This window comes from Cyprinus carpio, chromosome B5 (assembly GCF_018340385.1).
Source record: "Cyprinus carpio isolate SPL01 chromosome B5, ASM1834038v1, whole genome shotgun sequence".
Lineage (NCBI taxonomy): Eukaryota > Metazoa > Chordata > Actinopteri > Cypriniformes > Cyprinidae > Cyprinus > Cyprinus carpio.
Window position 1 is genome coordinate 26,294,067 of NC_056601.1, and position 64,161 is coordinate 26,358,227.

Genomic DNA, 64,161 nt, shown 5'->3' on the forward strand with positions numbered 1-64,161 from the left:
TAGAAGTAAAGTAGTAGTCAATAAAAGTCATTACTGCTGTGATGTTGAGAAATGTCAACACTTGTTGATGCTTTATTTTTCGTTAATTTAGGCCACTGTATTGAATAAATACCTGGGGTTATGTTTGTTTTTTCTAAAAGAGACGAAAAGTAATCAGATTTAGCAGTTTTTAATGCTTTTCTGTAAGATAGATTACTTTCCCTCCAAGCAATACGAAATACCTCTAGTTTTGTTTTCCTCCAGCTGCGCTCCATTTTCCAGAGCTCTCTTTAGGGTGCGAGTGTGCTCATTATACCACGGTGTTTTCCTTAACCTTCCTTAAGCGTAAAGGAGCAACTGTATTTAAAATGCTAGAAAAGAGAGAGTCCATAGTTTCTGTTACATCATCAAGTTGTTCTGAGGTTTGGATATGCTAAGGAATTGGGATACATCAGGAAGATTACTTACAAAGCAGTCTTTTGTGGTAGAAGTGATGGTTCTACCATACTTGTAACAAGAAGTAGAATTTACAGTTTTAGCTATATGAACCGTTTTGCACAAATCTAAATAATGGTCTGAGATATCATCGCTTGGCTGCATAATTTCAACACCATCAACATCAATTCCATGTGACAGTATTAAATCTAGAGTATGATTTTTGACAATGAGTAGGTCCTGAGACGTGTGTCTAACCCCAATAGAGTTCAGAATGTCTATAAATTCTGATCCCAATGCATCTTTTTCATTATCAACATGGATATTAAAATCACCAACAATTAAAACTTTATCTGCAGCCAGCACTAACTCGGATGTAAAATCAGCAAACTCTTTAATAAAGTCTGTATGGTGCCCTGGTGGCCTGTATACAGTAGCCAGTACAAACATCACAAGGGACCAATACTTCAAACGAGTTATACTTGAAGCCTGTCCTCTGAGAAATCCTGAAAACATTGTTATAAATTGAAGCAACACCTCCCCCTTTACCTTTTGGTCGTGGCTCATGTTTATAACAGTAATCTTGAAGACTCATTTAAAATAATGTAATCATCAGGTTTTAGCCAGGTTTCTGTCAAACAGAGCGCATCTAGATTATGATCAGTGATTCATGTATTCTGACAAAATACTTGTTTTGTTTGTTTTGTCTTGTTTTTAACAGTTCAACCATAGGAGAAATCGTAATTAATTTTGAATAATTATGCTGATAAATAAGGAGACATTGGTCCATTATTCATCTGTAGTCAAAAGTTTAATCAAAAGTACAACCTGTGTTCAGCTCAGTTTCAGCTTAGAATTTTGAATTAGCAGAATTCTACCTTGTGGGAATTTTTTTTTTTTTTTTTTTTTTTTTTGGTTAAACAGGTTAAATTAATGATGTTGATATGTCTTAAAATGCCTTATTTGAAAAGTTATATTTATCTTCTGTTGCATATATGCTATTACAAATTATTCTAATGATAAAACAACTCTTTTCAGGAATTATGCTTGTTAATTTCTACATTTTGTACAGAGAAAAAATAAATTCTTTGTAATAATTAATTAACAGTAAGGCTACTGAGTTTTGAAAAGAAAAGAAAAGAAAAGAAAAGAAAAGAAAAGAAAAGAAAAGAAAAGAAAAGAAAAGAAAAGAAAAGAAAAGAAATGAAAAGAAAAGAAAACCACATTTCTTGTTGTTTTCCAACAGGTACTGTGTTAAAATGGTAACTGGTAGATGACTGTTTCGTAATTGACTGTTCCCTAATTGTTAGTTATAGCGCCTGGTTAAATATGCCTTTTATCATGCCTGACATCACAATAACCTCCATTTGGGTCAGTGTGCCGGCTTACTGTGCTCTTTTACCACATCTCTGTCCATCCTTTGGTGAGTAAACAAGGAAAGATATGAAATTTAAACATGAGGCTGTTCACATTGTCATTTTTAGGGAATTATAACTGTATTTTTCAACAGGAGTGGACCAAGTGTACTATATTGATATGTATTGATATATAGGGTACAACAGGGCTAAAGGCACACCTTAAGAAAATAAAATCGATATTCACTGCGCCTAGAATGTATAAGTGCAGAAATATATATACGTTTGTATTGAACATTAACGGAGCAACAGATTTTGTGTGAAAATAAATCATTCAAGTTGTTTATTTTGTTTAAAAATCTTATAAATGTATGAGGTGGCAAGGGGGGGAGGGCCTCTTAACCCACACATGGGGTAAAAGACACATGGTATTGATGTTTAATGTTTTTTTTTTTTTTTTTTTTTTTTATAATGTCTAAGATAATACTTGTTCAAAACAATCACTTTTGCTAAGTTTGTACTATTTTCTGCTTATTTTGAAAAATAAAAGAATTTTTGTTCAATAAATAAATATACTGTCATTAAAATGTTATATATATATATATATATATGATATGATTAATATCATGTTTTTGAATATTTTGTTTTCATTGTAAACATGGTGATTATCTCTCTGTCTCTTATGGACACCCAACATAATATATGATATTTACCATCTGAATCTAACCATGTTATGTCAACAAATGGAAAAGTCAGCCATCTATTAATTATCATGTTAATTACTGTGCCTTTTAGTCCCAACAGCAGGGAGCTTTGACCCCAAATACCATTCTTTTGCATATTCTTTCGTTATTTAAAAACTGTTGCTTTAATTATCTAAAACAAAACAAAAATTGTTAAGACCTTTATCTCAAAATATATGCATTCATTTTAGGGATTCTAATTTGCTACTTAAATCTACAGCATTTAAATAAAATACAAATAAAATGTAGACGAAGTAATCACAGAATCAACTTTGCACTGCTGCACGTGATCGCATCAAGGATCAGACAAATATACACATGCATCTTGAAAAGTGGATGTTTTGGAAAGTGCCATCTAGTGGTTTAGATGAAAAAAATATCAAAGGCACCTTTAGCCCTATTGCTGTTGCCTGCAACCACATTGACACAAAATGATGGCAAATACCAAAACTTTGGGTCACACTTTTGTTTAGGGACCAATTCTCACTAAAAACTAACAATTAAAGACAAAATTTGCCTCAAACTCCTAATTTGCTGCTTATTTATAGTTAGGAGGGTGGTTGTTAAGTTTAGCTATTGCGTAGGATTAAGGGACTTAAAATATGGTCATGTAGAGTAAGACATTAATGTGTGCTTTATAAGTACTAATAAACAGCCAACATGCTAGTAACAGGCATGCTAATAAACAACTAGTGAGATTTGGTCCTTAAAGTAAAATGTTACCAAACTTTGTATTGTGTTTTTATAGTTTTAGGGATTTTATTTGTTTTCACTGTTTTAAGCCACTCCTGCTGCTCAGATGAGATATACAGTCAAAACCTCTCCGGTTTAGATTATTTCATGTTAATGAAAAAAAAAAAAAAAAAACTGACTTTCTATTTGCAGTGTACTTCCTTAGAGTGAAAATTCAAAGTACATTTTATGTCATTGTGTTAATCTATGTGTAAATCGTGTGTAAATCTTAATACACCTCTTTTCCAAAAAAAAAAAAAAAAAAAAAGAAGAAGCATAAAAATAGCCCATAAGACTTGTACACTTATAAAATGTTTTTTTTTTTATGTTTTTTTTTTTTTTTTTTTTTTTTTTATGTTTTACAGAATAAATAGCAGCATATGGGCTTGGGACAACATGGGGCTTACTTAGATGAAAATTAATATCAGGTTCTGTAAATAATGACAAAATTGTTAATTTTTAATTAACTATCCCTTTAAACAATATTAGAGTTTGCATTTGGAACAGAATTTGAATGGCTAATCATGCAGCAAAAGAGTGAGAAAATAGTGGGGATGAGAGAATTGAAAACAACGGGAGAAACGGATAAAGAATGGAAGGAGTGATAATTAGAATGTGGGATAGTAGAGATGGGCAGAGAACGAAAGAGCTTGACAGGGTCAGATCTCTGAAATGAACCAGAAATGAAGGGATGAGTGGGATAGGGGGCCGGGGCGAGCGACAGAGATGTGAGATGAGAGGAGAGGAATGAGGGATCGAGCCAGTGAGGAGAGAGGTTAATGGAATTGAAGAATAGTGCGGGGGGTGGGGGTTTAAAATGGCTCACTAACTGAAAATGGCTTTTTTTTTCAGCCATCAGCTGAATCAATGCAGTACCTAAACTGAAAGCCCATCACAGCAGTGTTTGAATGTGTGCAGGTCTTGAGAAGTTGAGAGGCTCGGGATATCAATAAAAGTAGGCTAAGTTCCCCAGTTTTCCTTCTCTCTCTCTCTCTCTCTATCTCTCTCTCTCTCTCTCTCTCTCTCTCTCTCTCTCTCTCTCTATCTCTCTCTCTCTCTCTCTCTCTCTCTCTCTTAGGACATATGATATCTGAAACATTGCCATATGTTCTCCCAGCAGGCCAGCATCCTGCACATCTGATCATTCACTCACCTTCACCTTACCTCAACATGAGATCAAAATGGACTCTTTCAGTATTTACTTTCTTTTCTGCAAAATATCTTTTGTTGTGTGTTCCGCAGAACATACAGGTTTGAAATGACACAAGGGTAAATAAATAATGACACAGTTTTTATTTTTTCATAAACTATAACTTTACTACATGCTCCTGGTCTCATTATGCATGATTCATCAGTGCACATTAAAAAGAAGTAATAACACTTTTCAATAAGGGTAACACTTTAGTTCCAATAGGGTCCAATTCTCACTATTAACTTGCTTATTAGCATGCCTATTGTTAACATATGGTCTGTTTATTAGTACTTATAAAGTACATAATCTGCATGACCATATTCTACAACCCTAATCCTACTCAATACCTAAATTTAACAACTACTTACTAATTATTAATAGGCAGGAAATTCAGAGTTTATTGAGGCAAAAGTCATAGTTACTGGTTTGTTAATAGAGAGAATTGGACCTTAAAATAAAGTGTAACCATCTTTTCAAAGGTTAGTCGATAAAAATAATTGTTTATTATTAGTTCAAGCTTGTGTCATTAAACTTTCAATTCATATGATCATGCACTTATTGAAAATCTACAATGATTTTAAAAGATATTATACAATGATTAAAAGCTTTTGATACAGTGTGTTCAAGTTCAGTGACATGTTTAGTGGTATGGGTAGGTTTGAGGGTTGGTTAAGAGGTCAACAGTGTACAGGGGACACTTGAAGCAACTAAAAAGGAACATGGTTCATTCAGTTTATATTTACATACATTGTTTTGACAAATGAAAATGATTTTCTTGAAAATAGGTTTGTTTTCTCCTGTTGATTCAAGGAATATCCTGTTTAATGATATACAGTTGTATACTAACATAAGTGTTGAGGCAATAAAAACATATTTTGCACTCATGTGTTATAAAGCATTTAGCTAAGCTAAACTAACCACCCTTTACACAAACAGCGTTGCAGCAACTAAAAGTCTAATGCCCATAAAGGTCTTAAATGATTAGTAAACATTTACAAATGATGAATAGTTTCAACTAGATTGGGAACTGCAAAAACATGAATAAATGATTAATAAATTACTGGTAAATATGTGTAAATAGGGTGAATTTAGATCATTCAGGACACGTTTTTGCCATTGAGATGAATGCTCAGAGGTACTAATGAGTAGTAAACATTTATAATTTATAAAAACATTTATAAACAAAATGTACCTCAATGATATTTACTTTATAACACAGACTACTTACATAAAATGCATACAAATTGTGAATTATTTCCAAATAATATGTCTTCAATAGATGATAGACTGTGTACAACAGCTTTTTCAGCAGAATTTGTGCACCAAATATGATACAGTTGGCTTTATAGGGTTAATCTACTAAATATTTGCAGTTAATGTTAATGAGGAATCTATCCCTAAGCAGTGGGAATTCATTAGGCAAACATTGATTATCTTACAGATACTTTCCTATTACTTATAATGCTGCTTGTGAGGGCTGGTGTTGTAAATTGGGGCTCTAAATGTGTTGTTGCTATGGATGTGGGCTGAGTGGACAGAGTTAAAGATTGCCTGTTGGTTTGGCATTCATTGATCTTTTGTTGCTGATTGGGTTGACGCTTGTGTAATTTGGTTCACTAATCACTAATGTTTTCCAAGCACAAGGCTGTATTCATTTTCATTTAATTAGTTTTAATGACACCAGAATAAACATATATATATATTTGGCTGTGGATGAATTCTGAGTCACAAGTCAACCTAAAAAATCTAAAGGGAAAAAGAAACCAATGTTTACACATTTCTGTTTTATTAGTGGTGCTTCTCTAGTGGACAGGGTATCCATCCAATGTGTTTCACAAAGATGCTGGGATAGGCATCCCTACAAACCTTCATAGGACAAATGGTTTGGATGAATGGATAGTGGTGCTTGATACAATCAATTATATTGATTTGAACACAGGCTTGGGCCTAAATATTAAACTTTGGCCCCTGTCTCATCACATATCATTACTCATCATTATTGGACATGAACGATACCTCAAATCATGCTGTTACAATGAACACAATTGTAACACAAACCATGTTACAATGCTTAATCAAAATAGCTAGTGAACTAAAAAGAAATGAAAATTATTACTTATTAAATTGAAAATTAGACTTAAATAACTGAAGGCAGTCCCAGAAGATAAAAAGTTAAATTTGGGCAGGAAATCTCTCACACATAAAGACAAAAAACTGAATCTGAAAGGTCAGAAAATTGCAGCTAAAGATGCAGCATTTATTCAGCAGACGCTAAATGTTTCACAATCCTCAACTGGTGAATAAATAAATGAAGGGTTCTTTTGTTCAAACTTAAATGATTTTATGACCATATGACTGTCAGATGAGTGGTACAGTAAAGCATTGTAGTGACAGCAGAGCATTGGGTGTGTGTGTGTGTGTGTGTGTGTGTGTGTGTGTGTGTGTGTGTGTGTGTGTGTGTGTGTGTACATTGTAGCAGTTTGATGTCTCAGACCTACTCCCAGATGTTGACTGTTGCAATATTAAAGTATCTTGTGTAAATGTCACTGAGTGCAGTAAGTGAGCATGAGAAGCAAGTGGGAGTGCAAGAGCGAGAGGAAGATGGAGGCAGGTGAGACAGATTGACTATGTTTGGAATAGAATACTAATGTACTGTTTACTGCATACTGTGCAGTATGCTGTATACTGCCTGTTTGGTAGAAATACTACAGTATGTGAAAACAGTTTGAAGTTGTAACTAGACTTACATTTCTTAATGCAGTTGATTGGGTTTTGCTAGCGTCTTCGGTTTGGTTGCTTACTGTCCCAAAACGGCCTTTCAGTGCAGTACAGTCTTTAAGGTTCATCCTTCACTCATTAAAGTAAAGGTTCCAAAAGAAGGGTTTTGCAGGCATGCCATGCAGTTTGGATTCCGCAATGAACCTTTTGTGGATTAAAAAACTTCCATGGATGTTAAAAAATGGATATCATGCCATTTTTCCAAACTTGTATGCAGTTCTTTCTTTTGTGGAGCACAAAGGAAGATATTTTGAAGGACGTTAAGGGCCAAACAACATGGACAGTCTGAGAAAGTTTTTCAAAATATCTTCATAGATATTTTAATAGGAACATGAATAGTTACCTATTCCATTCATTTTACTATCATAAACAAAGGTAGTATCTATTATTACTCCCTGTTCTATATTTCTATAGTAATCTAACCTAGTGCTGCATATACTGTTGGGTGTTGTATGATAAACTGCTTGATAAAATGTTCATAATTTGTCATCTGCTTTGGATAAAAGCATCTGCTAAATGATTAAATACACTTATAAATGTATACTGCACATTTTGGCAAATAAGAGCTATAGGTCATCCAGGTATCCTTGGCATTACAAAATGTGCCCTTTAAATAATATCTTGTTCAAATTATGGTTTTAAACATTCACTGTAAAGAATACAGAGACAATATTTCTGTGATGGCATATTGTTGCCTGTATATTTTACTTATATAATCTATAACTACATATTTCATTAAGTGATATAATGTTAATTTACCAAATGACTTCAGCTAAATGTTTAAAATGTTATAGTATAGATACACACAAAGACAAAACTCCATCAGGGTAACACTAAAATAATACAATAAATTTTACCTTAATAAGAGAAAGTGTAAATTAGGGTGATTTGTGTTACTTTACCTATAACTAAAAATAGGAAGAAACAAAACTATTTATAATACAGTATGCGTGCTGTCGCAAAGGAATTTCTAGAAATGTCCTTTTTATTTTAAGTAATTCTTACTTAAAAGAAAAAAATTCGTTAATTTTTTTTTTTTTTTTACATAAAAAAGAGAAACAGACCCCTTTTTGACAGTATCTCACAGTAAAATTAAGTATGGTGATGTTTAACCATTTACATTTTTTCTTTCTTCAAGAAGGTAGTTAACCAATTAACAGGTTTGTATTGTAACATTTTTACACCAGTTTTCAGTTAAATTTTAACTTCAGCAGATCAGCACAGTGCTCACAAACACTAAACTAAAAACTCTTCGGGACTGGAATAATACTACGAAAAAGAAGACTCTTTGCCTTCCACTGCCAGCAGCTTACATTCTGAAGACAGAAAAACACAGCTACCTACATTCAAACAAATGAGAAAGAAAATGCCTCTTCTGGAATCTACTTGCTGCATGAACTGCCACAGATTTCTACAAAGGATTGCAGTTCTTGAAACAAAGTTATTTGCTGGACTTCCAAAACAGGCTGAACACACAGCAGACAATCATCATGGACCCTCTCAGCATACAGCCAGGGAGTCCTGAATCTAGTGAATCTCAACAGTTAAGAATCTCAACAGTTAAGAATCTCAACGTCAGAATGCTGTTCATAGACTTCAGTTCAGCATTCAACACAATCATCCCTCAACAGCTCATTCACAAACTGGTCGAGCTGGGGCTCAACACTTCGCTGTGCAACTGGCTGTTGGACTTTCTGACTGGAAGACCTCAGGCAGTACGTGTCGGCAGCAACACATCCAGCACCATCACACTGAACACTGGGGCCCCCCAAGGATGTGTGCTGAGCCCCCTCCTCTTCACTCTGCTGACACACGACTGCACACCGTCACACAACTCCAACCTCTTCATTAAGTTTGCGGATGACACGACTGTGGTGGGTCTCATTAGCAACAGAGATGAGACAAACTACAGGAGCGAGGTGAGCCGCCTGGCCGGGTGGTGCAGTGACAACAATCTCTCTCTGAATGTGGAGAAGACGAAGGAGATTGTTGTTGACTTCAGGAGAGCGCACACTCAGCATGTTCCTCTGACCATCAACGGTGCGACTGTGGAGAGAGTGAGCAGCACCAATTTCCTGGGTGTGCACATCACAGAGGACCTCTCCTGGACCGACAACACCGCAGCACTGGCCAAGAAATCACATCAGCGTCTCTACTTCCTCCGCAAACTGAGGAGAGCCAGAGCCCCACCCCCCATCATGTACACCTTCTACAGAGGCACCATCGAGAGCATTCTGACTAGCTGCATCACTGTGTGGTATGGCGCCTGCAACGCGTCCTGCCGAAAGACTCTGCAACGCATAGTGAGAGCAGCTGAGAAGATCATTGGTGTCTCTCTCCCCTCCCTCCAGGACATTTATGGAACCCGTCTCACTCGCAAAGCCTTCTGCATTGCAGGTGATCCCACTCACCCGTCACACAGCTTCTTCAGTCTGCTGCCATCAGGGAGGAGACTGCAGAGTCTCCAGGCCAGGACCAGCAGACTGAAGGACAGCTTCATCCATCAGGCTGTCAGGAAGCTGAACTCGCTTTGTAAAAAAACCCACATTCCACCCTCTCCCACATACACCACTGAACTATGAACAACCCCCCCTCCCCCCAGGTCCCACATCCCCAGGTCCTTCCACTAACATACGATGTCATGCACCAGTCACTTTGTGCAGCATTGGTCTGCTCACTACCTCATTCACCATGGAACTGACGTCATTCTACCTCCCTCATCAGTCAGTTTAAATAAAATAACTACTCTTGAGCCCTTTGTCACTTTAATCAGACTGAATAAGCAATTTTTTATGCACTAAAAAATCTTTTTATCTGCACTGTTTGTTCACTGGTTTGCACTCTATCTGCCATGTGCCTTGCGCTGCTTTTATTTAAACATATTTTTATTTTATTTTTTTTCTATTATGTCTTTTTTTTTACATTCCCTTATTGTATAGTTTTATCTTATATTTTATATTTGATCTAGATTTTAGGCTCTACTGTTAGTGTTATCTGTATGCACCGGGGTCTGAGAGTAACGCAATTTCGATTCTCTGTATGTATGTACTCCACAAGTAAAACAAATTAAAAAAAATAAAACTATACTTTAATTAACATTACTGAACACTGTAAACACTGGTATTCTACCACCAACCCATACAGCTTGAGAACAGATTTGAAGCATTAATGAATGTGGGTGAGGAAACCCCAAATGTGATTAAACATTGATCGTATCAGCCAGCAGCTAACATTGCTACTAACAGGCACTCAAGGTCGAGCAGACAGCCGAGCCCAGGACTCTGATAGTGGGTTACTCTATTATCAGAAACATCAGGAGCAGGACTGCAGCTACATGCTGCTTTCCTCAAGCAACTGTCTCTGATGTGAACAAGGAACTTTGGAACATTCTTATGAAGCACAAGACTGAAAATCGTATCATCATCCATGTGGGGGAGAATGATATTTGAAAAGAGAAGTCAGAACTCCTCAAAGGGGTCATTGGATGCAAAATTCTCTTTTGTTGTTGTTTGAACATAAATGTGTGTTGGAAGTGTGTGTACACATCCACCCTATAATGACCACCCAGTTATTTGTTTTTTTTAATCCCTATTTTAAAATCCCCTTTCTCAAATCAGGCTGTTCTGAGAATCCTGTCAGAATGATGTAGATGGTTGATTGACAAGGCTGTCTTATCTTAGACCCGCCCTGAGTGAGCTGTGAGCTGTGCGCCATTGTGTCAACTCCGGTGCTGGGAAAGAAAAGAATGTCTCCTAAGCGTTTGAGATGTTTTGTTGTTGGATATAATAATGAACATAGCAGTCGTCATTTGCTTCCGACATCTGAGCTGCTGAAGATGCAGTAGATTAACGTTACTTTCGTTTTGAAGGGAATGCGCCGATCCCCGATCTGGCTAAAGGCGTTTAAGTTTGTGCGAATCATTTGTGATCCAGCTTCATCTACAGAAGAAGTGAGTATAAGGGTTTTTTATGAATCTTTGCAAATATTTCCTAATAATGTGCTAGTTAGCCAGTTTCGCGGCTGAAGTTTACTTTCTGCTCTTCACCCCAAGGAAGAGAGGGGTGGGTCAGCAGAGTTCTTTAGCATTTAAAGCAACATGGAGTAGAACAGCATGCTGAAAACAGAGCTGATTTTGACAGGGTGAAAAGGGGTGATTTTTTTATAACCAATGTTATAGACTTTTCATTAAGACCCTAAAGAATCTTGCACAATCAACTTGTGGAAAATGGGCATCCAATGACCGCTTTAAGAAGGATTTCAGTGAACTCTTTGAAACACTTCAAAGTTCAGTCATTCATCAGTGAAGCACTCCCAGCAAGGGGAACTAACAAGTTTTCATGGTTGCTTGGGCTAAATACATGGCTACAAGGAACCTGCAGTATAAAAGGAGTCAACTTCATCGACGACTTCAATCTTTTCTGGGGCCATAGACAATTGTTTAAACTGGATGGCGGCCTCCCCAACAAACTTGGTGCAAGAGTGCTAAAGGACAATATCTATTTCTCCCTCCATCAATCCACTCAACCTGAATGGCACACACACACCTGGACAAAGTATGAGTGACCACAGGACTTCATATCAGCTTCCGAGTCATCGTGTGGTTGACACATCCCACAAGGACACTAATAATGCCACGCAGCCACAACAAGCACTGCTTATGGAAACTCTCCCGGCTGAGCCCTGCCCACAGAGCTCATCACAGACAGACTGTGACGTATTAAAACAGCTCCAAGACTCTCTGGAAAACAGCCAGGGAAGCCAGGACAACATTTCACAGCCACCAGAAACACCAGAGCCAGAGCCCCACTCACCAGACACACTCCCACTCCTTCGCTGCAAGCCCCCATAAATCAACTAAAAAACGGTGGGCCCCACAACCACTAAAGCCTATGGGCCCAGTCTGCCCTCCTCCTCCAGGGAGATCTCTCCGGCAACTGCCACAACGCCAGGGCCCACACCCTCTATCTGCTGTAGGTGAACCAAAAACAACTGATAACTGCTCTCAGCGATATGTGTCGGGTCCGCGCTATGATAGCAGCAACATTCACAAATGTTTACAGAACAAATGGGAACCCAGTGTGCCTGTTGCTTTCTCTATTTCTGTTTTATCACGTGATAGAAAGTCTAAGGCTTTCTCAAGCCATTCGGCTGACCCATCTAATCCGGGGCCTATTAAGCTTCAAACTAAGATTGCTGTAGAGACACAAAGTAGTGCCATCAAGTTAGCATTTTTAAACATTTGCTCACTAAAAAATAAATAATTTCTGATCAATGACTTAATAATAAACAACCTGGATTTTATGTTTCTAAATGAAACATGGCTAGAAGACAGCTGCAGTGCAACAATCCTCAATGAAACAGCTCCTCCTAACTTTACTTTTATAAGTGTCTGCAAAGCTGTTAGGAGAAGTGGATGTGTAGCTGCTCTATTTAAAGATAGTAATGTAATTTGGTCAGTACTTGTTTTTTGAATATCTACGGTATTGTGCTGTAAGGTGCTCCACGCATTCTGTTTATCATTATTTACAGGCCTCCAAAATACTCTCCAGCCTTTGCTGAAGAGTTCACTCAACTGTTATCAATGATTTCCTCAGAGTTCGACTATTTTGATATTGCAGGGGATTTTAATATTCACATAGATAATGCAGAAATCAAAACTACAAAAGAAATTACAACAATTACAAACAATTATAACCCTAAACATCACATCAATTGACACAAACAAAATCGCAAAAACACACCACATTTACTCATCAGTAGAGGTCTAAACATTTCTTCAATTGTTATTAAAGAATGTAGCACTATCTGATCACTTCTGTATTTTCTTTGATATATTGATCTCTGCTACCACTGAATCTAGATCTGTCTCTGTCAGAAAGAGATGTATTAACAAGAACACTAGTGTGCTGTTTATGAAGGCTATATATTTAACACCAATTATTTCTGCAGACATTGTTGATCTTCTCATTGATTCCTTTAACTCAAAAGTTAAGAATGTTATTGATGGCATTGCTCCTGTGAAAGTCAGCAGGAAGACTGGCAGACAAAAAGCACCCTGGAGAAAATCAACAGCAGTACAGAGTATGAAAAGACAATTCTGAAAAGCTGAGAGGACGTGGCGGAAGACGAAACTTGAAATTCACTATAGCATCTAAAAATTCGGCCTTCGTGCTTTCAGTGTGGAACTAGCCACAGCTAGACAGACCTTCTTCTCAGACCTTATAAACAGTAACTTAAACAACAATCGCATTCTTTTTGCTACTGTTGACAGACTGACAAAACCTCCAAGTCAGATTCCCAGTGAAATGCTCTCCAACAGCAAATGCAATGAGTTTGCTTCCTTCTTTTCTGAGAACATCAATAATATCAGAAAGGCGATTAGCACATCCTCAAGTTATGCAGAGGTCAGATTCGACCGCAATTTCAAAAAGAAGTTACTATGTCTGTTTTTGAAGCAATTGATAGCAAAATTTTGGAAGCAGTAGGGCAGCACCTTAAATCGTCAACCTGCTCTCTTGACACACTTCCCACATCTTTTTTTCAAATGTGTGCTTAACTGTTTAGAAGCAGATCTCTTAGAAGTAATGAATGCGTCACTTCTTTCTGGGACTTTACAGCACGTGAATACATCAGTTTCTCCTGAAATACAAGTAATAAGTGGCTGGTGAACTGGGAGAAGAATAGTGTGAACTTTACTTACACTATGTGTATCTGATATGAATAAAACACAATGGCAAATTAAATTTGAATAGATTGTTATTGTTGTCTGAAACCTAAAATAAACATTATGTGGTTAAAAACACTGCATAGTTGTGATAATATGACAAGCGCAGTGCACTTCTCTCTCTGGCTCAGCACCAGCTAAAGCACGAAACCACAGTTATGTGATGTCACCAAACGTTCTAAATCGAAGCGGCAACCTCCCACTCTCTCTCTTGTGAAGCCAACAAGTAACTTAAACTGTAATTCGTCAAATGGCCACTAGAGGGTGGCTGAAAAAGGTAGTCAATCCCATAGAATCCCTATGTTAAAATGCCCAACTTTACAGCAGAAAAAAACATGCTTAGAACCTGGTTGAAAAAAATATTTTGGTCTATATAGCTAATTTTACCTTTCATGACAACTGGGTGAATTTTTTTTATAAGTCATCCATTTAAATTATATTTAGCCTTAAAGTTCTGCATGATTAAGGGCGTGGCCACTTGAGTGACAGGTGGATTGCCGCTGCTGACACTGCCGTCGAGCTAGGTTTGCGTGGCTTCAGCAACCAGCTTTCACCTTTATGCCCATTTTTGATTATCCAGGAGTGACGCATGGTGATGTGCTGCCAAGTTGGCGACGGCCGGCTCCGCCTACTTTAGGCTTCAAAAACGCACTTCAGAAATGGGCGACATCACGGACACTACGTCCCTATTTTTATACAATTTATGTCTAAATCCCATATGTGGGACCGTACTCCCAGGGGCACAGAAATAAAAGTCCCATATTTATAAACAAACCAATGGCCTAGGACAAAGTACTTTTACTCATTTATAAATCACTCAATGGCCTAGGACCTAAATACATTGCAGATATGCTCACTGAATATAAACCTAACAGATCATTAGGATCGAGCCAGTTAGACATACCAAGGGTTCACACAAAACAAAAGGAATCCGCTTTTAGCTATTTTGCCGCCCACAATTGGAATCAGCTTCCAGAAGAGATCAGATGTGCTAAAATATTAGCCACATTTAAATCTAATCTCAAAACTCATCTGTTTAGCTGTGCATTTATTGAATGAACACTGCGCTATGTCCGAACTGATTGCACTGTATTTTATGTTTATGTTGTGTGTATGTTTTAAATTCATTTTAAATCAATTTTTAAATAATTGTAAAAGTTTTTAAATTCCTTGTTTTACTGTTGTGATTATTTTTTATGATTATTTCACTTCCTTTTATGTAAAGAACTACCATGAATTACAATTTTGTATGATATGTGCTACGTATATAAATAAACTTGCCTTGCCTTGCCTTAAGATTTTATAATCTAATTTGACTATCCTGTCACGAGAGAGCCTAAGCATGGTAGATGGTTACTGTAAAAATGTCTGTTACCTATGCAGAGATGTTTTTGTATTGGACACCAATTTGATGAATACGAAACCTAATTTTTATCTCATTATGCTGGTCTTCAGTTGGTATTCATCTACAGTACACTGTAATGAGGGAAAAAATATAGTAGCAAGATTTGAAGATTTACAGATTTTACAGAACTTAAATTTAAAGTACAAAACTCTATATTTTATATTAATAGTATATTTTATTAATAGTAACTATTTTAGCAATAGTCTTTAAAGAATTGTTTACCCCAAAATAAAATATTTTCTGAAAATTTACTCAAGAAGTAGATTAGTTTGTTTGTTCATCAGAACAGATTTTGAGAAATGTTGCATTATATCACTTGCTCAATAGTAGATCCTTTGCAGTGAATGGGTGCTGTCAGAATGAGAGTTCAATCTGATAAAAACATCACAATAATCCACAAGTAATCCACATGACTCCAGTCCATCAATTAAAAAACTGCATGTTTTTAATAAACCAACTAGCTTTATGGAATTTTAACTCTTCTTGGCAGAAAACTGGTCCATAATCGATATTAAAGCTGCGGTCGGTAACTTTTGGGGTTCGCGTCTGGCGGAACATTGTAGCCGGAGCTACTTCTCTCCAATATAAACAAAATCCACCGCTCCCGGCTCTTCTGGTCCAATCAGCACAGAGCTGTGCCACAGTGTTGTTTTGTGTTGAAAATGTAAAAAATATATATAATGAGCGAGTACATCATGAATCCATTTTCCAAACCGTGTTTTTGTCTTATCCTGAATCACTAAGGTATTTGAAGTTAAAAACTTCTTGATGGATTCGGTTATTACAAATATGCAGCTTTTCACTTCCCAAGTATAAATTAATAAACGAGTTCTGTTGATTGCTTGTGGATTGTTTTTGTGATGTTTTATTCAGTTGTTTGCACTCTCATTGTGATGGCACCCATTCACTGCAGAATTTTTCCAAATCTATTCCCATGAAAAACAAACTGTTCTTGGGTGACCTGAAGGTGAGTCAATTTTCAGAAAATGTTCATTTATAAGTGAACTATTCCTTAATGCACCACATTACAAAAATCATCAGGTGTAGCGCTAGTTCTGGCAGGTCACATTAGTCAAGCTTACATCAGCTGATCCACATCTACTTATAGGGATGCAACACCTCTCACAGCACTCATATATAAGATCCTTCAGTATTATCACCAGCTTTCACGTTGCTCAATAGCACGTTACTCTCCTCCATCCCCAACTCCTCCTCTCGTCAGTCAGTTTGGCCTTCTGATTCTCCTCTGAATGAGACTAATTTCTAAAATGTTACATTGAATTATTGAACTTTTATGATGGTTATGTTTATGTTGGTTCTGTTCTGTTTGCCCTGGGGGGTTATTGCTGCTCTCCCCACTCTCATCCATGCTAGGCTGCATGGATTCACAGGGAGTTCTTGCCCAGAACAGATCCATACCGCCAATCCAAACAGTATGCTAATTTTCATCTTTGATGGTAGTGGTCGTGACAGATATTTTTTTTTTATGCCACATGATAAATCAAAGCAGCTTACTGTCAAATTCATCTCTAGCAGCTTTTCAGCAAGCTGTGGTACTATATAGACGTTTCTTTGTGTCAAACACAAATACAAAACACTATCATGGTACATGACACTAAAATAATGCAACAAACATTAATTTAACAAAATAAAACAAAAATTTAATGTACATAAGAAAAAAAAAACATCAAATTTGAGTCATCACATATAGGATTCAAAGAATGTTGATTTATGTTTTTTCCACTATAAATTAAGACAACTTATTTTTCACTTCCAAAACTGTGCAATTACATGCAATGTTCCATTCGATCTATGATCTATTATAGTTTTTCACCATACTAAGGGAAAGTACCATTTGCAATTTAGGTTTTTACTGTAGCATTTTTACAGTGAAACTGCTTCAACTGTTAATACCTAGAAACATCAGTCTTATAACTCCTCCAGGGCTTTGGTTTGAGAAGGAGATGTTGTTAAAGTAGTGAGGTGTCATAGTAAGCAACAATCATGCACTTTCACTCTGCGTGCCGGGTGGGCCATAGTGCTGTACTCATATTTGGCTTTTTAATAATGAAAAGCTTTTTTGGAAAGTCGAGATGAAAAATCAATAAATAAATCTCAGTGCTCTTACTGACAAACAGATGAAAAATTCATGCAGAAATCTGAAGATATGCCATGAAATCAAGCTCAGTGCTCTTACTGACACCGGTGGGGTCACACTCACTCTCTGTGAGCTCAATAATTCAGCAGCGAGAGCCAGTGAGAGAAGACACTATAGGAAACCTACAAGTGTGAGACACTTTAACTTACTATGGGTCAGGCTGAAGTGTAGCAGCTGGCATTTTATTCATTTTTGCCATCGATGTGATGTATGTGCTCATATGTGCTTGTATGTCTGCCTCATTGTAAGGAGCTTCTGAAATAATAAGCGCTGCTGCGTGTTAGCAGACACCAGTAGACCTTGGGTCACAGCCAGAAGGGGCCAATTATAATTGATGGAATCTCTTTGATTTACTGTTCCATTCATATCCATTTGTGTCATGCTCCATATATCACAATTTCCTATGCAAATGATCCGCTTACACATCACTTTGATTAATGACGCGTTGACAGTCGCATTAGGGCCATTTTGAAGCGATGTTTTCAACATACGAGCCCCTGGTTAGAGGCTGTAAAAGTCACACTGACATCTGGTGTGTTTTACTGGGTACTGCAGGAGTGAAATAAGGTGTTGCCTCTGGAGCATTATTTCATGGCACATTTGAAAGAGTGAGAATTAATTCAAGATTTTAAGATGCTTTGAAAGTTCAAACCGGAGAGCCGCGTTATTGTTCATGTTCAGCAGCCTCAGATCACAGCAGAGAAGTTTCTAGCCTATCAGAACCGGGGCACAGACCCCAGTTATCAAAAAGGGTCCCTCATATCCTATACTCTTTTTAATATACATAGCTGTTTTGATTGCAGTGTGAGAAACCGCTGCAAACGTTTCGTAAGTGAACTGTCCCAATGAATCAAAGTGAATTGTGAACTCAGAAAACAAACGGCAAACCCGTTTGACTGATTAGGTCAGGGGTGTCAAACTCAGTTCCTGGAGGGCCACAGCCCTGCAGAGTTTAGCTTCAATCCTATTTAAATGCACCTGATCCAGGTAATCCAGTCATTCAGGCTTATTTGAAAACTACAGTGGGCCCTGTTTGAAATTGTTTAATTTGTTTGTTTGTTCTATTTATTTATGCTATTTACACAATGTTTACGTTTTTTTCAAGTTTGTAGGTGTCCAGGTACAGTAACCGAATAATTAAATGTAAAATAGCACTCCATAGTCTTCAATCTAAAATAAAATATACAGTCAAACCAAAATTTATTCAGACCCCTTCAACATTTCTCACATTATCACAGTTTATTTGCTATAGTTTAGAAAATGTTAATAAAATATGACAAGAACTCAGAGTTAAACTGTGTCAGAACAAATTAATCTTGATAATGTCATAACTTTGATAGAAAGGTATGCAATGGATTACAATCAACCAAAAATTCAGACAGCTGTTAGTATGACAATTCAATACTGTCTATAGTTGACCAATTACCAAGCAATGCTTAATTTTGTTCAGTCTGTGGTGTGAAAAGGTTGCATTAGCAATTCAGGAAAAAGCACGTAAGCAAAACATGGTGAGGTCAAAGTGTCTGAATAATTTTTAGTCCCTTTTTTTTTATCAATTTCATTAGTAGTCCACAGTATGAAGATTTTTTGGGTATATGTCACAGTTCGCTTTATTTTGCTATACTCACTTACATAAATAAATTAAAGTGTCCTGCACATACTAGTAAAAAAAAATATATATATAAATATCAAAAATTATATCTGGTGTCTTAATAATTGCTGGTTTGACTGTGCATTAATTCTTGTTATAACTACAAAGTAATTCAGTCAAGAGCAGTGAGGGATTTTCTTTCTTTCATTTTCTTGGGTTAACGTTACAGCAGCTAGTAAATTAGGCGCAGTCACTTTAAGAGACAACGAATGCATCCAACATAATACACATCCGATTTTTTTTTTAAATTGGCAAGTGGCAAAGCTTAAAAACAGGTGAATATGTTAAGCTTTCGTGACGATGCGTGGCGGTGGCCTGTCAGCTGTCCCGATCGTCTTTTTAGGCTGGCCTCAGCCAGACGTTTGAGATCGCCGCCCCCCCCCCCCAAGGCTGTGGAGGTGCCGTGGACAAATAATATTTCTCATTTCCTCATTTATTTCAGATTGTGCCAACAGTCAGTGGCATACTTAGAAGAGCTGTCCATCTAGGTGAGTAACTGATGACAGAATTTTCATTTCTGTGTGAACTATCCCTTTAAGACAACACTCAAAGATAATGCAATGAATCTGAACTACTAAAGAAACACAAAAGACATAATATCAAAAAAAAAAAAATAATAATAATAAATGTAAAAACATTACTGGCTTAAGAAGGGGAAAGAAAGTTAGAGTGTGGTATATTATATATTTTATGCTTTGGATTCAGCAATGTTCTTAATGCACAACCATGCATCTCATTTATTCTTATAACAGTGTATTTCATTTCTGTTCCATAATTCTCTTTTTTATTACAAAACATTTTTTGGCAGAGATGGAACATTTAGGTTACCAGGAAAGTTACCAGGAAAACAAAACATGCAAATCAGAACCCTAACATAACATAATATACTCAGACCACACTCAAGCCATAAAGAGACACGGCAAGTTCACCCTTAAACTGTAGATGTCAAATCATGTCTAGTAAAACTTTTGCAATCAAAAATGTACATTTGTAGAACTTTCAGAAAAAAGGCAGTGCATGATTTAATAAGAGCAGACGGTTTGTTCTTACTGACAAATTAAAAAAATAAAAATAAACTAAACTACATTAAGCAAAAAGCCATAACACTGTGAATAAAGACATAAAGAGCAAGTTAAAAGAAATAAATAAAAAAATTACTGTTTTTAAAGCCCAAATGTATTGACATGACAAACTTGTGCAACAAAAGAAATCAAAATGATTCAGATTTACTTAAAACAATAGTGTAAAATCACTGTGTTCATTGATATATCATCCCTTGAAGGAATAGTTCACCTAAAAAAAAATCCTGTAAATTTTCTTACTCTCAGGCCATACATGTAGATGAGTTTATTTCTCCATCTGAACAGATCTGGAGAAATGTAGCATCACATCACTTGCTCACCAATGGATCAGTGAATGGGTGAACATCACAACATCACAATAATCCACACAACTCCAGTCCATCAATTTCCCCAAATCTGTTCCGATGAAGAAACAAACTCATCTACATCTTAGATGACCTGAAGGTGAGTCGATTTTAGGCAATTTTCATTTTTTGGGTGAACTATTCTTTTAAAAGGCCTAAAGTCAAACCTATTTTCATCACACGGCATGATATAACTGTGCTGATTGCGTCTGAAAGATACTTTGATTGCAGATGCTGAGCAAAATTCTGCATTTGAACCCCTTGATGATAAGCATCAGAATGTGCTGAATTTGTTCCAGTCTTTTCACAAACAGTTTCACTGTTTCCACCAATTAAAAGCTGACAAATGCATCACTTGTGAACAATAAAGGCATAAAAAATCCAGACTAGTGCATCTTGTGTGCAAAACTATATTACAGAACAGTATCACTCTCCATTAACTGATTATTTTGGCACAAACAAATGATGAATGTGTTATTTCAATAAAAACAGTGCCAAACAATCCGTCTGACACTTAAATTGTTCATACCTGCCAGCTTCACACCTCTTTAAAGGAAACCAGAGTTTATATAACATTGCTGGAGGTGTTTTACTGGGCCTTGACACCTGTTTGCATCTTAATAAAACTGTCTGCTCAACACGCAGTCTGAATCCTAAGTGTCATTCGGTAGATTTACACAGCACATACAGCAGAAAGACTCCACACTAAAATGTCTGAATGTTTGTACATCAAGTCAAAATATTGCAAGACTAATGGCCGTGAAGATGGTTAATAAAAAAGGGAAATAGGGAGGGATGCCAGTGCCATCTCTCACACTCATCACAGTGCAAGAGGGTCACTCGATTATAGCGTGGATGTGCGATTGTGAAAGCCCTTAAGAACGTGAGGGATTGATTGCTGTCTTGTGAACCTCAGCCCTTACAGTCGACGGATAGCAGAATTGAATAGGCAGTGGATGTCGGGATCCCTCAGCTCAGTAGAAGAGACAAGACTGTGCACACTATTAATGAAGCACAACATTTCAAGTACACTGATAAAAGCAAACGCCACATCTGGTTTTTAAAGCCAGAGATTCATATATCCAAACCTTTTTAAATCGATCAAGTAAGTTAGTAATGGTATATAAAGTGATCTCTACACACTTCACGTGATAACTAGCAATAAGACACAAGGTAAAAAGATCGAGACACAAAAGGTAAATCTCACAGAAACAGTCAAGAAATTTCTGGCTATAGTTTTTTTTTATTTCATACTACCATGAAAAAATATTTTTTTCCCCCACATTATTAAAGTACAATTGTAAGTATATATTGCTGCATTTGTGCTGATTTGTGGAACTTGTGGTTTAATAATTTTTTAATATTGAAATTTTTCTTTTGATTTTGAGGAGAAATACAACTGACATGTCTTTGTGAGATTCACCCAGAAGTGTGGATAGGATTTATTTCTAACTGGTGATTCAGTGACTTTGTGTGGTCTGACTTCATAGGTCAACTGTTAAAAAATGTAAAACATTCAAAATACTATAGCCATGCAAACATCGAGAAAACTTCTGAAAGTAGTGATATGTAAATAGCCTGTACATGATTCACATAAAGCTTTGCTCAGTGGATCATTAAAATACATTAAAATAGAAGTCCACTCTAATTCTCAACGTATGGCTTTGCTCTCTTGTGGCTTTCTTGTCCACTATTCCCTAATATTTCAGCTTTCCCTGATCTCAGTTTCACGTATTTCAATCATCTCTAGCAGTTAAAAGATCTCTCTAAAGGTGGGTAGATACCCACCACATGATATAACATTTTTACATTCATTAAAATGTCTACAGTCTCAAACAATGAAAAGATATATATAATGTAGATCATTTCCTTGGCATTGTGTTTACAGAGAGCCACCTTGATAAAATAAAAATAAAAATCCCTTTCCTCCAAATGACTTGAAAATCCAAGTTGATCTGTTGATCTTGTCAGCACAAGGCTTTACTCCTGCAGATACTTCAATTAATGTTGAATGTGTTGCCATATCAGGGTTATTTTATTTTGCGTAGTCTTTTTTAATAGGTCTTTTTTGCCCTGTAATGCTTTTGCAATACATTCTCTCACCACATCAAAGCAGCTTTTCAGTCAAACGGGAGCTGTCACAGTTTGGGGTCCTCGTGGGGTTTCAAAGATTGGCAATTCTGCGTCTTGGAATGGGAAGCGGATGAGGAAGAGGAGGAAGAGGAGGAGGAGGATGAGCTGCGTCTTGTCTCCACACCAGTACTGGTCATTTTCATCTTCCGACGTTTTGCTAGTGGCGCATTGTCAACGCTTTTAAGGAAAAAGCCCTCACGTTTTCCCCGGTTAAATGCCTGTGGGAATAAAGAGATATCATGATGCAAAGCATTAATATGAGTTTTTGAACATTAAACATTAACACGATATTTGCATTCATTTTCAAAACACAAATGAAAATATTTTTAATGAAACCTGAGAGATTTCCGTCCCTCCATTAAAAGTCTATTCCCCTAAAACTTTGACGTTTCAGAAAGTTCATTAAAAGATCATAAAAGAAATCAATGATTAACAAATTTACTTTAAGCTTTTATTCACATCTCAAGAAAGCACATATGAGCTTCCATTTAAAATATTTGATGTGCTCCAAATAAAAAATATTATGGGTTTGGAATGACATTATGGCGAGTAAATGACAATTAGAATTTTTTTGTGAACTATCCAATTATGTATACGGTCTTGTTTATTTTAATTTATTTTATATTCATATATGTTTTGCTTTGAATTAAATGTTTTAATATTGTGACAGAATTGATTGATCTTTTAATGTGAATATCTGAGCGTGAAGCTTTTGTCACCAATGTATTTTGTATTTTATTCCAGATAAGATTATCTAATATGTTGGAGAATGAAAGGATTTACCAACATCAGCAATCATAAAAAACAATCATTATTTTTTGTAATTCCATCTGGTACTACTAGCATGTAATAAATAATTTATGTACTTTCATTCCATATGCCCTTGCAAGGATTTTACTTGGATGCATCACTACTGAATATAGGTATAAAATGCAGATACTTGACCTTGTAGGTGGCATTGACATAGGTACGGACAGTCGGGCCGGTGGACTCCAGAACATCAGGGGTGCAGAGAGGGGTGGAGGACATGACGCCACCTCCCTGAAGCCAGGCATTCTCTTTCAGAGCCGAGAGCTTCAGCCGTCGCTCAGGATCTACGGTTAATAAACCTGTGAAGATGAAGAGGGAGATAAAACTTAGGATGGAAGTTAATTTGGGGGCTGCCAATATAAGCATCCTTCAGCTACTAAAGCAGCATCCTCAGGGACCATCACACTCTTTCCTTCTACCAGGGCACTGAACCTCATCCATCTCAATCTAGATGATCAGATGACAGCTATAATAACAAGCAATTGTGCTGAAATTGGACTGAAATGTGTTTGAGTGCCTGTGGGTCCCTGACGGCTGGGTCAGGAATCACTCATCAAAAGCTTTGGAGTGGTATAAAACTATTACAACGTATTTCACTGCTATTTCAGGTGGTATTCAATAGAGACTCCAAGTATTAGGTGAACACAAATAAATTTCACAGGTCTCCGAGCTCTAAACCTATAAAGATTCAATTCAGTTACTATGGGCGATCAACAACTACTGCACAGAAGATTTCATAAACTAGAAGATCCTGTAACAAGGGCTTTTCTGATTGAATCCTCAATTTGGACTGTAAACTTAAATCTGATTTAAATGACACACATTTAGGTTACCCAAATTGATCCAGTCATAGGAGAACTGCCAAATGATTTTGGAGTACTGGGACAAAACAGGCTAAAGAACTGAGGGGGAAAAAAAATCAAGGAATGTATCAAAGAATTTTATATTTTCTGGTTTTGCTATGTACTCTATGTATTTCAAAGTGAAATTAACATAAAACACATACAACCCCAAATGCAGAGAAGTTGGGACGTTTTGTAAAACTGCAATAAAATCAAGAATCTGTAATTTGTTCATTCTCTTTAACTTTTATTTAAAGAGCAGGTCATATGGTATTTTGAAGTATTCTAATATTGTGTTGGAGTGCCCTACAACAGGTTTAATTGCATCTAAGGTCAGAAAACATTGTAATTTTCTCAAAATATACATTTAACATTAGAGTCATTTGCCAATGATTAGGAAATGATTCGTTCCCAGCAAGTTCGGAGCAAACCCCTCCCTTACTCAAGCCTATTCTGCTCTGATTGGTCAGCTGGACAAGCCTGTTGTGACTGGCACAGAGAGGAGTCATTGCGCCGGTTAGCCAGCACAACCATTGACAAAGCACCTTTACACAAAACAATATAGTGCTCCAATCCGTTCTTATAATAATGACATAAAATACAAAAACACTTATGCAAGCGAATCTTGCCCACAGCTAAAGTTTAACTGCTAAACTGTGAACACTTGGTGGATACATTAGCCGAGTGCTGACGTGACTAACTGATGAAACAATACAGTTTGTAAACCAAAATATGTCTACTGTAATGTTTGAAGAATGACAGACAAAAGACTTAACTTTTAATCAGAATGCAGAACAGCTGTATCACAGGCACAGCAGCCTAACACTTGCTCATCTCTCCCGCATTCAGCCTATAACTGCCGGTGCAGCACAATAAACAGCAATTTCACAATGATCATAAAGTCTGTGTGCTACACTACATTGTTTATTATTAAACAAAGTCATCAGAAAAACATCAGTCTACAATAATCGACACATTCTTAGGAAAGAGCAGGTTCACACCGAATTATCAGAATTACTTCAGTAAGACAATAATATTGTGCTTCACCTGGAAACCTAAAGCTGCACTAGGTATACATAACATATTAGCACAAAAACTTTTTTTGAGCACTCAATTGAAAATGTACTCAACGTATCAATCGTACTACTTACAGGTTGTGGTTCAGAGAGTTTTTTAGTCCAAATTAAGAAGATTAGAAGCCAACGAAGATAAAAGCCAAGATTAGAGAAGCAATCCATGGTAAAATGACATGCACACAACAAAAGGTTCAAATTGCATTTCTGTGGTATCCTTGAACACAGCGTCTTCTTTAACATGATGTAAATACTAACTAGCAGAAGTGTTTGTGGGCAGGTCAGACTTTCGCAGGCGGGGATTATGCAAATGTGTTACCCAGTGACGTATACCTGTAACAGGCAAAAGATTTGTAAATAAAACGACTCGTTAAGGCGATTCAGAACCGACTCTCTCTTTTGAGAGACAATATTTTTATCATGCATTTTTGGGGGTTCAAAAACCCATATGACCTGCTCTTTAATTGACAAAAGTACAAAGAAAACATTTTCAAAGTTTTCACTGACCAACGTAAATGTATTTTGATGGCTGCAACACATTCCAAAAAAGTTAGGACAGAGGCAAAATAAAAGTGAAAAGGTTATAGAATATACGGTTTTAACTGTTTTGTAACAGTTCACAGTAAGCAGGTGAATTGGTAATGGGTCAAGGTATCATGTTTGGGTATAAAAGGAGCATCTTTGTCTTTGTAAGCAAAGCTGGATCATGGCTCATCACTTTGTGCCAAATTTCATGAGAGAAGTGTCAAACAAATCAAGAATCACATTTCGCAATGGAAAATCACAAAGAATTTTGGTCTTTCACCAACTACCACACATAATATTTTGAAAAGATTCAGGGAATCCAGAGAAATCACAGTACATGTAGGGCAAGGTAGGAAACCTCAGTTGAATGTGCATGGCTTTTGAGCCCACAGATCGCACTGCATAAGAAACCATCATGCTGCTATGTTAAATATAGCCACATGGGCTCAGGAGTACTTCTGAAAACTGCGGTCACTAAACACAGTCTGCTGTTGGTTGATAAGGAGAATCCTGACAACGACGATCACAGACTGCTGAGCATCTGAAGCCAAGAGAGACTGGACAAAAATTTTGCTTGCAAAACTTTAACAATTAGTATCCTTAATTCCCAAACAATGAAACGTAATTAAAGGGAAAGTTGATGTGACAGTGTTAAAAACACCCCTCTCCCAAAACTTTTTTAGACTGTATCCAACAAAACAAAACAACAATTTGTTCATATTTACACAATACATTTATGCTGATCAGTGAAAACTTTGGAAATGTTTTATTTGTACTTTGTCAATTAAATAAAAGTTAAAGAGAATGAACAAATCACAGATTATTCATTTTATTGCATTTTTACAAAATGCCCAGAAATATGCACAAAAACAAACAACATATCAGTCCTAGCATTGCTAACTTCACATTGCAGCCTATTTATCATTAAAGTAAAATGCAGTTAACCAAATTAAGCTGCGTACGTTGTTAGTGCGTACGAAGGCTGCTGTTGTACTAGGATACTGGAATGTGTGAAGAACAAATCTATGTTCAAAAAGAAATAATATTTTAACAACCATATGTTACAATATGAATATGGACATTTGAATTTGTGCTGCATGAGAGGTATGTGAGCACATTCATTTAGATTATGCCATATGTCTGTTTTGTATTCTGTTCTGTAATCATCTCACCTGATTTTCCAGGATTTTATAGTTTCTCAAGTGCTCACTCACTCAACCCACCACAAACATTCTAATATTGTATATAATTTTGTGTATTGTATAGAAAATTACATATTTTGAGTTTTGATATTTGGAATATGGTCGTTGCTCTACTTTGGGCTATTTTTGACTGGCCATTGGGCAGGTTTTGTCACACAGACCTGGAAGCCATGGCTTGTATGGAGCAGATCAGACGTTTCCAGTTTAAAACTGTAGCTTACTTTTTCAAAATGAGTGCCATGGTGGGCAAGTAATATAATCATGTACAACCAAACACCATGTAACTCAGACTACCACAGCAAGCCTAGTATTTATGTAACTCCATTATTCTTGTTATGTTCCAAATTTGCGCTATTTTTTTGACCACCCACTCCTGCCTGCAGTGAAGGTAAAACCCCCTGCTCCCACAGGATCCCAATCACAGTGCAGGCCCTCTACTTCAAAGGCACGGCATATTACAAATATTGTTGGCTCTTTGAAGAATTGCTTTTGTACCACTTTTAAGTCGCTTTGCATAAAAGCGTCTGGTAAATACACAAATGTAAATGTAAAACTGTGTGTGTGCGCTGCTAGATTAAAAGCATCTTGTTTATGGATGCTCGCATGCATGCTAAATACAGCTGAAAGTGATGTTGTAATTATAAAATAAATGAAAAAAAAAAAAAAAAAAAACTTATGTGACTAGTTTTTATAAAGTTACTACTGAATTTCAAATTCGGGAGAAGTCACATAACACATAATCATGAAAATTCTTTGCTTATGTTATTGTTCATTGGTGTCACCTCAGAATACATCACTAGTAGTAGCAATAATATGTATTATGTGTAACTAGTGTTACGTTGTTGTGCTTAAAGGGGTCCTATTATGTGTTTCCAAATGGCTCAGCTGGACTTACAGTGTGTTTCTTCCAGATACTGTGACTTCAAAAAGTCACTTGCTTAAATAATTTCCAACCACAGAAAAAAAAAAAAAAAAAAAAAAAAAACATGAAACAAAACATACTCTAAGCAGTTGGCCAATCACAACTAGCAAATCAGAGCACACAACAGGAACTAAACAGTGCATTCACTCTGGGAAGAGAGGTGCTGCAATAATGTAAAAAAAAAATGCGTTTTTGGAATAATCAAGAATGAAAACCTATTTTAGCACACCTCAAAAACCAAATAAAAATTTTGTAAAAGGGCATAATAGGACCGCTTTAATTAACACAATTAATTTGAAATAACCAAATAAATTAATTTAACATGTTATGTGTGGAGACAAGATAAGTTGGAGGTTATCTAACGTATCTTCTATAGTAATACAAATAACTAGGCTATTTCTGATTATGGCATACCCAGCATACCTTGGAGTAAGATTTTTCACCACACAAGCAAGTTTTGATTCTTTCAGTAAAAGTACCTCTCACTAAATCTTTGGCCTCTTCAGACACACCCTTCCAGGCTTCTCCATCCAATGAGAAATCTCCCTCCTTGATCTTGTGCATGATGTCAGCTGCATGCGATGATGTCATTCCTTTCTTCTCACTCTGGAATGGAACTTGGCCAGAGAGCATGGTGTACTGATGAAAAAGAATGACACAAATAATATCAGCATTTTATATTACATTTTTGGTTTAACATTTGTGAACAAACTGTAAAATTATACACTCCTGAACAAACTCTTAAGACCAGGGGAAACATTACAAGTATTCGCATTTTGTGCTGGTGGATCATAACCAGGTTGTAAGTACTGCTTCAAAATGCCAAAAGAAGAAACAGGAACAATTTTAGCTTTGATTTGAAAGAAAACAAGAAATCCTTGTGGTGCGGATGATACAGAAGAGCATATGCAGCATACGGTGATATGGAGAGACACAGAGGAGACTGTTGACAAAGCAATTATTGTAAAAAAGTCATTATTCTTGTTTTCTTCGCTTACAAAAAGTGTTCCCATCGCTTCATATAATCCAGATTGCACATCTGATGGCAGATGGAGTATTCTGATGATGACTTTCATACCTCTTATCGACCTTGACACTGTTATTTACTTGGCAGTCTATGGGACAGTCACAGGCCTCCCGGTTTTCATCCAAAATATCTTTAATTGTGTCCCGAAGACGAACAAAGCTTTTACAGGTTTGGAACGACATGGGGGTAAGTGATTAAGGACAAAATTTTCATTTTGGGGATAAGTATCCCCAAATCCCTTAGATTTTGTTCAGGAGTGTATAAAGAAACTAGACTTTAAAGAGCAGGACATATGGGTTTTTGAAAATTATCTATTTTGCAGTTTACAATGTAGCTATCCTTAAATGAAAACTGGATGCATGATAAATAAAGATATTGTCTCTCAAAAGAGAGAGTCGGTTCTGAATCGCCTAAACGAGTCATCATATTTTCGAATCTTTTGCCTGTTACCGGTATATGTCACTGGGCAACACATTTGCATAGTCCCCACCTGCCCGCGAAATACGGACAGAGTATGACTTGCCCACAAACACTTCCACTAGTTAGTGTGGTTATATCATGTTTAAGAAGACGCTGTGTTCAGGGATACCACAGAAATACAGTTCAAACCTTCTGTTGCTGTGCCTGTGATACAGCTGTTCTGCATTCTGATTAAAAGTTAAGACAAACATGTTCTTCAAACATTACAGTAAACATATTTTGGTTTACAAACTGTGTTGTTCCATCAGTCACGTTAGCACTCAGCTAACGTATCCACCAAGTGTTCACAGTTTAGCAGTTAAACTTTAGCTGTGGGCATGATTCACTTGCATAAGTGTTTTTGTATTTTATGTCATTATTATAAGAACGGATTGGAGCACTATATTACTGTTTTATGTAAAGGTGCTTTGTCAATCACACCGCTGGCTAACTGGCTCAAGGACTCCTCTCTGTGCCAATCACAACAGGCTTGGCCAGCTGACCAGTCAGAGCAGAGTAGGCTTATGGAAGGGAGGGGTTTGCTCCGAACTTGCTTTGAACGAATCGTTTTGAAATCATTGGCAAATGACTCTAATATTAAATGTATATTTTGAGTTTTCTGACCTTAGATGCATTTAAACCTGTTGTAGGGGACTCCAACACAATATTAAGACACTTTAAACGGAAACGGAAGTAGCGATTGTCTTTTTTCTCTACTGTGATATCTATCCAAGTGAAACAGCATGTGCAATGAGAGGGCGGGACTTGATTTCTTCCTTCGGGAATCGATTGGATCGTTGGAATTTGGGGCGTTGCTAAAAAAATGGAGGTAGATCTCAATGCCAGTTTGCAGTTAGCTGTGAGGGGATTGTTCTCCACTGGATTCACCGGTGACACCGTAGCATGAAGAAATGTTTTATTTATTGAGGACGATGACGACGAGGACAATCAACGGCACAAACATGCCTAACAGCGCGTGCGCGCGCGAGAGAGAGCGAGAGAGAGACTGCCTGAATGACTGAGTGCATTTTTAAGGGTAGTGTACTCCACCATGGCTTGTGTTGGTCACTGCACTGGTCAATGCATTGATTTCTATAAAGTGAAGCATCTGCTTCAGTTTTCCCCCCCAGCGTTTAGCCCTCACGTCACTAGCTCCGCCCTTGCGCCATATCCTGTGACCAGAAGAGAAGATGAGTCTTTTTGAGGGGGAGGGGAGGTTAACATTTTTGATTAGTGCTTGGATAAATTATTTATAATAAACACTGCAGTATTCCATTAAAAAAATAAGAATTTTACATTTTGATTTCATGGTGACTTTAAAAATTGTTCCAGACAAACTCTGATGTTGGTTTGAGAAAGCCTGGCATTTTTAAAGATTAAAAGATTATATTTTAAGGTTTTCAGTTTGAAGTAGTTTCAAGGTTATGCAATCTATCAGATAGATAGACGGATAGACAAATGATAGATGGAAAGAGAGATAGTCTGATGGACAGATGGATGGATGGATAGACAAACAGAAAGTAAGCCAGATTAGTTTTTTTAAAAAAAGTGTTTTTATAGATTATATGCTACAGTATATCCCAAGCACTTACCCAATGATTCAAGTAGTTTAAAGAGGTCATATGATGCGATTTCAAGTTTTCCTTCGTCTTAGGAGTGTAACAAGCTGTACGTGCAATCATACATATACAAGATTCGGAAAGTTGCAAAGACTAAAGTCTCAAACCCAAAGAGATATTCTTTATAAGACTCGTCCACGCCTTCCTAAAATTTAAATGCCCCTACATATCTACGTTACTGTGTTGGACGATTTACATAACACTGCACAAATGTTTACACAAAGATTGTTGCCGCCGCCATGTTGTGGAGACACTGTGTGTTTCCAAATATGGTAAGGGGCATAACATTTCCACCACACACTTGAGGTATTTGGCCAATCACAAACCACCTGATAGCTGGCCAATTAAAGCACATCTCGCTTTTCAGAACAATGAGCTTTGTAAAAATCGACACGTTTCAGAAAGGCGGGGCAGACAGTAGCAACAATAATGTGCGGTATGTGGAAAATAATGTGTTTCTTAAACATGTAAACCCATTGCATTACACCAAATACACAAAATATTGTTCTTTTTAGCATCGTCATTTGACCCCTTTAAGTTTACTTTTGGAATTTATCTAAATGAAATTAAATTTATTTATTTAAAATTTAACATTTATTTCTCCCCTGAATAAAACAATACATTTGGCAGTCCAGTCTAAAACAGTACTTCATCCACAAACATAAATATCCTCAAGCACACTTATATATACTCAAACCTACCAGGATCACCCCGAGGCTCCAGAGGTCACAGGCCTGGTCATATCCCGAGCTGTGGAAGAGCTCCGGTGCGGCATACTGCAGGGTGAAGCAGGGGGTCTGCAGGGGCGCGCTGCCGCTTCCCGCTGGAAACAACCGCGCAAATCCAAAATCAATCACCTTCAACACTGAGTCATCCGACTCATCAGCAAACAGCACGTTCTGCCAGAGGAGGTGAAAAAAGAGGGACAATACGTGACATACGGCTATGCATTGACAATAACCACAAGAGGTTCTGCGTTACAAGGATTTGACATTTTGGCATTGCTGATCCAATTATGATGCATTGTGATGTATTAAAACGTGCAGTGCGTATTGAAGGCAGTTGGTCTAAGCGATGGCTGAAAGATCTCATTTAGGAAAAAATCCCACTGATGAAGATTAATGTCGACAGTCTCTCGTCTACAGTCCTTTTACCTGCATGTGGATGGCACATTAAAATTCCACTGCACGGACACAAATCAGCACATGGATAGCTGAGCACAGAGTGAACGCTGAATGTATAATATCAGAGTGAAATCAAGCAAACTATGAGTGATGATCACACAGCTGATGGGAGATTTGAATGAGAGAATGAGATACTGAATAGAGCACGGCCAGTTAGCGCTGCAACAGATGTGAGCATAATGCTTTTCTCAACGCATGACAGCATCCTTTTATACATTTAGAGAGAGAACACCATTAAGGCTGCTCACTTTGTCACTGCATTTTAGTTGATCTTTTAAAGCATTCAAATATCAGGATGTCCATCCTTGTGTTAATTTATTTGTTTGCTGTTCAAATATCAACAAATCTACATATTAGTGTTGTCAAAATATACATATAGGCCAAATTGGGCAAAGATAAAAATATTTGTCAGTATTGTATCTTTCTTATTAAAAAATATTTTTGAGCGGCAAAAGCGGCAAAAGCAATATATTGCGAGGGACGTGTGTTACCGCGTCCCATACGACTCAAAATAATAAACCACAGTTAACAAAACGATTCACTTATTGAGCGAGAGCACTTTTCTGCTGTCTTCACGTGCTATGGGAAACTTCCTATTTCCAACTTATAAAGTCATGATTACGAACTCGTTGCATTCTTTTCTGTTAAAAAAAACAGTGGACAGTGGTTTGTGACTGTTGATGCCTAATTTGATAGGGAACATCCCCTCCTGTGACACATGATTTGTCTGTATGTGTATTCAGAGCCAGTGAGCAACGGACTTTCATAATAATAAAAAAACTGTGTTAACGCGATAAAATAATTGTCGCCGTTAATCAATTAATGCGTTAACACGATAATAACGCGTTAACTTGCCCAGCCCTAATATATATATATATTTTAGGGATGGGTCATGATTTTCGAATATTCGATTAGTTGATTTAATTAGAGAACATCAAATAGGTTGTGCGATTATTGTCTTAAGAAATTTCCCCATGTTTTCCGAACACACTGTCTGACGCACACTGTAGACTTGAAAAGATTTGCGTAAGCATATAACGGTTACAGTAACTTGGGACAATGTCAAATAGGAGTTCTGTGTTGACAACAAACACCCCCGACTGGGTTAGAGGTGTGGCTGAATCCGTATTCAGAAAGGCACAGAAAACAAATAATGGGTTCTACGGAGCCACTAAAGGGACATGGTTAGTCACTTGCTAGTGGTAGCCTGTTACATTACAGTACATAACATTCATAAATGTACATTTTTCAAAACTCCCCCACGATAAGTGGTGTTTAAAGAGGAATTTGTAATGTATTTGGAAATAGTTCAAATTGTATGCCCTTAATATTTCCCTGTGGGATTGAATATGTATATTTATATCAAGGTATTCCATCAAAGCTAAAAATTTAAATGTCATGACAACATTTCAATACATCAAGTAGACATATTCCTTTTGCTGTACTTTCAAGCTGATGAACTTTTCAATCTATCCCTCATAAGAAGATTTTAAATTTACTCTGCAAACATCATGTTTAGAGTTATTTTTAGCACCCTGACAGTGTTTTGATTAGCTGCTAGGGTGTAGCTAGTTAGTTACCTCAGCCCTAGAAACTAAATATTTTATATATGTAATTATTTTTGCCAGTATCTGTCTCTTTACCTCTGGTTTGAGGTCTCGGTGTACGACTCCAGCCTCATGCATGTAGCTGACCGCAGACACCAGACTCTTCATCAGCTGACTTGCCTCCCATTCTGCAAACATCTTCTTTTTCCTTATTCGCTCCAACAGCTCTCCACCACGCAACAACTCCATAACCAGATACGTGTGATACTGCAAGAGATGGAACAGAGAAAATAGGAACAAAAAAAAAAAAGAAAGTAGTGATATAAAGGTGTAGTAAAAAGCTATAAAAAGAGAAGTAACAATGTAAAACATATGTGACCAGGTATGTATACATATTACTTTTTTTCTTAAAAAAAGCATAATGTCTTCATTATGATAGCTAGGTACTGTATGTGTGGCATACCTGATCGGTATAGACCTCATTGAGCGTGACGATGTTGGGGTGAGATTCACACTGGCGTAGTGCTGCTATCTCTTTCTGAGTCATTGCCTCCATCCTGCAACGGCAGAAAATCTATGAGTAGGGGTGTGCGATATGTTTCATCTATGATAAAGTCGTAATTGGTGTTTTTATAATGGGCATTATCGAGTATGTCACTCGCTTTGCAAAAACCAAACAAAAACATGCCAAGAGTTCACATATTCACTGCATGATGTAGCCTATTAGAACACAGTTAGAAAGCCATCTCAGAGCAACACACAGAGCTGTTTCATTACTGAATGAATCTGCATTTCTGAATGATTCAATAACCTAGGGCTGTCCTCGACTAAGGATTTTTCTGGTTGACTAGTAGTCATTCATTTGAAGAATTAGTCGCTTAATCGCACGTTTATTAATAAACCATTTAAATCATTATTAGGAGCCTTTGATTGCGCACATAGCCTAATAAGTGCTCAAGCACACGCATAAAGCTTGCCACAGTGCAACGCAGAAGTAATGATTATGAATGTTTCAGGGAAAAAAAGGAAGGAGGCGGCATTAACATTTTAATATTTTGATAAACTAGTTCTTTCTTTGTTCTCGGTTTAAAAGATGAAGTTGGCAACACTGTCTCTTCATCTCATCATGCACCTGTATGCAGGTTTCATAGCGGTACATAACATAATATAACATAATATAACATAATCTGAGAATATTTGTTTTTCATTTGAACTTGTTCATTTAAAAGTAGACATTTCACTCTCTATAGAAATATTTTTTTATGTCTGTAAAGTAAAGATACACACGGTGTTTCGTGCTCAAGTTCACAGACAGAGACGGCAGAAAGCGCATCCTGTTTGCTTTCATTATTTCACAAAACTGCAATTTTTTTTTTATTGTGAGTGCACACAAATAAACGTAGAGTATTTTACAGATTCGAAAGAAGTGTTACTCTTATCTGTATGGCCACAAATGACCAGTATTTTAGGAGTAAGTGAGCGCACCGGCACCTCCATCTGTCCTGCAGTAAGCGTGCTACTGTTCAGCTTCCACACTCCACACAGACACTATAGGGCACATTTCTCTAGGTTAACATTACATTGAGTGGCCATGTAAAGTTGCTAATACTTACATATTTCAGATTTGAGGTTGATGAATAGGCGAGCGTTTGGATGTCCTGCCTGATGTACTGTATTACCATAGACTAGCCGTTAACAATCTGTGAGTTACAGACTGCGTGACTTCGCCTGTGGATTTTTTTTTTTTTTTCTGCGTCTAAGACTAATAAATTTTTGGTCGACAAAGCCTCTTCTGGTCAACTAACAATTAGCTGACTATTAGGGGGCAGCCCTACAATAACCCATTCATAAAGACTGTTACTTAGTTTCTAAATGAACAGCCGTTTTAGTCCTTGTTTACACATGGTATTAAGTTGCATTTTTGTCAGTCCGATCACAACAGGTGTACATACAGGTGTAAATGTGGGATGAAACAAAAGTAGTCAAATACAAATATGATCAGATTGCTTTTACAGTATAGTGCAGATGCTCATGTGGTTAAATCCATTAAAACAGCCACAAAAGACTGCCTACTCACTGCACACTAACCTGATTCTTAAACGTTATGAGACGTGTCATTGAAGTGCACTAGCCAGACAGGATTTAAACTTTGCTGGCTGAAATCGTAAGTTTGGTTGGAAAGTGAAAAATATACAATGAACAAAATTCTCTTACCAGTCCTGATTCTACAGTAGTGTGGCATAGTTCTGTGGCTATGGGAGCAGAAGCGAAAACTGCTGCTCTCTGTATCCTTTTCCTTCGTCTCCTTTCACTTTCTTATGTAATTTTTTTTTTCACAACATTAGATCGAAAGATCAGAAAAAAAACCTATACATATACCTGCCCACAGACCCTTCCCTCAAAAAAATCAGGACAGAAGTGCTTGAAAGTGGACAAAAGAGACTTAAAAGATTTAAACATCAGGTGTAAATGTAATGTGTCTCCCTCATCTACTTGTGATCTGATTGACCAAAATGCCACTTCAGATGTAGCCACCACTGCAGTGCAAAATGGATTTTGTTGATAACAGCCCTATGTTGTCTTATTATTCTACTTGAATTTATTCGATTAAATGTACAAATTTGACAAAGGAAATGCATACATCCAATAAGGTTAGGAAATTTTTTCCTTACAAAGATTTTTTTAAAAAGTCCTTCGAAAACAGTTTTGGGGAGCATATAGTATATCACTCCTTAATGGAAAAGTTCATTTCTGTCACTGCTGTGAAGTAACCATCACACAGAATTTGAAGAATATGAAAAGCATTGAAAGTCAGTGATCCATGACAGGCCAAATTAATCCAAGTACTAGCACAAAAACACAATCAGGAAAATATTTTCTACTGATAAAACCCCAGAAAATATCAAAATATAATTTTCTTTTTGTCAATATCAAACACCTCTCGTGCTAAGACTAAAGAATTGTTGGAAATAAAATGTCTTATGGCTGGTTAGTGTTGTCAAAAGACCCGGTACTTCGCTGCCAAGTCGGTACTAAAAAAACGAAAATGTTACGGTACCAGTTTTTTTTTAAGTACTGGTGGTACAGAGTAGCCGGTCTACCCGGTTCTTGATGCGCAGATGCGCTCTCTTCATAAAAGCACTGAGATGAGGCAACCTCAAAAGGAGGAAACACACCAAACTAACAAAACACTTTAAAGACAGACATTATATCACTGTATTTCTGAAGAAAACCGACTGTCTTCAGAAAATTATGGATGTCATTTTCATTTAATCTTGCCTGTATTGCCTGAGCAGCGTTTGTGAGCTCAGGTTCAGTGCTTATTTGATTACAGTCGTTACTGGGGAAGTCGTTACTGGGGAAACCTCTCTCTCTTGCGCACTCTACAAGCACCTCCTGCTGGCAGAGAATGAATTTGCATATGCCGCTGTGAGAAACACCACTTCTGTTATGAACACTATGAAATATTTCATTTGAATGTCGGATTGAAATGAACACTGTTATTAGAGTAGTTGATCGTTAGCATAAGCGTGGCTAACACTAATATAATGAGCATTAGAATTAAGTTTCTTTATTAGGGATGTGTCGGTACTAGTATCGGTAGTACCGACACATGTTCCCGTGACAACGCAGCACGTGTCCGTCAGCAGATGTCGCTGTTTTACTGTTATAAATGTCTTTTTATTGTTGTTAGCATAACTCTTGCAAATAAACATACATTTGATATTTTTAAAGTTTTTAAAATATGCTTTATAATATATAAAAAAGAATATATATAAAACTTTTTCAAATATAAAATGCATATTGTTTTTATGTCGGTGTCCATCAGCGAATCTGCTGACGGACACGTGCTGCATTGTCATGGGAACATCCCAGCTGAAGATAATGAGGAAATGCTGTCGCTCCTTTTGCCAAGTGCATTCCTAACAACTATTTAATTGCACGCAAGTGCCCTGCTCACTCCAAAGTCTCCACTCCAAGGGGATAGGGATGATCACTTCCACTTGTAATTTGCCCAGGAACCGTTCGGTACCGTTACTAGTACCGACACATCCCTATTCTTTATTAACTGTTTAATGCTCCTATAACTTTTATTAGGTTAAAAAAAACTTGATGACATGATGATATTTAGTGTTTTTACACAGCAGAGGCTTTTTAATGAATTGTGAATCTAAAATATATGTGTTAGAGAATGTACAAATTAACATTGTGTCATATCACTCAGAAAAGCAGTTCTGGGCTTTTTTTATTTATTTTTTTAGCCAACTTAGTTAAACATTTTAAAATCCCTTTAAAATTAAATATGTACACAGTTTAGATTAAAGGAAAGTATAGTCAAATTTTTTAATTGGCATGTTTTTGTGTTTTGCTTGGTACCGAGAAACGTGGATTTTCACTGGTATTGGTACCGAATACTGAAATTTTGGTACCGAGACAACACTATGGCTGGTGTTTGGGAATACACTGTAGGCCCACTCTACTACGTATGGGAAATTATTTTGTTATGAATTAGGCTGAAGTTTTTAGTGAGAAATTCTCCTGTGCATATAAATATGAATAATCTTCACACAATTATTAATGAAGTAAACACATTCTTTGACTTGGTAACTAAGTTAGTAGTCACTAACAATAATTTATTTATTGTTGATTTATTACTTCATAGCATCCCAGTCTTTCATTATATTAAAACTGGAATGCAATCTCAAAAACTTATAAACTTTTTTCTCTCTTGTGGTGCTGCTGCTGAATAACAGTGAAGCAAACACTGTTTAAGGGACACTGTAATTCTCCAATAACTGACTAAATAATTCAGAATATAGAGCAAACACTAATATTAGACTAAAATAAGGGAATTATTTTTTTTTTAAATCATGCTGAGAAAATGAAATTATTTATTCTTGATTAATTTGTTTTACTTCACTAAAAGTTTCATATTCTTTTACATTGAAGTGGCCTTCCATAATTTTTCCACTAAAAATGGGTACATCAGCTTTTAGAATATTATGTTATTGTTTTTTTAATTGTCTTTTAATGCTCAACCCATATCTTAATTAATTAGTGGAAACCACAAATAGTGACTCAAGCAATGACATAAATGTGGTTTAGCAATAAAAAAGTTTGGTTTAATGTCTCTACCTTCTGCTGATGATTTTTACAGCGTACTCCTGGCCACTCTGCCTGTGTCTGCACTTCCTGCAAACAGAAAAACTACCCTCGCCCAGTGGAGCCCCCTGCAGGCACAGCTCATAGTGGTGAAAGAACTGGGAGTCCTGAAAAAGACAGAAGAAACAATGCTGTTTAACCTTTTTTTTACCACTTAAAAAAATTTATTTAAAAATTATCTTTCAAAGATTGTTTTGGAGGTGCCGTTTACCTTTAGCATAGCACTGCGCTGAACTGTAGCAGAACCAGGCCTGTCAACATTCACATGAGCATCCAGAACATCCGCCATCACCACATTCTTATTGAACAAGATAGAAGGTGCCACAAAAGAGTAGCCCTGAGAGCAAGAAAGGATAGAATCACTACAGAGTTACAGAGTAAAATCTAAAATCCCTTCTGGAAAAAAATGGCCTGGTATTAGCTAGTCTGAATGAATATTCTATTCTCAAAAAAAAATGCTCCATGGGAAAAAAAAAAAAAAGATTTGAAATTATATGAATATACGTCAATTATTTCCTTAAGCTGGTCGAGCTGATCTTCCAGACTGATTAGGCTAGTGTTTAGCTGGTTAGACTGGACTGTTTTGGCCAGCTAAGGTTTGTTTACACTATTTTCCAGCAGGAATGGTAAAACCATTTAAAAACATCATGGAACAGGGTACACATGACAAAGAAGGTGTTACAATAAAGTGCGTGTGTGCGTGTGTGTGTGTGTGTGTGTGTGTGTGCGTGTGTGTGTGTGTGTGTGTGTGTGTGACATGATCGGGGTGTTTGGGTATTAAGTTACAAAGCTGTACTGCATCTTTGTGCGTATACGTGTGAAGTGACACTATCTGTTGATATTAATAATGGAGGGCTGTGGCAGGAAATGGGATGTAATGTACTGTATGCATGTGTTTGTCTCCATGAAAGGAGCACAGGGACAGGTGTGTTCGTATGTGTGAGCACCTGAAACAGACGGTCTGTACTAGGTGGTGTGCTGGCAGGAGAATAGACCGGCTCCATTCCTGTAAACTCCTCCGCAAAGTTACCCACATCTAACTCATTACGTAGCTCTGGTCGGAATGGACTCTGAACCTTTTTCTCAGCCAAGTCGGACCAGTTTAAACCCTAAAGAGATCAATCAGATGAGATCCGTGACAACCTTAAAAAGTATGTGGACACTTAAAACACTTGTCATTGTATCAGATCAAGTATCAAGTGTTATTTGATTTTTTATTTTTTTTTAAGTTTCTAAATGTTTCAGATCAAACATTTATATGAAGAAAAATTGTTGCTATTTTAAATGATGAAACAATAGATATGCAGTTCAGAATGAATACTTAATATTCAGACACTTTTGTTTGTAAAACCAAAAATTACTTTGGACTTAAATTTCACATATAAGAGAAACTAACATTTTACTACACCTGAAAATAAAATTGTTCGATGTACACTGAAAACACACTCTAACTTCATCAGTTTTGGAAGGAAAAGCATTTACTGAAGCTAAGTTTCAAAAATTCCTATGAAGATCTGTGTCTTTCTTTTTATTAAGTAAAACATACAGCCTTAACCAAGGTCTAGGTTCCTACAGTCTTTAAAGTGGGTGATGCAAAGTACTTTACTAACATATTGTGACACATTTCCAAGTGAAACAGCTTACTGAATGAGAAAAAATGGACGGGACTTAATTTATCCATATCTATTAATTACATAAATTCATAAATCCAGAAATTAATCTGCATTAAGAATCATTTAAATTCTGATTTAATGTGGACTTTAAACAGCACTAATACAGTCTTTACAAAAATACTTTGAGTGACAGAAATTATATTGATCTAGAAATTAGAGAGACATTATATTGATCTAGGTCTAAAATCTGAAAACCATAAATATGTATTGCTATTAATTTTTTTATCTAAAAAAGTTAGCCAATCATTGCAACAGGCTTTTTTTAGGATTAAAATGCTCCTCTCTTGATGTTACTTTTTTTTTTTTCTATCTGATTAACATTATATAGTATGTTGACCGGGAGGAAACATGTTTGGTTCACTTAGTTTTGTCGTGGCCACGACATATTAATTTGTGGGAACGACATATTAACTAACGTGAACGTGGTAATATGTCATGACCATAAGATTATTTTGTGAAGGTAATGATATCCTCATGTTGTGGTCACGCAATGTGAAGTCAAGATCCTATGTTGAGGGAACAACATATTTTCTCGTGGCCACGAGTTTAATGCCTAAACAAACCTGCGTAACCATAGCAACCTGGGATTATGAGAGATGGATTTATTAATATTTTTTTGAATTAAGAAATTACTAATTTTAAAATAATTATTAAATATTATTGAAATTATTTACTTTGCATTATTAAATTATTATATTAACCATAGGCCTAGGCTACCGTTCTGTATTGCGCGCAATGTAGACAGCATTTGAATGAAGTTTATCATGAATAAATGTTACATAAAGTACATAAATCATTTTTATCCATCCCAATGTCTTGTAAGTCCATTAACCGATCATCTATTTTACATAATATTTGCTTAATATTATTATTAGTTATGTTTATATTTATTATGTATTTGATTTGTTTTCCTTTCATTTCGATCTCTTTCCTCAATTAATATTTTTGTAAATAATTGTAAATGCCCGACACACCAATAAAGCTTTTATTATGATACTTTTTTTTTTTTACTGGAAGTGCAAAAGGTTTAAAGGTTGAAATTAACATATATTGATAATTTTCTTGTTGTCATACTCTCATTTAGTTACCATTTTAAACTGCTCAAGCAGAACGTTAATGTCATGTTATGCTTCAGCAAGGTATCTCTGGCTAAAACTAACATTAAAGGTGCTGTATGTAGGATTGACACCGAGTGGTTAAACTAGGTATTGCAGTCCAAATTCAAAATATTGGAGAGGGTTTTCTTCACCCGGCCCCTCCTCCTCAGACTTGCACAGGCAGGTTGCCAGATTGACAACACAAACAGGAACGAGTGCAGTTGACGGTGAATGAAATGAAATACGCTGTGTTTTCTGCCAAATGGCAACCCGGGGTGCTGATATATAATTGGGTAAACTGGCAGTGGGTGGGTTTCAGAAAACCAAAACAAAGACCAGCATTCCGGCCCGGAACGCACATTTTCAAAGGAGAATAACTGACTGTAGCATTGTTTTTCAGATAAACAAGTATGTTAACTTAGCATGTTTCTTAAATATCTGCAAACATATTATGGTATTTTTATGCTTTAGTAGAGTCGTAATCTTACATACAGCACCTTTAAAGTTAGTGAGTCCATGCTAACGTACAAACCTAAATAGTGGACTGCTCTCACATCATGTACAGTGTAGGTCAAAAACACATAAACAAAGGTCTACATTTCAGTGTCTCTCAATATGCAAATGGTTAAATGTAAATTAATTTAATCCTACCCAGCAATACATGAACAGTGTTGATCCTGCATGTTGTCATCCGCGATCATGCTGGCCGTAATATGAGACTTCTCCTGCTTGCATTGTGATCTGTGAACCCTCGCTTCGAATTACCCCCTGCATATTTATTTTAAAATCTTTTATATATCCCTCCATGGAATATTTAATTCCCACTTCTGTGTTGAAAATTGTTCAAAAACATTGTGGCACAAGGTTTTCACACTCACAGCTTTCATTGTGAGAGAGTGAGCAGCTCTGTTTGTTTGTCCGAGGGAGCAACAGTAACTAAGGGAGACAGGGCTTACCAATAGGTCAATTGTCAGGTGTTTACAGTATTTGCAAATATATGGTAGCATATTAATAACACTAGCATTATTATACAGAAGGTTCATAAGATAAAGCACTACACAAATTAGCCTAAAACGGGAAATGAGTAGGGCTGCCCTCAGCTAAAGATTTTTATGGTTGACTAGCAGATTTTAAGCATAAGTCGCCTAATCACACGTTTATTACTAAACCATTTAAATAATTATAATGAGCTTTTAATAGCCTACATAGCCTAACAAGTGCTCAAGCGCACACATAAAGCTTGCCACAGCACATCGGCAGAAGTAATGATTATGAATGTGTCAGGGTAAAATAGTAAGTCGTCTGCATTAACATTTTAATAATTTAGTGAAAACTGCGTTTTCGGCTTATGAGATGAAGTTGGCGACACTGACTCCTCATCTCCGCAGTAGTGAGGCGCCTGTATGCAGATTTCATACAGGTTACATAATCCAAGAATATTTGTTTTCCATTTTAATTAGTTCATTTCAAAGTAGATATTTCATTCTCTGTAGATATATTTTTCATGTCTGTAAGGCAAGTATATACAGAGTTTCGCACTTAAGCTAAGAGAGGCCGAGGCGGCAGAGAGTGCATTCTGTTTGCTTCCATTATTTTACAACAAAGCAATCTTTACAGATTTGAAACATGTAATAGGATACTCTCATCTGTATGAGCAAAAATGAGTATTTTAAGAGCAAGTAAGCGCGCTAATTCAGCTTCCATGCACAGTCACTTGAATAGGGCACATTTTTCTGGGTTAACCAGCCATGTAAAGTTGCTGCTACTAACATATTTCAGATGATAAGCCATATTTGAGGATGATGAATGATAGGCGAGCATTGGGGGCAGCCCTAGAAATAAGCATATATAATAATAAATATAAAAATATAGCCCTAACCAGTTAATAATATTATTATTATTATCAGAATTATAAGAATATTATTATATTATGGTTAAGAAGTCATGGCCACGAAAAATGGATCTCAACTCGTTCCCTCAACATTGGATTTTGAGGCCACGACTTCACATTGCGTGGCTACAACATAAGGACTTTTTCCTCGACAAAATGATCCCATGGCCATGACATATCACAGTCCCACAAGTTAATATGCAGACAAAACTAAATAATCCGAATATGTCCCCTCCCGGTCACCATAAAATGGCTTTCCTGAGGTAAATACAATCAATACAATTTTACAACCTGTTATAGCTTATCCAAGTTGTATCCACAAAACAGACACATCATCAAACTGAGCCACTGGAGAAGCGCGGATTAAATTTCACCATTTTGATCAATGATTTGGGCCCTTACAAAACTTGATTTTCTTCAAAACAGTTTTCGAAACTGAAAATCCATTTTTGGTCACCAAACTTTCTACATCACTACAATAATTACAACAACATTGAACACAGAGTTAAGGTGTGAGGAATAGAAACATCTGAAAAGCAAAATGAAAGCAGATGGAATGAAGAAAGAACCTTAAAGAAAGGATGAGACTTAATCTCCTCGGCTCCTCTGGGACCAGAGCCGAGTCTTTTATGAGGGTCCTTCACCAGTAACTTTCGCAGTAGATCCTGCGCCAAGGAGCCAATGATCGAGGGGAATGGAGGCTCACAGCGCAGGATGCGCCTGTCAGAGACAAAAAGTTCATTTAATTCTGGGAAATATCTTATCTGATGCATGCGTAAAAAAAGTTACCACTGGGAGTTTAAACACTGTGGGAGTTCACTGTGTATCTGGACGTGTGGAGAAAATCATTAATGTCATGGAAGTTTGCCCATGTGCGGGCGAGACTCACTTGGACACCTCACTCTGGGAATTTCTCTCTCCCTCCAGAGTGAACGGAGACGCTCCCGTCAACAGCTCAAACATAAGAATCCCCAAACTCCACCAGTCCACTGCCTACAGACAGGAAGGAATTAACCATTACCACTATCATACACGTCATGCTTTTATCACTCATTAATCAGAATTTGGTCAATCTCACAAAATCCTGTCAACAGACCTATTCAGACAGTAATTGTTTCTCATGGGGGCGTATGGTAATTTCAACATTTACAAGGCCCAGACGGTGTTTTTATTGCATTTAAATTCCAAAATGTTGGTGTTTGTATTCCACTACCAGCATTAAAATTCCTGGCCAAATTACCTGCTGGTTTTGACTGTCCAAAATCTGTTTTATAAATCCTTTTTGCCACCACCATGGTATAGTAACTAATGTGCTTTGTGATAATATACAGTACATGTGTTTTAAAAACAAATGCTGAAAACTTAATGAGAATAATATTACATCACTGCTCCAATACAGTGAGTGGGAGCTGTTAAAATAAAAAAATAAATAAAAAAAACCTTTTCAAATGGGCCATCATTATAGTGTCCTTTATATTTTTAATTTATTCATTATATACATTTATATAATGTTGGGCATGGACAACTAATCATTTCACTAGTCAAACAGATAGCCATGTCCAACGTGTACCTTATAAGAGGTTGAATTAACTTATTTCTTGTCATTTCCACTTTTTTAAAATGACAACCATCATTTGGAGAAGAAAATGCAAGACAAAACCATTAAAACTATATCGCTAATTTTCCCATTTTTTAAAAGGATATTTAAATAATCAAATCATAAACAGGATATTATTTTCTATTATAAACTTAAATAAATTTGCTCCTCCAACATGGATAACATCCCATCTGAATGTTTTATCACTGAGGTGTGTCAGGGCATATCATTAATTGATTAAAGGTTACAGGTGTCATGTAAATGTATTTATTACCATCCAAATAGGGTTAAAAACATGCCTGAGTCATATTTTGATGAAAACCAAAGTATACATGTATATTTTGCAAAATAGAATAAAAAATAACATAAAAATGCAAATTTGACAAAAAATTCCCATTATTGTAATGCAATAAAAAGACATCAATCTAATGTAAAAAAAAAAAATAATAATAATAATTCTCATTACTCTGAAAAAAAGATGCAAACTATCACGGCTTCACATGCATGAAAATAAATATGCTTAAGACAGCTGTAGGTAATTACTATAATGAGAATCATGTTTGTAAATAATGATTAATACAAACTCAAAAAAGATGAATACATTATAGATATTTTATTTGGCAAAGTGCTTAATTATCAAGAAAATGAACTTCACAATGCAAAAAAAGCCAAATTCTTGATTCTCTTTTTGTAACTATAGCTCACTTTTTTTTTTTTTATTATGTGAAATGAAATGTTTTAATATGACAAAATTATTTTGTGAAATTTGTCAACTAATTTTCTCTCCTCTCACCTTGCCATGGCCAGCTTTGCCTCTGATAATCTCTGGTGCCATGTACTCTATAGTGCCACAGAATGAGTAAGTCCTCTCTTTCTACGCGTGAACAAAACATAGCAGCATGAGAACTGCACACTGGATTACAACATGGATACAGTGGAAAAAATATATAAATCCAAACTAAAGTTATTATTTGTTAGATTTTATTTTCTCACCTCCTCTTCTAGAAACTCCTTACTCAGCCCAAAATCTGTCAGAACCAGATGACCATCGCTGTCTAATAAGATGTTCTCTAGCTTAATGTCCCGGTACACAATCCCAAGCTGAAACCACAAGATCAAATAAAGTACAGTAAAACTGATAACATTTAGATCTTAATTTAAACCAAAAATCTCATCATAATCTCTTTTTATAGATTCAGCAGTTTGAATTTAACTGTTAAGCTCATTTTAGTAAAAAATTATTATAAAGTTTGGATAATAAAATATTATTGATAATTCTAAATAATTAAATTTCTCCCAAACAGTAATTAAAAATTACCTCTTTTCCTGTCTGCATTTAATTTACAAATAATTTAGGCATAAAAATATTCAATTAAATAATTTTAAAAGTGTATGGTTTTCAGCACATTTAATTAATTGTATAAGTGAATTTAACTCAACTAATTTGCATATGCACAAGGTTGTAAGTGCTTATCAATGAAAGTGTGGGCAGCAGATACTCCAGAAGATGTTAGTACCTTGTGCAGATGCTCCAGGGCCAGGATAATTTCTCCCACGTAGATCCTCACCTCATCCTCTGAGAAATGATCTCTCTGATACAGGTGAGTAAACATCTCTCCTCCACTCACATAGTCTTCCGAAATAAACACACTCACAACATTTTCCAAAAACCCCAATTTACTAAAATACAAATAGCTAGAGCTAAATAACTATGGGTGGGTGGCATGACCAGTGTCTTACATTATGGTGTATAAGTCAGCTTACATCACAGTAACGATAAATAGCACAACATGTATATGACCTTCTTCTTTCAGACAAATCCAACTGGATTTATATAACATAGGTGTGATTGGCAAAGGACAAAAAAGCAGGAAACTATACGGTGGACTTACCCACCCCCACCCCCCCACACACACACACAGTGACATAATTTATATACATTTAATGAAAAAATTGCAAACAGTGCAAAACAGTGCACATTGAATTAGACTACTTCTGTTTCTTGGCAGTAGTGTTGTCACGGTACCAAAATTTCAGTATTCGGTACCGATACCAGTAAAAATCCATGGTTCTCAAAAACAGCAAAAACACAAAAACATAAAACATTTTAGAGTTATTCAGCAAAGAATAACATCTAAGTAAGCTAAAAATAAAAAATAAAAAAAGACCCAGAACTGCTTTTCTGACTGATATGACATAATGTTAACTATTTATTAATTCTCTAAAACGCATATCTTAGATTCATAATTCATTTAAAAGCCTCTTGTGTGTAAAAATAGTAAATAGTATCATGTCCTCTTGCTTTTTTAACCTAATAAAAGTTATAGAAGCATTAAATAGTTAATAAAGAAACTTCATTCTAATGCTCATTATATTTATAGTAGTTATAATTCATTATACGATTAACTACTCTAATAACAGCATTCATTTCAATCCGACATTCAAATTAAAATATTTAATAATATTCATTACAGAAGGCGTGTTTTCCACAGGCTTCCACTCTATTTTTGGCAGCATATATATGCAAATTAATTTTTTGTAGAGCGCGAAAGAGGTTTCCTCAGTAACGGCTGTAATCAAATAAGCGCTCCTTTCCTTAATTCCTCCTTTTGATGTCGTCATGTCTCAGTGCTTTTCTGAAGAGAGCGCATCTGCGCACCTTTCGGATAGCGCATCAAGAACCGGTTTGACCGGGCGCTCGGTAGCACCGGTACTTTTGACAACACTACCTTGCAGCAAGCTTTTTCAATGCTTTCAGTCGCAGCTTTTGATAAGTCAGAATACGACTCCATAGGTTATATTTCAGCACGAATTTTGCGAATGGACATCGACTCTTAAGTAGCACGTAGAACGCGTTCATGTCAAGTAAATTTTTTGGGAAAAGCGTGTGGAATTGCGGTGAGCGTTTGTAACCTTGCACGTAGAGAGCGCTCTTCAGAGCTAAGAGACATCGTTATCGGGAAACTCGACCCAGATCAGTTTTAAGCATTCATCAAAGTGAATCGGTTCAAAGGAGTCATTAGTTCGCAAATCGGACGTGTCATTATTGGACAGAAATTATCATATGCTCCACACATATAACGTTACTCCCAAATATATTTTTAGGTCGCACAGATTAAATTTCAGGAGCATATGCGACAAAAATGTTGGCAATTTCGAGCCTTGTAGAAGCTGCAAAGCTTTCTAGCTAGAAGTAAGCAATAACCAACATGGCGTTACTTTGCTAAGTTAGCCCAGAATCGTTTAACATTAATGTTATGGAATCATGAAAAAACTGATCAATAGATTGGTTAAATTTTACTAGACCTGAATATAAAAATGAAAGACAATATGTTGGATTTGATCACCTGAATCATCCGTGTTCACTGTCTTCGTCAGTCAACTGAAGCGGTTCACGTGAGTAGATGCTTGGGTGTGTGCGCATTCATAACGGTGCGCGTACACTTTGAACTTCAATCGTGACAAATGATTGGACTATTTGCGGAGTGACGGCATGAATAGGAGGCACAAAAAACGTTGACAGCGGTGAGCGGTCATTATGTTTACCAATACCCAACCCATCGCAACACGAGATTATTTATTTATTTTTATTTATTTTTTTGCAAGATTTACGAGAGCATCATTTTCAGGTCGGAAAAGCCGGATTCCCGGATTTTTCCGGAAGAATCACACCCCTGATATAAAAAAACTGTCCTTGCTTTTATTTTGAAATCGTAATGTATAATAAATATTTAGAAATAGGTTGATGTATTCTTCTGTTAAATTTGTTCTGCCAATCATATCATTCTTATGGAGATGACGGGATTACGCTGAGCTGTTTACAAAGCTCCACTGCTTTTTAATTCGTTTTTTCTATGTAAATATGCGCTAGATGGACATCTTTGACCATTGCACCTTGCAGATTTTTGGCGCGCTTCTCCATTCATCAGGGTTGCAACTCTGCAATTGGATACTATTATGTGTGTTTCATGTTTATAAGAGCAAACAATTCTGATTGGCTAGTAGTGTATTCACACCAGGAAAGTCCGCTAGTTCACTTGATTTGGTCCGGACCAAATGCAATGGTGAATTTTTTTTTTATTTTTTTTTTGGTGCGGTTTTGAGACCACCCCTTCAGCTGGGTCTTGGTACGGTTGGTACGGCCCAAAAGATCTGCACCAAGGGGGGAAACGAACTCGAGTTTGATTCAATTGAACCAAACAAGACTGGTGTGAATACACCCTTAGTTTGGTTGAGCGTGAAAGCTGTGCTCCTGTCATACCATTGGTAGGCAAATTCATGGACTCGAAAATGATATCAACAATTGTTTTTTTTTAAATGAAGGACTATTTTTTCAGCAGCCAACCATTGCACTCCAGAAATCCAGCACAGTGCCGGAAAACTTATGCACTACGCATACATCCTACGTCAGGGGTGCCCAAACTCGGTCCTGGAGGGCCGGTGTCCTGCAGAGTTTTAGCTCCAACCCCAATCAGACACACCTGAACCAGCTTATCAAGCTCTTACTAGACATACTAGAAACTTCACAGCAGATGTGTTGAAGCAAGTTGGATCTAAACTCTGCAGGACACTGGGCCTCCAGGACTGAGTTTGGGCACCCCTGTCCGACGTTATCCGCCCAGAATGGCTTGCACATATGAAAGTCATCGGAAGTAAGGAAAAAAAAATTTGTCTATAACATTTTAACTATGGATATTTTTCTTACAAAAATGCATCAATTCCCCCGTGTGAGGCATGTTTTATTATTAGGGATGTAATTATTCACTCAAGTCAAGATTCGATTTTAAATATAATGTAAATGTAAATAACAAAACTAAATTTAAATTGTTTGTTTGTTTGTGTTCTTTCCATTTAAAATTAGAGGCAGACAACCACTGCATTTTAATCATGATCCAAACAAAGATGCTGCATACATGCAACATGAGCAGTTATTAATCTAAATTAGATTGTATAATTTTGAAATTTGAAGCAAAAACAGAATGATTTGACTTCAGTTTTGTGAAACTATACATAAAAATATCTGCATGAAAAAGAAACTGCAGACGAGCTAAATGAGACACAGATTCACACTCTGCCAGCAGGTGGCGTTTAAAGCATTTCCTTGGTTTCCGCTGTAAACAAAGCAGCGCTGCACTTATGTACTTTAATATGCATTATACAGAGGCAAGAAATGCCAACTAAACTTTTTTAAAGGCAGTAAGTTCCCCTCAGACATACATTCATATACACTCCTACCCATAAGTGAATCGCGATTTGTTTAGCATCTCAACCAATTTGAATCTTCAAATATTTGAATCAATTTTTAACCGGTTCGTGGTTAATCGTTACATCCCTACTTATTATGGATGGATAAGCTTTATTGCATTTATTTTGGACTGTTGAATAGAAACACACGCCCACTGCCATTACAAAGCTTGGAAGAGCCAGACAATTTTTAATATAACTCTGATTGGATTCATCTGAAAGACGAAAGTCATATTCACCTAGGATGCCTTGAGGGTGTTTAAATCATGGGCTTATTTTCATTTTTGGGTGAACTAACCCTTTAATAAATAAATATGTCAGACCGAAATAATGAATCATTAAGAATACAATTTATTAAAAATAAATAATATAACATATAACAATTCATATTTAACAGAAAACAGTACCATATTTTCTTTAAGAAGTGGATTTATTTAATATTTAATTTTGAGATAGAGACATGTTATGTATCACAGAGTTAAATCTGTGTCTATATTGCAAACCTTAATATCATTCATATTACCAGGTTAATAGATGTTTTCTCAGATAACATATGAGTTTGGAAATTTTAGAGAAATTATTAATAAATGCATTACGCTGTAACTAAACCCATTAGATTTTAGTTAAATAAAGGATGAAGTCTGTATCCTGTGCTTACCTAATATGAGATGCAGTTTGGTTTGCGTCTGAAAGGCGTAATGGAGGGTGACCAGAAAGGGTGACTGCCGGATATGTTCCAGTACCTGCCGCTCTGTTCTAGTGTGCTCAGCAGTCTTTGCCTTCTGAACAATGGCTGCTTTCTTCAGAACCTACAGGGAAAGAGATCATAAAATTATTTCATAATAAGATTATATTTTGAGAAATGGCAAAGAAACAAAATTGAATAAAAGTGTACATGTCACTTTGTTTTGATTTTATCAGCCCAATAGTAGATATTGTAGATTTCTATTCGAAGAACCAGAGCACAGTGGCAAAAATGTGTTTTAAAAAATCCTCAGTTCCTCATATTAAGCACACACCTTTAAGTGCATATTTTTGTTTTTACTAACTGAAGGACAAGCAAAAATTAAAGTGTGATAACAAACGGCACAAACCTTCATGGCATAGAGTTTGCCTTTATCGTGGCCACTGATTTTTCTGACCAGGAACACTTTCCCGTAAGCTGATATAAAGAGGGAAAAACAGAGATGTAGCTATTTAAAGAGACAACTCAACAAAGGAGCATGAGCAATTTTAACGCTTAAAGCACTTAAACTATGTTTTAAACAGCCCAAAGTGTACAGCCCATTTTTCAGAGAACTTGTGGATAGTAATCTCAGTCATAAAGGTGTACGTGTTTACCTCTGAATGTCAATAATGCCAAACAACAGTAAAAATTGTGCTGGATCTACTACTTGCATTCATAATCATGCAAGTATAAACATTGCCAATGACCTTGGCAATGGATGTATGGACAAACAAGCAAAAACAAACTGTAGCATGCAACAGAAATACTTTATAAGTTCAGCGCAGTGCTCTCACCTCCAGTGCCAAGCACTTTGAGAAGTTCAAAGTTCTCCATGCCAACTTTCTCAGTGTATCCTGTGAGGTTTGCTGAGAAGGGACAAACAGTGAATGTACTGTACAAAACAAATCGCACTCTCAACCATTTAAATTTTTAAATCCACACACACACACATATTAGTTCAGTACTATATCATATACATTTGATATAGAACACAGTACATGCAGACGCAATAGACATTTGCGCAACACCAAATATATATTTTCCAGTTCCGTCTAACATTAGAGATATCAGAAAAGAAACGTTTCAATTTTTTATTTCTTCTGGAACATAGCACAGAAAAAGAAAATGGTTTACATTGGAAAAATAATCTGATTTATCTGATAATTAAAAACATACTGTATATGCCAACTTGAAACAAATATGATGCCACTCTCAGCTAAATAAACCATCAGTTTTGTTTCACGCAATCTGATAAAACTGTAAAGTTTCTCAAAAGAAAACACATTTTTACAATGTTTTTATGGGTATTCTTTGAAATACCAAGTAATAGGAAAATGATAATTATATCATACCAAGATATTTGATGGCATACCAATTCTTTTTTAAATATACAGTGTACTTATGAGTAAAAATAGCCAGATCTGAGAAATATTACGCTCACAAAACACCATTGCACAACATAATTTTGAAGTACCTTTAAGTTCCATTTAAATATCATGGTCTATGATTAAATGAGATAAATTAATAAATAAATAGATTAAATTAACATACTGTAAATAAATTAATAATTAAATGCCATGATACACATCAAAATACATTGGTATGAGCATCACCAAGACACAGTAGTACAACCACTCTTGTAAAGAAATCAAAACACACCAGGTGAAATCTTTCAGTCACCTAACTTACCATTAGTGATCTCGTGTTTAACAGTGCAAACTTTACGGGGGGTTTCTTGGTCGGAGTCCTCGCCACTGCCACTACTTTCACCTGACATGATGTGTCTGATTTCTAGAGTATTTGATCAGTAAAGTGATTTTGACAGCCTGCTTTTCCAATGCATAAACATCTATATTATGTACGGCAAATGTCGACACACGGATTTCTTTTATAAAGCTAAACGTTGCATGTTATGACAAGGGAGAATGACATGTTTTTGTTTTTATCTCAGCTCACAAATCCCTTTGACATCCTGCTGTGAACACTAATCTTCGCGCACGACCTAGATATTAATCTCCACTTTTGACAGGCACGCGCACAGCCATACACTTTAATATCTTTCGAAACAAGGCGACGATATATGGTATTTTAACACTTAAACTACAGCTAATTGATTATGTGGGCCATAAATGGCTGTTATTTCCGTATTTCCAACTTCGACACAACTGTCGTGAGGTCGTCCGCAACTGCAGTGAAGATCGCAGTCCATCAAGTGCGACTGTTCATATTTGAGCTGATCTCGTTACCGCTGTATTGACATAAAAACACTTCAAATAAAACGATATTAGCTCTTCTAGCGAGCTATACCCTGATAGCGTACGTGCTAACTATCAACCATGACAGATCACGTTAAAAATGTCCCTAACAGCGGATTCACTAACGGTGAACAGGCGTATTTCAGTCCTTTGCTCCTTCCTTCCGGATGTAGTTGTGCCTGACTCGAGTTAAAATATGCGTTTGTTTTGGAAAGGAAATGAATTGAACGATAAATGCCTGGAAGAAAGTGTAGTAAGGATCATTTCAGCTACGGAAGCCGAAGTAGTGCTGTTCGAATCGCGAACCAATCGTTGTTTTGAACTGGTTCTTTTGGTTGATTTGAGAGAATCGATTCGCTTTTTAAAGCGCTCGAATTGTGGACTTGGTTGTGTTCATTTTGTTTAAAATGTGAGGTAAAGTTGGAAACATAAAAAGCGATCGGCTGTATATGGATATGTTTATTTCGTTATAAAACATGAGGTAAACATCCTTATTAAGTTATGCCGTGAACGAATCGATGATTAATTTCATGACATGGTTCATTAGAATTAAAAGTTCGAACGAACCGATTCGCTAAAATGATTCTGACTTTCCGATAGTAAGCCGAAGTGCCGCTATTGAATCGGTTTCAGAGTACATCAGACGTGTGGTTGGGTGGGTTGGTTCTCTGTGTAGGTGGCGAAAGAGAAAAGCTGGTGCAATCCAACTTGCCAACAAAGGACAGCCTCTCCCATTAACGACAGCAGGGCTTTTGTCTTGCACACCCTTTTTGGATCTCAAGTTGTATCTGTGTAATTCCTATGTCATATGTAAGGTCATTTTGAGCTGTTATTATTAAAGTATCGATTAAGCGAGTTATTGCTAAGAGATAACAGAACGGGGGGTAAAAAAAAACCGGAGCTCCATTTAACACTGTTTGACTTTCTCAGCTTGTCTAAATATTTTTTTTATTTTATTGATTTATTTATTTTCCCACATTCACACTTGTAGTACAAATAGCCTACGTGGTTTAATTTCATAATTACAGTGTATGGAAGTGAAATTTTGACCAATTAATACAATCTGTTAAACGGTTTAAAAGTCATTTATTTATTTATTTATTTTTTCAGTAATTTATCAAAATATTTTAAAAGGTTTGATGCATGGTTAAAATTCACTACACGTACAAAAAAATGAATTTTTAAGAGAAAAAATACATAGCCTAAGTCACGTATAGGCCTACGTCGCATTTTATTATTTCATTCAGAAATTGTCCTAATGCCGATGCGAAATGTTTGAAAACATTATAATAATGTAAAAGTATTTAGAAAAGAACAAGAATTAAAAATATAAGAAGCTAGGCTAAATAAACGACAAGCCAAAAATAATTCATTTAGGTTAAAACGAAACTGAAACCAACGTTGGGTCATTCGACACAAACTCAAATGTTTCTGTATTTGCAATGTATTTGAAAGACAAAATATTATTTATTATGTAGCCTACTTCACTCGCGTTCTAATATCCACTTAAAACAAAATGTTTTACTTCACGGCAGTATGGTGATAACGCTTTTCGACACAGATTTTACTACATATTTAAACTGAGCAGTGTGTTTTTTTCCATATGTTTGACTGACTGTATTTTATTATGATACTGAACAGGCTGCATTGTCAAGGTAGCAATGCCAAACTGCGTGCACGCATGCTGCGCCGGCGCAATCACTTGAATTTTTTCCTTCTAACAATGGAAGCAATTATACTCCTTTTAGTCGTAAAGATAATCAAAATTGTAAAAGGTTTGCTTTTATTTGTGTACATTCACAATAAAAACAAATCTTTGTGCTTTTGTAAAATATGCCTAAAGAAAATATTGAAAAATATATTTCTCGTATAGGCCTATTTATCATTATATATAGCCTATACCCTAGCTTTATTATGTTTTGCTCCGCTCAAAGAAGCAATGCAGGTGCGTGATGTCATATGATATGATGTGAATCCTCATGTTCTGTTGTTTGCTGCAATATATATATATATATATATATATATATATATAATAATATACATACAGTACAGACCAAAAGTTTGGAAACATTACTATTTTTAATGTTTTTGAAAGAAGTTTCTTCTGCTCATCAAGCCTGCATTTATTTGATCAAAAATACAGAATAAACAGTAATATTGTGAAATATTATTACAACTTAAAATAATAGTTTTCTATTTGAATATACTTAAAAAAAAAAAAATAATAATTATTCCTGTGATGCAAAGCTGAATTTTCAGCATCATTACTCCAGCCTTCAGTGTCACATGTAACATCCAGTCTATCACATGATCATTTAGAAATCATTCTAATATTCTGATTAATTATGAGTGTTGGAAACAGTTCTGCTGTCTAATATATTTGATGAATAAAAGGTTAAAAAGAACTGCATTTATTCAAAAGAAAAAAAATATTCTAATAATATATATTCTAATAATATATTTTCTTTACTATCACTTTTTATCAATTTAATACATCCTTGCTGAATAAAAGTATTGATTTTATTTAAAAAAAGAAAGAAAAAAAATTACTGACCCCAAATTACTGACCAGTAGTGTATATTGTTATTACAAAATATTTATATTTTAAAAACATAGCTTCTCTCTTTTTTTTTTTTTTTTTTTTTTTTTTTTACTTTTTATTCATCAAAGTATCCTAAAAAAGTATCACATGTTCTGAAAAAATATTAAGCAGCAGAATTGTTTCCAACTTTGATAATGAATTATCATATTAGAATGATTTCTAAAGGATCATGTGATAATGATCCTAAAAATTCAGCTTTGCATCACAGAAATAAATGATAATTTAAAGTATAATAAATTTAAAAACAATTATTTTAAATTGTAATAATATATCACAATATTACATTTTTTTTCTGTATTTTTGATCAAATAAATGCAGGCTTGATGAGCAGAAGAAACTTCTATAAAAACATTAAAAATAGTAATGTTTCCAAACTATTATTATTTTATTTCAGTATATATATATATATATATATATATATATATATATATATATATATATATATATATATATATATATATTATATATATATATGAAAAGGCCTATATAATATGGCAAGTATTAGGCTAAATATGTGCATATAGTCTATTGTCAGGGTTTTGCGACAGAGCCCTGACACTCCTGTTTTGTCTTTATCTTGTGTGATCGCACAGCTCGAGGCCTATGTAATATTGCAAGTAGTAGGCTAAATATGCGCATATATTGTAGGCTATTGTCAGGGTTTTGTGACAGAGCCCTGACACTCCTGTTTTGTCTTTTTCTTGTGTGTGCATGGAGTCTCGAGTGTGCTCGAGCTGTGCATTCTCTTGTCTGTGTGCTCTGCTTTATGTTTGGAGCATGGCGCTCATTAAAACTGAGAGGTAGGGTTCATTTCGGTTATTTCTCCTAACCGACAACCGGCGCTCATTAACTGATTATTAACTGTTAACCGACAAGATTATTATGAAATTAGAATTTAAATTAATTAGAAAGGATAAGTGTCTGTGACCCATAAAAAATACTAACATTTGTTTTCCGGGGATTAATTTTACAAGCGCAACAAACAACAAAACAGATTCATATCATCACATCAAGCACCAAAACATAACAAAGCTAGGCTATAGGCTATATATAACGATAAATAGGCCTATACAAGAAATATATTCTTAATTAAATAATAAATTAAGAAAATGAAAGAAAAAACTGTGCAACTAGTTGCCTATGCCTATGTTTTGGTTAGTTTTTGTGGTGCGCCAAAGGAAAACAAGACTTTCTTTAGGCATATTTTACAAAAGCACAAAGATTTGTTTTTATTGTGAATGTACACAAATAAAAGCAAACCTTTTACAATTCCGATTATCTTTAAAAGGAGTAATTGCTTCCATTGTTAGAAAGAAAAAATTCAAGTGATTGCACCTGCGCCACATGCGCCCACACATGCGTGGGCAGCTGTGGCCTAATGAAAGTAGGACTTGTAACCGAAGGTCGCAGGTTCAAGTCTTGTTGCTGGCAGGAGTTGTAGGGAGTGAATGAATAGCGCTCTCTTCCACCCTCAATACACATGGCTGAAGTGCCCTTGAGCAAGGCACTGAACCCCCAGTTGCTCCCCGGGCACTGGATATAGCTGCACACTGCTCCGGGTGTGTGTTCACTTCTCACTGCTGTGTGTGTGCACTTGGATGGGTTAAATGCAGAGCACCAATTGAGTATGGGTTACCATACTTGGCAAATGTCATGACTTTCACTTTTACTTTCAGTTAAGCATTGTTACCTTGACAATGCAGCCTATTCATTATCATAATAAAATACAGTCAGTCAAACATATGGAAAAAAACACAGTTTAAATATGTAGTAAAATCTGTGCCGTAAAGCATTATCACCATACTGCCATGATATAAAACATTTTGTTTTACGTGGATATTGGAACACGAGTGAAGTATGCTACATAATCAATAATATTTTGGTCTTCAAATACATTGCGAATACAGAAACATTTGATTTTGTGCTGAATGACCCAACGTTGGTTTCAGTTTAAAAAATTTTGTACACGGAAGAAATTTTAACCATGCAGCAAACCTTTTAAAATATTTTGATAAATTATTGAAAAAAATAAAATAAATGACTTTTAAACCATTTAAAGTCGGCATTTCTCTGCTGTGATATCTATCCGAGTGAAACAGCATTTGAAATGAGAGGGCGGGACTTGATTTCCTCCTTCGAGAACTGATTGGGTCGTTGGAAGTTGGGGTGTTGCTAACAAAATAGAGGCAGATCTGAATGCCAGTTTGCAGTTAGTTGTGAGGGGATTTCTCTCCACTGGATTCACCGGCGACACCCTAGCATGAAGAAATGTTTTATTTATTGAGGAAGATGACGACGAGGACAATCAATGGCACAAAACATGCACGAGAGAGAGAGAGACTGCCTGAATGTCTGAGTGTGTCCTCCATCAGGTTAAGTCATATTCATAAAAAAAAAAAAAAAAAGATTGCAATGTCCTAAGAGTAATGTTGTGGTAATATCCTAATATCCTTTCAACTTTTAAGGGTTTGTGTACTCCCCCATGGCTTGCATCACCACTGGTCAATGCATTGATTACTATAAAGTGAAGCATCAGCCTCACTTTTTCCCCCAGAGTTTAGCCCTCATGTCACTATCTCCGCCCTTGCGCCATATCCTGTGACCAAAAGAGAAGATGAGTCGTTTTGAGGGGGAGGCGAGGTTAACGTTTCTGATTAAAGATTACTGAGGGCACATGATAATGAAGTGCACGGATAAATTATTTATAATAAACACTGCAGTATTCCATAAAAAAAATAAATAAGAATTTAAAATTTTGATTTCATGGTGATTTTAACTGATTGTATTAATCGGTCAAAATTCTTACGGTCAGTTAACTGGTTAAAATGAGCATCCCTAGTGAGAGGGGATTGGGCCTTTTCTGTGATAGTCTTCTATTGTGTTTCAGAACTGATAAAACATTGTCTTAGTTAGACAATAGCAAAGTTAAAACCCCATCTGTTTTCTCTGGCTTTTAATGTATTGTAGAGATTAATTTATTTTCTTTAAATTGTTTTGCTTTGTATTGCTTTTAATGTTGTCCTAAGTGTATTAATGTAAAGCACTTTGGTCCACTTTAAGCTGTTTTAAACTGTGCTCTAGAAATAAATTGACATTGACATTGACTCATGTCTTGTTTGGTTTCGATTCTGTGCTGGGGACACTCATACTCCATGTCTTGTCTTTCAGTTACATTATAGTCCTCCACATTCACTGCGTTCTCAAAACTCTGGCAATTTGATAATACCTAGAATATCAAAATCAACTGTGGGTGGCAGATCCTTTACCTATTTAGCGCCCAAACTCTGGAATAACCTACCTAAGTTTGTTTGGGAGGCAGACACACTCTGTCAGTTTAAATCTAGATTAAAGACCCATCTCTTTAACCTGGCTTACACATAACACACTAACAAATTTCTAATATTCAAATACGTGTAAGGATTTTTAGGCTGCATTAATTAGGTCAACCGGAACCGGGAACACTTTCCATAACACCCGAAGTACTTGCTACTTCTTTAGAAGAATTGCATCTACACTATCTGTTTCTCTCTTATTCCGAGGTCACGTAGCCACCCGATCCAGTACATATCCAGACCAGATGGTGGATCAGCACCTAGAGAGGAACTCTACAGCCCTGAAAGTCAGCGGAGACCAGGACAACTAGATGAGCCCCAGATTCCCTGTAAAGACCTTGTCTCAGACGGCCACCAGGAAACGACCACAGGAACCAGTTGAGACCTCTGCACAATGTGAATTTGCTGCAATTGAACTGCTGGTTTCATCTGGCCAGAGGAGAACTAGCTCCCCCGACTGAGCCTGGTTTCTCCCAAGGTTTTTTTTTGGATCCTTGCCACTGTCGCCTCTGGCTTGCTTAGTAGGGGACATTTCATTTACAGCGATATCGTAGACTTGATTGCACAGATACTATTTAAACTGAACTGAGCTGGATGATGACATCACTGAATTCAATGATGAACTGCCTTTATCTGAAAAATTTGTGTTTCCTATTGTCATTTTGCATTATTGACACACGGTTTTCCTAATTAATGCTGTACAGTTGCTTTGACACAATCTGTATTGTTAAAAGTGCTATATAAATAAAGGTGACTTAACTTGACTTGACTTTCATGTGAGCGCACAAGCTGTGTGTACATTCACTTGGCGTGCGCTCTTGTCTTATAAGTGCTTGGTTTATGTTTTCATTGTCCTGATTTGTGCTAACACGCAGTCATTAGTTAGTCGTTAGTTCGTGTTATGTTTTGTGTGAACACACAGCTTATGAGTTACTCAGCTCACTAGCTGTGTGTTCATGTCTTGTTTTGTGTGAGCACATGGCTTGTGAATGCTTTCATTGGCCATGTGCTTGCGTTTTTGTTTTGTGTGAGCACATGACTCTTGTTTTGTTTGTTTGCGTGTCTATTGTCTAAACCTGGCCAACTTGTTACCTAATTATTGGTTCAGTTGTTCCACCTGTGTTTCCCTTGTTACCTGTTTTGTTTGCTCTCTATTTATTCTCCTTGTGTTTGCAGTCTTGTGCAAGTTCGTTGTTGCATGTTTACAGTTGAGTTTATTGCCTGTTCCTGTCCTGCACAGCTTAGACTGTCAAGTTGCCAGCTGTGTTTTTCCCCCATGGGGTAAATTTTGTTGTTTGTTTTGTTTATTTTTTACTAAACAAAAGCCAATTCATTCCTGCAATTGAGTCCTCGCCTTATCCCTTCCCGAACCCTGATACATATTGGGGTAAAATGGAAACTTGATAGTGAGAGGAATACTTCAAAACTATGTAAAACTATCTTTAAATAGCCTACCTGATAATTATTTTTAGCATTGATAGTAGTAAGAACCATTATTGATAATTGAGAACAAATAAGTAGGGTATTGTAGTGTAAATATTTATGTAGAATATACTGATCAGAAACAAAATTAAAACCACACAGGTGACGCAAATAACACTGATTATGTAATGACAGTGGCATCTGTCAAGGCTTGAGATATATAGGCCCGGTTTCACAAATGGGGCTTAGCTTAAGCCAGGACTAGGCCTTAGAATCAGAATCAGGAAGAGCTTTATTGCCAAGTATGCTTGCGCATACAAGGAATTTGTTTAGTGACATAAGCTTCCAGTACACAGAGACAACAACAACACACAGACAAAAAAAAATGTATGAACAGTGTGCAATAGATGATAATGGAATAGAATAGAGTGAGATGCAGGGATGTACTAGGATGGAGGGGTAACACATAAATATAAGGATATTGCACATTTTTATTGCATAAGTGGGGAACATATAACTGTTCATGAGGTATATTGCCTGGGGGAAGAAACTGTTCTTGTGCCTGGCTGTCCTGGTATTTGCGGCTCTGAAGCGCCAGCCAGATGGCAAAAGTTCAAAACTGGATCACTCTGGATGTATACAGTTCTTGAAGGGTGGGCAGGGGAGCACTAATAATCCTTTCAGCAGTCCGAACTGTTCTCTGTAGTCTTCTGATGTCTGATTTGTAGCTGAAACCAGACAGTTATTGAAGTGCACAGGACAGACTCAGTGACGGCTGAGTAGAACTGTTTCAGCAGCTCCTGTGGCAGGTTAAACTTCCTCAGCTGGTGAAGGAAGTACAACCTTTGTTGGGCCTTTTTAACAATGGTATCAATGTGATTGTCCCACTTCAGGTCATGAGAGATGGTGGTTCCCAGGAATTTGAATGACTCCACTGCAGCCACAGTGCTGTCTATGATGGTGAGTGGGGGGAGTGCAGGGGGGTTTCTCCTGAAGTCCACTATCATCTCCACTCTTTTAAGAGTGTTCAGCTCCAGGTTTTTAAGACTGCCCCAGACAGCCAGCTCCTTAACCTCTTGTCTGTAAGCAGACTCGTCATCGACCTGGATGAGACTGATGACTGTAAAGTCATCTGCAAACTTCAGGAGCTTGACAGATGGGTCTCTAGAGTTGCAGTCGTTGGTGTAGAGGGAGAAGAGCAGTGGGAAGAGAACACATCCCTGAGGGGCACCAGTGTTGGTGGAGTGGCTGTTTGACGTGAATTTCCCCAGTCTCACTAGCTGTTGCCTATCTGTCAGAAAGCTGGTGATCCACTGACAGATAGAGCTAGGAACAGAGAGCTGGTCAGTTTGGTCTGGAGGGCTGTCGGGATGATGGTGTTGAAAGCTGAACTAAAGTCCACAAACAGGATCCACACATAAGTCCCTGTTTTGTTCCAGATGTTGTAGGATGAAGTGCAATCACATGTTGATTGTATCATCCATGGACCTGTTTGCTCAGTAAGCAAACTGCAGGGGGTCCATTAAGGGTCCAGTGATGTCCTTCAGATAAGCCAGAACCTTTTTTTTTTTTTTAGAGCCACAGGTCTGTAGTCGTTAAGTCTGTTATCTTGGGTTTCTTTGGAACGGGAATGATGGTGGAGCATTTGAAGCAGGAAGGGACTTCACACAACTCCAGAGATCTATGAAAAGATGGGGGCCAGCTGGTCAGCACAGGTTTTCAGACAGGCTTGTGTAACACCATCTGGGCCTGGTGCTTTTCATCTTTTGTTCTACCTGAAGACCTGGCACACATCATCCTCACTGATTTGAAGAACAGGAGGTGGGGAGAGGGGGATTACAGGAGGTGTTAACAGTTGTGTAGAGAGATGGTCAGAACGGGTCTGGGGGGTTTCAAATCTACAATAAAACTCATTCAGGTCGTTAGCAATTTATTAATTCGCCTCAGTGTGGGGGGATGGTGTCTTGTAGTTTGTGATGGCTCTCAGGGCTTTCCACACTGAAGTTGAGTCATTGGAAGTGAACTGATCTTCCAACTTTTTAGCGTAGGTCCTTTTAGCCACTCTAATCTCTTTGTTCAGTGTGTTCCTGGCCTGATTATACAAGACTTTGTCCATCTCTTTACAGTCTTTACTACAGGTTTAGCAGATTTAAGTTTCTGCCTGTAGGTCGGTATAAGATGAACCAGGCAGTGATCAGACAGCCCCAAATCTGCTTGTAGAACAGAGTGATATGCATCCTTTATTGTGGTGTAACAGTGATCCAATATATTACTGTCTCTGGTGGGACATGTAACATGCTGTCTGTATTTTGGCAGTTCCAGGAGAGATAAGCTTGTAAGGTGTTGTTGTCCTGTCTCTGTGATCTGATCAGCGAGTTTCTGTAAAGCCAGGCTCACGTGCGCTTGCAGAGGGATGTAAACACTCACAGAATGAACGAGTGAAACTCCCGCGGCAAATAGAACGGCTTGCAGTTAACAAAGAGCACTTCTAGATCTGACGCAGTTACATCTATACACCACCGTTCATTGATATAAAAGCATGTCCGGCCACCGCACGATTTCCCCGTTGAATCTTTGTAGAGACTGGAGAATTGCCAGATGGACACTAGGCAACGCCGCTCACAAGCGCACATGCTCTCTTCCCCAATCTACGCGTCCTGAATCAGCGCAGCTGCTCTGCCGACTACAACGTTCAATAAAACCTCCGAATAATTGAAATCCGGTAAAAGATTTTGTGGTGTGTTCTGCCGAATGTTCAGCAGTTCATCCCTGGTGAAACTGATCGTGTTTGATAAACAAAAAACAGAAAAAACGAACAAAAACAGTACAAACACTGGAGAGCCAAGCACTGAAGCAGACGTGCCATCGAGAGCTATAATGAGATAAATTAGTTTAATTAAGATATTTAAGCAACTTTTACAAAAATGCCTTAAAAGGAAATATTACAGGTGTGCATCTTGATACAGAACAATAACACTGACATATTTTAAGATATGTTAGAGCGAGATATTTTCAGTTAAGACAGCTCAAACATGCATTTTAGTCTGGGACTAGCTTAAGCCTTGTCTGTGAAACAGGGGGGTAATGTAGCAACTGAACAGTCAGATGTTGAGTTTTATGTATTAGAAGCAGGTAAATGAGCAAGTGAAATGATCTGTGTGACTTTGACACAGGCAAAATAGTGATAGATGACTGAGTCACAGCATTTCCAAAATGGTAAGACTTGTGGGATGTTCC

The 64,161-nt window shown here is 36.6% G+C and overlaps 1 protein-coding gene across 1 annotated transcript; it reads right to left on the reverse strand.

Moving 5' to 3' along the window:
- Positions 1-19,872: 19,872 nt before the first annotated feature.
- LOC109086868 (ribosomal protein S6 kinase alpha-4-like) lies at positions 19,873-53,863 on the reverse strand. The gene is made up of 18 exons (XM_042725077.1): positions 53,003-53,863; positions 52,108-52,179; positions 51,681-51,748; positions 51,245-51,395; positions 46,860-46,975; positions 46,336-46,443; positions 46,136-46,216; positions 44,635-44,738; positions 44,315-44,465; positions 40,032-40,193; positions 39,296-39,421; positions 39,058-39,191; positions 34,385-34,478; positions 34,018-34,188; positions 31,892-32,089; positions 28,565-28,724; positions 23,657-23,820; positions 19,873-22,929 (listed from the first exon to the last, which is right to left on the reverse strand). Exons 1-18 carry the CDS (start codon positions 53,088-53,090, stop codon positions 22,717-22,719), a joined length of 2,361 nt encoding a protein of 786 aa, XP_042581011.1. The 5' UTR covers positions 53,091-53,863; the 3' UTR covers positions 19,873-22,716.
- Positions 53,864-64,161: the final 10,298 nt, after the last annotated feature.

Coding starts and splice junctions, on each gene's coding strand:
- LOC109086868 (XM_042725077.1), bottom strand. CDS start 53,090: ATGTCAGGTGAAAGTAGTGGCAGTGGCGAGGACTCCGACCAAGAAACC. Junction 44,739..46,135: donor GCAAAGCTGGCCATGGCAAG/GTGAGAGGAGAG, acceptor TCCTGTCTGTAG/GCAGTGGACTGGTGGAGTTT. Junction 34,479..39,057: donor GTAAAAATCATCAGCAGAAG/GTAGAGACATTA, acceptor CTGCCGTTGCAG/GATGGAGGCAATGACTCAGA.